General features: G+C 49.2%; 1 protein-coding gene across 1 annotated transcript; it reads left to right on the forward strand.

The window, feature by feature from the left end:
* Positions 1-9,213: 9,213 nt before the first annotated feature.
* Positions 9,214-59,851, forward strand: ZNF185 (zinc finger protein 185 with LIM domain; the record flags this gene model as incomplete). The annotated part of the gene is made up of 24 exons (XM_081081736.1): positions 9,214-9,247; positions 9,438-9,561; positions 9,993-10,058; positions 12,537-12,575; positions 12,680-12,757; positions 13,371-13,460; positions 14,410-14,496; positions 15,508-15,591; positions 15,903-15,944; positions 17,335-17,418; positions 17,848-17,937; positions 23,873-23,959; positions 27,437-27,538; positions 28,512-28,610; positions 30,820-30,915; positions 31,752-31,841; positions 38,148-38,345; positions 46,858-47,055; positions 49,373-49,483; positions 50,217-50,297; positions 52,380-52,451; positions 54,403-54,505; positions 56,540-56,638; positions 57,623-59,851. 23 exons carry the CDS (start codon positions 9,214-9,216, stop codon positions 56,636-56,638), a joined length of 2,154 nt encoding a protein of 717 aa, XP_080937862.1. The 3' UTR covers positions 57,623-59,851.
* Positions 59,852-71,123: the final 11,272 nt, after the last annotated feature.

The following is a 71,123-nucleotide window of genomic DNA, read 5'->3' on the forward strand; positions in this document are numbered from 1 at the left end:
ATCCTGGGACAGCTCAGTTCTCTGAAAGAGCTTGAGAGGGGCCTCCCAGAGGTGCTTACCCACAAGGGAGGACCCTGACCTTGAAGTTCAAATGCATTTCTTTGAAACACACCCAAAGAGGACCCGAGTGTCTATTCTGGAAGCTAGCTCTAAGGCACGGGGACTTTTCTTTGAGTCCTTTCCCCAATGCTGGGGCCACTGGAGGCTCTTCGTTCAAAGGGAACATTTACAGTGCAAATGGGCAGGCACCTTCCTCATGTTGAGAATCCCCCATCACCAGGGAAGGTCCCAGCAAGTCAGACTGCCACACAGGTGAGGAGGGGCACAGCCTTGGAGGGTGGCTCTGGCAGCTTGGAGCCTTTGGATTGTAGAGACCAACTCAGACTCTCGGAAGAGACCCAGAGGGGAATAGGTGTGACAGCTGGGGTCCCCCTTGCAGGCTTTGTTTTTCCATGATTTAACCATTGACGCTTTTTTTTCCAATGGTAGGAAGCCAAGGTCCTGTGGGAGAAAGGAGTCTCTTTCCACCAGGCCACCTGTCTACTCTGAGACCCCTGGCAGTGACCAGCTGAACCATTAGAACTGGCTGGTCCACTCATCTTAAGAACAAGTTGCTTGGCAACAAGGGACTTGTCATCACTTCATCTCTCCCCTCATGACCCAGATGGAAGCACTTAGGTTTTTGCTGAGGTGGCGCAGGAGACCTTATTCTGGGGCTCTGCCTCTGTGAGAGCTCCGTGCCCCAGAGCCCCATGAAACTGCTCATTAAAACGTGGTCTGAGGTTGGTCCAGCAACCAGCCCCTGCACTGGGCGGGCCAAGGCCTTGATGGCTTCATCCTGATGTCATTTGCCACATTCATGTTTGGTCACCGGGCTTGGCTGCATGGGCTGTGTTCTGAGCTGCATGCTCTCGCCTTGTCCCACTGGGCTCCCACATGCTGTGCCCATACCTAAGAGGTCCACCCAGAGCTGAGCAGCTGGCTCTGGTTCAAAGAGACAGAATTGTGTGGATCCCTGCCAGTCAGGAGTGGGGCCCCTTGGAAAGCCCATACATGTGGGCATATGCAGTTGGGCTTCCTCTCAGTCCCCTGGGTGCAGAGTATCACAGCTCACCTCTGGGGAAGCCCTGCCCCTTGCTCTTCTGCCTAGGATGTGCCCACTCATGCTCCCTCATGGTAGCCAGCACACACACATTCAGACAAGCCCCAACACCCATGCCCCCTAGCTGTGTCTTCTTCGTGTGCAACGATATTCCGTGCTTTTGGGAGGCAAGCTAAAGGTGTTTTGCTCCTCTTCCCTCCCAGTTTAGCTAGGAGGTCTCTACCTGACATCCAATACCCCCTATTCCCCTGCCACCCAGGGTGAAAGAAGGGCAGTTGCTCAGCCTGCTATCTCCTTTCACACAAAGCCTTGCCACAAAGATCCCAGGCCAGGGCCCGGGGGTTCGCGGGGACCAGGCTGCCTGTTTTGGCAGTCCCAGCTACCTTGCCCCATCCTTGGTGTGCATCCAGTTGTCTGGAAGAAGCCAGACCTTTCCATCTGTGCAGGGGAAGCAGAGAGGACATTTTAATCCTGGAGTGGGCTGGCATGAGGGGGCCAGAGAGAGCCACCACGTTGATGGCCCTCCACATCCACATCCATTCTCAAATCTGCTGCAGTCTCTCCCCGAGGTGGGCTCTGCACCTCTACACCTCCCTCTCTCCTATGGACATGTTTTCCTTCCAGGATAGTGGGAAATGCAGACGTAGTGTGACCGAGAATGGGACTAGGCTGTGTCCCTGAGCCAGGGGGCTGTGGGACTTGAAGGCTTCTCTGGGGAATGCCTCCTGGGCTGAAGCTCAAAACCATTTGGCAAGGGCAAAGACACTGAAGCCTGCTTGGGAAAGGAGGTGTGCACAACTTGGGGAGTCAAGCAAGGCAGCTATTCTAGAAAACTTTCTCCAAGTTAGTCTTGCAGAGCACGTCCTTGTGGGCTGCGGGGTGCCCCCTCCTCCTGCTGCTTCTCTCTCCATCTCTGTCTCCTCACGCATCAGCCAAGCATTTGCGTCACTGTCTGCGACTCCCCCCTCTCTGTCTCCCCGGCTCCCACCCTCCTGCTAATCTGCCAGCATCAGCTGCTGCATCAGCTCTGGCTCCACTGACGACACCAGGCTCGCTGTGGCTCCTTGGACCCCCTCATTGGCTCCTCGCTTCTGTCTGTCCAATCAGGGCTGGAGGCCCCTTTCCTGGGAGGTTGCTGGGCAGCCTTGACAGACTGCTCAGCAGGGAGAAAGGTGCAGTGGGAGCATGCCTATTGGCCTTCTGAGGCCATCTGCATCAGAGAGGACCTGTCCCCAACTCCCCCTGCCTGCCTCAAGAGACATCTGCAGGCTAATCAGAGAGGGATAAAAAGGGGATGAAGGTCCAGGAAGGTGGGCTAGGGGCACCCACCTGGTGTCTGAGGTGACCTAGCCTGCTCAGGAGGATTTGGACTTGGTTCTGAACTGGGAGAGGCTAGTATAGTCTCAGTGTAAAGTCTTGCTCAGAGTTGGCACAGAAAGGGGTACTGCCTAGTGGGGCTATGTCTAGTGAGGCTCCAGATCAGGGGTCCTCAAACTACGGCCTGCAGGCCACATGCGGCCGGCTGAAAACATTTATCCGGCCCACCGGGTGTTTTTGCTGCCGCTGCCTGTCCTGCTTAGCAGCCGACTCGTCCCGGGCCCGCAGTGCGCATGTGTGGAATGTCTGAGGGACAGTGAACTGCCCCCTGTTTAAAAAGTTTGAGGACCTCTGCTCCAGATATTCACCATGTGGGACAGCTGGGGTAGAAGGTGGCAGATGAGTCATCCACCCCATTGGTGGCCCAGGCCAGGGTACAGGAAACTCCCAGGCCAGGCCTCTAAGCAAGGTGATATGGCAATTCCTAAGGAACCAGAAGACTTCTCATCAAGGTAGACATGGGGTACATGGAGTGGCTGTCCTGACCAGTGATATGCTCACATAGGCCATTTGGGAGATGAGGACATCCACCAGCATCAAAACATCCTAATTCTCAAAAGTAACACGTGCTCTGCCTTGGGGATGCCTTGGAGGAGACATAGACAACAGGTCCACAAGCTTGGTAGCTCATCACCACTTTACAGATGAGAAGACCAAGGCTTAGTGAGTGGTACGGCATCACAGCCAAGTGAGCCCACTTAGAGATGAGGAGCAGAGATGTCTTTGCTCTCAGGTCAGGTGACCCTTCTGAATGACAGGGTTCATGGGCCAAGGAAAGTTTAAGACTGGAAGGCCCCAGGCAGGCAGGAGGTCTCCGGTTCTGCTTTCAAAGGCAGCTGGGGATGTAACAATCCAGCGATCCAGTGTTCATTCATCTTGCTTCACTCTCCACCTTCGCAGTGGGGTGAGTGGGGAGATTCAGGGGCCCCAGTCAGAGCAGTTTATCTCTTCCATGTCTTGAACTTGGTTGGCATCTTGCATGTCAGGTGCACAGGGGAAGTAGAGCCCACAGGGATGTGGGCTGCCCTCCATGGAGGGGATTCTGGGGCCCAGTGAGTGGAATTAGTAGTGGCTGGACCGGGATGAGCAGCTAGATGAATACTGTGTGTGTGGCTGGCCCAAGTCCAAGAGTCCCCTCCCTCCAGCAGGTGCAAATTGGCTGCCGAGGCCATGTGCTCGGCTCTGGGGGAAGTGTACAGATGTCAGTTGAGGGGGTGCCTGAGTCACCTGCACCCTGACATTTTGCTCCAAGGAGCACTCGCAGCCATGAAGCATGGGAGCAGGGCTACTGCGTGGCTGCGGCTCAGATTCCGGCTGCACCCTCCACCTTCTGGAAGTGTTGAAAGTGTGGCCTGAGACCAGTTGCCCAACCTCTCCAGCTCCTTTGCTTATAGTGAAGCATGGATGACAGTAAACTTACTGCTCTCTAGTTGCAGACCTGCTGCTGGGCATGTCTGTCCTGACCCCTGGACTGGGTGCCTGTCTTGTTAGCATGCTTGCAAACCACGTCCCAGGACCCCAGGGAAGGGCAGGGCCAAGGCTCCCATCCTGGTACTCGGGTCTTCTTGTACTATCACTGCCAACAGCCAGGCTTTGAGCACTCCTTCTTCCATGGTCTCCTTCTCCCTGGGAACAGTGCCAGACAGCCTGGGTGTGGGGGTGAGTGGAAGGGGGTGGTTTGAGAAGGGTGGGAGGGGAGAGGCCTGAGGATGGGGATTTGTGTTCAGCACCTGAAAATGCAGTCCATCTGTCCTCCTGTGCCCCTTGCCTTTGTGAGGGAAGCTGGCCTCTTGTTCCCTGGGGTGCTTCTGCATTGTACTGCTGGAGCAGCTGCTGCTGTGACCTCATGACTGAGAACTGAGATCAGACTCTAAGCACACCATCTGCTCTCCTCCAACCCTGATCTGGTGAGCAAAGAGGATGGAGACTCCTGGAAGAGGTCGTATGTGCCAGCGGCAAGACGCTGCACAGTGCAGCCCAGCACAGGGGGTCCCCCTCCCCACACCTACCCCTGGGATGTCCACCTGGAAGGCGGGAGAGAATTCCCAGGGCCACTGGAGCTGTATCCGTATACTCTCCTCACCATCTAGACCCCCTTAGTACTGCTCACCTAGTATCAGTTTTGAGACCCATCATTTGCTTAAACCATTCTTTGTTTAGTCTTTATCACACAGGCAATACACATCCATGATAAGAAAATTAGCAATACAGAGGAGCAAAAAAATAGAAATTAAAAAAATCTTTAATTCCGTCGTCTAAAAAATATTCTTAGAAGATTTTGGTACATTAACTGATTGTTGTACATTTTAGTGTATAGCTTTTAAGAATGTTCCCTTTGCATTTTTTTTACATAAATGGGATCATACTATTGATACTGTTTTAGAAGTTATTTTTCATTTAATTGTACATTATAAACATATTTTCTTATTGATAAATATATGAGATCCTAATCAAATGTATACATAAGTTAGTAATATTTTAATTGAGCTATGACATAATGTTATAGTAGTCTGCTGCATTCATACACTCTCCTCACATCTTTTTAGCAGCTTTTGAGACCCATTCTTTGCTATCCAAGCAGCCCCAACTCCCATTTCATTTCCTTGAACCACTGTTTCTTTACTTTTTATCATGGAAGCAATGCACGTTTATGATAGAAAAATTAGAACTGCAGAGGAGCCAAATATTTTGGTATATATCCTTTCAGGTGTTTTTTCCCATGTGCATTTTTTATGTAAATACTAGAGGCCCGATGCACGAAATTTGTGTAGGAGGGTGGTCCCTCAGCCAAGCCTGCACCCTCTTGCAGTTTGGAACCCCTCGTGGGATGTCCAACTGCCAGTTTAGGCCTGATCGGACATCCCTCTCACAATCTGGGACCCCTCGCTCCTAACTGCCCACCTGCTTGCTCTTTACCGCTTGGCTCGCCACTCCTTACTGCTTCCCTGGAGGTAAGAGAGGCTCCAGCCACCACTGGTGTGCTCGCCAGCCATGAGCCCAGCTTCTGGCTGAGCAGCGCTCCAGCTGTAGGAGTGAACTCACCACCAGGGGGCAGGTCCTGTGTTGAGCGTCTGCCCCCTGGTGGTCAGTGTGCATCATAGCAACTGGTCATAATGGTCACTGGGCTTTTATTATATAGACTAGGGGCCCAGTGCACAAATTCGTGCACCTTGAAAGGAACTGTGGGTCACAAGGCTACAGTGGGCACAGGAGTAAGTCTCGGCTTATCCTCTGCACCCCCACCCAACCCCTCCTGACATGGCCTCCAGTCCCCTCTCTACCGGCAGCCCTGCTCCCACTGCCACCACTCCCACGCACTGATGGTACCTGCCCTGCTCATACCAGCCCTGCTCATACCTGCTGACAGCGCGGTGCAAGTGGGGCCAGCGCCATCAGTGGGTGCAAGCAATGGCTCTGGCACCACAGCGGTTGTGAGTGGGCCCTCGCTGGCAGCGGGTGTGAGAGGCAGCTACTGGCCCTGATCACCCCTCAGGAGCAGGGGAAGGTGGAGAAGTCCTGAGGGGAAATTGGGGCCAGCAGCCGCCATTCACACGTGCTGATGGTGCTGAGCGATCGGGACCGGCACCAGGCACCAGCACCGGGTGCAAGTGGCAGCTCTGGTGCTGACTGTGGGCGTCAGCAAAGCTGGCGCCAGCAGGAGGTGCGAGTGCCAGGCGGGACAGCAATGCACAGGGGCAAAGAATTTTCAGTAACCACCAGAGACTCACCCTGATGACAGCAACGGGCGCCCCCCCTTGGTCTGGCGCCCCCACTCACCTGCTTCACCATCCCTCTGCAGCCAACACCCACCATGTTCTGTACACGCCCTCTGGTGGTCAGCGCATGTCATAGCGACTAGTTGTTCAGTTGTTCAGTTGTTCCACTGTTAGGTCTATTTGCATATTAGCCTTTATTACATAGGACATTTTTAAGTCAATGGCACCATCCTACACATATTGTTTTAAAAGCTGCCTTTCATATAATGATATATGAAAATCATACACACAAAGTCTTGTTAAATATCATATATACCAATATCATTTGTAATGGCTGCATAGTGTATGCTTGAATGATGGATCATTATATATTTTTAAATGACTTGGGAATTTAGATTATTGCCAAATATTCACCATCACACTAAATGCCGGGATGACGCCCTCTTGTATATTTGGTTCACTTATGTACTTGTTTCCTTAGGAGATACAGTGGTGAGGGGAACTGCTGGATCAACAGGCTTGCCCTTTCTAAGGTTTTCAAAACATGGAAATTTGTACTCCAAAAAGATGCCCCTATTGATCTGCCCACACACAGTGTGTGAGAGCTTCCCAGGAAACACCCTCCTGAGTGGTCAGCTCCCCATTCTCCAAAGCTGCTCCTGTCTGCAGAGCATTTTCCCAGCTGCTTCTTAATGGGGTTGCTGCTCTGCTTTGCTCTCTAAGAGGGGAGGGGATGGTGAGTTTGAATGGAGACCTTTGGCCTGGGAGTCCCCAATGGCACCTCTGCTTCTGTCATTCTGTATGTGTGTGAGTTCCTCCTAATTTGGGAAGTGTTTTATTTGGTTCTAATTAGGCAGAAAACTTCTAGACAATGTGGCCAACAGGTTTGCCAGGAGAAGATTGATGAGTTTCTGAAGGAACCTAAAGACTGAGTAGTAGGAGTTCCCAAGCTGAGGCCCATAGGGAGTGAGGGACTCGCTCAAGGTCTCAGTCAGTCAGCAGCACCAGGAGACCAAGGAACCAAGATTTCAGGAGGCGATTCTGTGCGCCCTGCCCAGTGGGGTCACTTCATGGGTTGCTGGGATGGGACAGTTTGGCATGTGAGAATCACCTATGGTATGTGCTCTGCTCAGTAGAACTGTGACGTGGCTGCCTTGGTGCAGGGGCTGAGTATGCAGGGTGCCCATGCATGATGATGAGGTGCTGTTCCTGGCACACAGCAGGCTCAGGCCTCCTGGGCTGCTCATTTGGTGCAGTTTATGGGAAAGCCAGCTCTTGCTGACATGGCAAATTTGGTTTGCTCTTGGCCCCCTGCCCTACCCATTTTAGTGTACCCCTGACCTCCATGGAAACATGTCCAGGCCTTGCCAGCTGGCAGCAGGGCCCAGCTGCTCAGGCCTGGCCCTGGAGGGGCCCAGAGGGTGGCAGACCCCTAAGAGGAAGACTGCTCTGCCTCAGGACTGTGTTGGCAACGCTAAGGCCCCTGCTTCTCATCATGCCCGCTTGCCTGAGCCTTCAACTCCTCACTTGAGATCCAAGAAGCCAGCTATGACAGGTCAGGGCTGTGACTAGATCCATGATGTGGACCTTCCATCTCCCTGCAACACCAGGCCAGTCCCAGCCTGGAGAACTGGTTTCCTCACCCCAGGCCCTCAGGCGACAAACAGCCTTCATGGGCCGGTGAAGGCCTCAGAGGCCACCACAGCCCTTTACTGGCCACAGGAGGGCAACAACTGGCTGAAGTATAAAGAGGAGACAAGAAGTGAGAACAGGGTTAGAAGACAGAGAGAGGAATAGAAAGCAGAGTATAGGACATTTTCTGCTTCCCAGACACAGCAGCAAGCCCTTACTAGATCTCCACCCTTCCTGGGTCACCAAGGGCCACTAGGAGTTGGCAGTGGGGCCCAGGACTTTCCTCACTGGAGATGGAGCCAACTCCTGAACCACACAGGGCTGCACTCCCCCAGGCCATGCTTGTGCTGATTGAGGACCACCCACAGTCCCCTCTCCCAGGGAGGGCAGGTTGAGAGTTACTGCTCCTGTTCAACACCCTTTGATCTTGGCTGTGCCAGGTGGTGCCCGCCACTTGCAAGACATTAATGCATTCTGTCCTCACAGCAATAAGGAAGGGTATACTTTTTAAAAATTTATAATCTTTTTAAAACTATATATTTTATTGACTTCAGAGAGGAAGGGAGAGGGAGAGAGAGATAGAAACATCAATGGTGATAGAGAATCATTGATTGGCTGCCTTCAGCATGACCCCAACCAGGGTTGGAGCCTGCAACCTGGGCATGTGCCCTGACCAGGAACCAAACTGTGACCTCCTGGTTCATAGGTTCACAACCACTGATCCACACTGGCTGGGCAAGGGTAGACTTTTTAAACTCCCATTTCACAAAGAAGAACACTGAGGCAGACCCGAGAGATTAGCTGACCTACCCAAGGTCTGTCAGGCAGCTAGTAAGTACTGAGACATGGTCCAACTTCAAAACTGCTGCTGTCCACAGCCCCCACCCTTTCCCTAGTCCCTCCTTCTGAGTCCACCAGTGTTGGCCTCCAGAGAGCCTGCCCTCTGTGTGGCACTGTGAAGGTTCCCTCGCTGCCACTCTCTCCCCACACATTCTGGGGCCTGGATACTGGCCATTAGAGCTTTCTAGGAGGGCTTGTAGTGTTCCCTCATTAGCCATCTCTCAAACAGACAGCTCCTGGTTGTCTGTGCCTTGTTCCCCAGGTGAGTGACCCTGGGCAGACATGTGGGTGTTCCACCTGGTGGTGGCAGATCCAGGAAGTGTTCACACTTGGGGACTGTGGATGCTCCTCAATGTACCTGCCACCCAGGACTCCATGAGTGTTTGCTTCCCAATGCCCAAAAGACATTCTGAGTGGTCTTGGTGTGCCAGGAGCCACACGGTGACCCGCAAGCCATTATAAATGTATGAAGTGACAGCCATGTGCTTGCCTTTGCCCCAGGAGCCCTATTGGATCAACTGAGAAGTGACTGTCAGAGCAGACACCATGAGCATCTCAGCTCTCGGAAGCAGCACCAAAGGTGAGGTCCAGGCTCCCTCTTGTTCCAGTCCTGGGCATGGTATGTTGCTGCTTTTTCCCAGGCTGGCCCTGCCAGGGCCAGGAGCGCTGCCTGGGTAGCAGAGAGACACATGTTGGGAGGACTGGAAAAGAAGCCCAGGGTCCTGGGGCTGGGCTCCCCTTCTGAAGCTGTGTAACCTTGCCCATGTCAGGGAAGCCTCTCTCAGCAGGCGAGGAGGAACGCAGTAACGTCCTCAGGCAGATGAAGGTGCGGACCACTCTGAAGGGGGACAAGAGCTGGATCACCAAGCAGGATGAATCAGAGGGCCACACCCTGTAAGTCCAGGAGGTCGGGAGGGCCAACAGCAACGGGTGGGGCTGGGGTTGTGATCCACAAGTCTTGTCCTGACCTGGAGATGTTGAGGGGCTTCCCCCATTCAGAGCTCAGCCAGGCAATGTGACCATAGGTCAGCTGGGAAGGTTGGAGCAGGGGGAAGCAATGCAGCTGAGGGAAAGACTCAACCAAAGTCACAGGGAAGGAAAACCCTGGGTGCTGAGGTGTACATGTGTGAGTGCCTGTGGAATATGGAGGCAAGCTGCGGGAGGAGAAGGTGAAATGGGAATGGTGGGCCAAGTTCCTGGGGTGCATGTACCGCACTTCCCACAGCTGCCTTGGGGCCCAGCAGTCAGTCTCTAGTAGGGAGGCCATAGGGTGGATGACTGTTCAGGGCCTGGGAGCCACTCTTTTGGGAACTCTCTTTCCCCAGAGAGCTGCCCTCTGGTCGGAGTCGTGCCACATCCTTTTCATCACCTGGGGAGGTCCCGAAGGCCAGGTAAGAAGTGGGACCCAGATGGCTGGTGGGTGGGCCCCATGCTGCAGTACTCAGGAGACAGGGATGGAGCCAGAGCTGAGAAGGGACATTAGGGTCTGCAGCATGACATTTAAAATCCACAAGAAGGATGGGTTTTCCCCGCTCTGCTCTCTCTTGGGAAAGGGAAAGGAGGAGTCAACTGGGTCCAGTTTCCTGGCCTTGCTGTGTGGCCTATGGGCCAGCTGCCTCCCCTTCTGGGCCTCCATGGTTCCACCTGTCAACTGTAATCAAAACTTTGTCATTAAGAACCCCCTGCTGGGAGTACGACAATGTCTGTGAGGTGCTTTAAGTCACACATGACTCCCTCTATAGGTAGTCCTGATTGCTGAGTGCACCTGGTAATTGGCACGCCAGGGGAGACTCACACATTTGCAACAACTGTCTCCCACGTTCAGTCTGACACATTTTGACAGTTGTCCAAGGGGAATAATCCCCTCTCTATTTCAAAGACTTTTGCAAAGAGGTGTCCAGGGAGGCTCTGAAGCGTGAGAACATCTGCTCAGATCTACAGGAACTGCTCCTGACAAGTAAGGGGGTGCGGAGCCAAAAATTCAGGCTTGATCCTTGCTCTAAACAGCCGTCAATTGGCAGTGAGTACATTGCCCAGGCCTTTCTCAAGTGGTCATAGAGGCAGAGGCAGCAGCTGGAAGGAAGGGGTCCAAATTCACTGCTAGCTCCAGAGGCTGCCTTTGGTAACAGTGGCCTTGCCTGTCATCCCTCAATGACTTAGTGCCCGCTACTCACCAGGTCCTATGCTGAGCACAAAGGAGACAGCCCTCTCCTCAGGGAACTGACATCCTAGCAGGGACCACAGGTACAACTCAAGTAAAGAGATGAACATACAACGGCGAGATTGGCAAGGTCCTGTGGACCGTTCAAACATAGTCTATTCTTTGGTGGAGCTTGTTTACTTTGGGGGTACAGTTCTCACCATGGGCTTTAGTTTGGGGGTGCATTTGGAAAGCACATCCTGGGGTACTGTGACTCAGGGCCCAGAGCAAGGGAGCCCAGAAGTCTACATAAACATGGGCTCTCATTCTTTCCCAGAGGGGTCCAAGGCCAGCAAGGGCCCATGGCCTAGCCCGCCCAGCACACAGGTATTTCAGCCATAAATGCTCATTGTGGCTGGAAGGGGTACAAGTGACCTTTCTTTCTCCAGTCCCACCCTAAGTGATCCTGGAACTTGGTCACCTCCAGGAGGTTGTCCTCAGTCAAGTACAGTGTCTGTTGAGATGGAGAACAGTTGGGCTTTGTGCTGCCCTGCCTGCCTGCTTGCACAAAGTCCCCTTAGACCCAACCCTGATGCTCAGCCCCAAGCTCCTCTGTTCATGGACAGAGTCCTTATCTCCTGTCCTCACTGTCAGCCTTTGGCTCCCACCTCCAACGCCCTGAGATCTCTGAGTGCCCTCATCTGCTCCCAATCAGAAAGTGCCCAGCACATGGAGCCTAATGCTTTCCAGCCACTGACTTAGCCTTCACTATGCCCTCAGGTCCCCAAATTCCATAAATATGTGTGTTGTGGGTGTCCCAGGGGCTGGAGGAGGGGAAGCCCCAGAGGAGGGCAAGGGACGGTCAGCTGGCCTTGGCTGACTCATGCCTGGGCTCTGCCCCTTAGGACCTCATGAACTTTCCTAGAAAAGGCAGGGGGGTGGGGGATATGTGGAGTGGGGAATAGGTCAGGAGCCATGGTTTCTGCCTGCCATGTCCTCAGCCCCAGGATCTGGCAATGGAGTGTCCAGCCTGAGCTGGGTCAGCTTCAAAAACAGAGGGTGATTGCCCGGCCAGCATAGCTCAGTGGTTGAGCATCGAGCTATGAACCAGGAGGTCACAGTTCAATTCCCAGTCAGGGCACATGCTCGGGTTGCAGGCTCAATCCCCAGTGTGTGTGTGTGTGGGGGCGGGGGGGGGGCGTGCAGGAGGCAGCCAATCAATGATTCTCTCTCATCATTGATGTTTCTATTTCTCTCTCCCTCTCCCTTCCTCTCTGAAATCAATAAAAATATTTTTTAAAAAGAAAGAAAGAAAACAGAGGGTGAAGGGCTGTTAGCAATCCCAGAAAAGCTCTCACTCAGGAGAGAGCTAGGATCTGGTAAGCCAGGGAGAAGCCAGAATTTGAAGGGAACACCTCTGCAGCAAATGCCCAGCCGGGGACACCTTCCTAGGCACTTACTGTGAGTCAGGACCATGCTGGGCTTGGAACAATCAGACACAGGCACTTTTCCTGGGCAGCATGAGAGATACAGACAGAACAAAGCAGGAACCAGGTTAGGGGTGCATAGTGGCTGGCTTTCTTGGGAAGCTCCTGGCCACTCCTGCTCCTCTTGTTCTGACTGCACTGGACACCCACCGCCAAGCCAACTTGCTGTCCTTGGGGACAGGAAAAATTAGGGCCCTCCAGCAAGGCATCACTTCACTTCATGCCTTCTTTTTCCTTGGCAGGTCTGCGAGCACAAGGGCTTCCACTGGCTATATCATTCGGTAGGTGATGGCAGGACCCTGCCTGCCTCCCCACACCCACCTGCACTGCTCCCTGGCTTCTCCCTGGTTGCTTAATGGGCTGCTTCTTCTGGGCTCTCTTTTAGGGGCGTGTTCACCAAGCCCATCGACAGCTCGTCCCAGCCCCAGCAGCACTTTCCTAAGGCCAACGGAGCTCCAAAAAGGTGTGTCCATGGGGTGTTGGCCAGCCAGCCAGTGGGGAGTTGTGAGGGCCTGGGCCAGGCTTGTGGCAGAGAGAGTACTCTGCCTGTCACTGAGGGGTGGGAGGTGGAAGCTTTGTCCTTGAGTAGGGTAAGGCCTTGGAGAACAACACAAGTAACCAGAGGAGATGGGTTGGGGGGTGATGCAGTTGCACCTGAGATACTGGAAGTCCCCAGGAGGATGCATGGCCCATTTGGGCTCTCTGATCTCTGGGAATCCCTGGGCCACTAATGGTGACCTTGACCTTGAGCCAGTCCTGATTTTCAGGGAGCTTTGACCGAAGTGAGCTGCGTGTTTTCAGCTACCTTCCCAGCAGGCTGAGATGGCACCTTGCTGTCAGGTTGAACTCAGACTCCATCGGAAAGGCAGGGTCAAGGGAACTGGGTTGCTCTTGGCAGGAGGGCTTCCCTGCTCGGGATGTTGCAGAGATTCTAGGTAAATGGCAAGACTGGGAGCACAGAAGAAAGGCCACCAGCATTCTCTCATTCACCTCCCATGTGTCTGCTGGGTTGTGTGGGCAAATCTGAAGGCAAGAGGGGCCTGGGGTAGGCACATGAAAACTCCTTGCTTCTGCAGCATGGCCAGTCTGGTGAGAGCAGCTCCTGCTGGGCCTCTCCGCCCCTCTTCCTCTGGCTACAAGATGACCACTGAGGACTACAAGAAGCTGTGAGTATACAATCGCAGACCCAGCTCAGTTCCCTCCTCCAAGGGATAAGCCCAAAGGATGAGCCCAAACACCAGCCCTCTGAGGGCAGCGGGCTGCTTGCCTCTGAGCACAGTCTCAGGGTGCTAGTCCTGCTGGCCTGACGTCCCTGCCAGGTGATACGTGACCTGGAGCCCACCAGAGGGTGACAAGTCCCAGAAAGTTGGATGCCTGTGCACACTGCACTTCTTATTTGAGGCAAAGCAGGATACGTAGGAAGTTTGTAGAAGGGGGTGGTGGGTCTGGGGAAAGGGTAACATGGCCCTAGGACTGCTTCTGGCTGACTTTGTTTCCTGGACATGCCTCTGTACTCTGGGCTGGGCTTTCAGCCTGGGCTGGGCCAGGCAGTGCCAGGCTGGGCTAGGGCCTGATTATCCTAAGCATGCTGCTGGCCATGGCAGTCTATCAGTTATGGGCATTTTGTGCTTAAATCTGAGCTGCTTTTGGATATAAATCTTTGGGGTTCCCTCTATGGTTGCACTTGTGGACTGTACCAAAGGCTCCCTTCCTATGTGCCCAGGCATGGGGGCTCTGGACTGAATTGTAGGTTGTGCCCATGGTTCCCAATCCCGCCCCCCCCCCCAGTCTTTATATTGTTTGTTCATTGTCATCATAGTCCAGTGACATGGAGCAGCTAGGGTATCTTTCTGGAGAAGGGGTGAGGCTTGAACTGGGTCTTAGAAGACAGTTAGGGTTGGAACAGGGAGAGAGAGGAGAGCTGGCTCTCGAGGAGGAAGAGTGGCATGAGAAAAAGCCGAGAGGCAATAATGTCAACATGTGTTGGTGTTGTTGGAAGCCAGGAAGCAAAGCTGCTGAGAGTGGCAGCCTATGACAGGGCTCAGGGGTGGAGGAAAGATGAGGAGGTGCCATAACTTCTAGCATCCTCAACCCGTCCCACTCTCCATCCCTCAGGGCACCCTACAACATCAGGCGCAGCTCAACCTCAGGGGCTGATGAAGAGGAGGATGTGCCCTTCTCTTCTGATGAACAGAAACGGAGGTAACAGTACCCGCTGGGCATCCCATGGGCAGGGCTGGGCCCAAGTCTGCACAGACTGGTGAAGTAGGAATTGTGCCAGTTAGGGTGATGAAATGCACAACACAGGACACCATTGCTGGCCTGTGGGCTGAAGGAGTGGCTGCTAGCAACAGGTGTCATCCCTTGAGTCCCAGAATCACCCAAGTAGCTGGGCCGGTTCAGGGGAACCTCTTATGAACATTCTATGAGGCAGAACCTAGGTAACAAGTGATGGGGGAAAGCCTCATCTGTGGACAGAGGGTGGAAAGGGATGTGCTTCAGGACTTTATATCGGTTTGTTTAAAAAGGGTTCTGAGCAAATTGGACCAAAGTAGGCAGCAAAGGGGACCTTCAGAAGAACCCTCTATGTATGTGCTGTGTGTGCAGAGTCAGGATAGGTCCTGAATGCCTGGGGCACAGGGCCAGCCTCCAGAGGTTCCAATGTCCCTCACCCCAAAGTAAGACTGGGTGTTTGGGCAGTTGCTAGCACCCAAGGAAATAAAGCTCCCCAGGTTCAGTCTGCCTCCCTCCCAATCCCAATGTGTGTCGGCCCCTCTGTGGCTCAGGAAACAGAGCAAAGCCCCTTCTGAGGGCCTGGCAGCTGGGCAATTGTAAGGGCAGAGTTCACAGTGGCAGGGGTCCCTGGCCTGGAAGGTACTGGGGAAGAGCCAGGCCACCTTGCATCGACTGCCCACTCTGCCGCCAGCTAAATGTGTGATCTTGGACAAGCCACTGCAACTACCTATACCTCAGTTTCCTCATCTGTAAATCGTGGGTGATACTAGCACCCACCTTCCTGGTGTGTAAGGAATGATCCAATGTGGATTGGTAGCATTCATTGCTTGATAAACAAGGGCTTCCCTTCCCTTGGTCTCTACTTTCCACTGAATGGTCCTCAGAGCAGGTGCCAAGCTGGCTTTGACCCCTTGCCTTGATGTGGTGGCCCAAGCCATACTGAGTACCTATGTACCAGATGCCCCCTTGCTACTGCAGGTCAGAAGCTGCAAGTAGTGTGGTGAGGAAGACAGCTCCCCGGGAGCGCTCCTACGTCCTGTCAGCGGCCAAGAAGAGCACGGGGTGAGTTGCACAGCAAGAGACACAGCTCAACCAGCAACCAGCTCCATGCTCTGGAACAGTTTCTGTCCCTTCAGGTCTTTGCTATTCCTCTGCCTAGTGAAGCGTGGGATGAGTGGGCCCTCTTAGCTGGACCTTCTGAGATTCTCAGATGTACTTTCTGGAAAACTGAGGGGTCTGGCTGCTGCCATCAGGACAGACAAGGTGCTAGAAATGGGAGAGAAGCCCAGGACACTGTGGGTCAGAGTGGTCATGATGTCACCTATCTACTCCAGGATTCTGCCCAACACATAACCTTTCTATCTCCTTTCCAGAAGCCCTGTTCAAGAGTTGCAGGCCCCATTCATTGCAAAGAGGTAAGTGTCAGCAAGGGAAGCCTTAGAGGTCTGTTTTTGACCATGAAAAAGGCCTCCTTTTGGCAGCAGTGTAGTGTGGGCACTGGGGAGAGGGTCATGGGTTACAGCGAGGCTGCTGGCCTTCAGCAGGGGTTGTTGTAACAGGCTGCTTGCTTCTGTCTGGAGGCCAGGCGAGCACCTGGATGGCTGTGGTGGCACATATGGCCCTGGCATCCAGTTCTGTGTGGCTGGACACTCCCCTTTTCCAGTAGCTAATAGGGCTGGGCCTCTGACCCATAGTATTTCAAGGGCCTCTGGGGTTTTGAAGCATAAGTAGTTATGGGGGTACATAGGATTTGTTCCCTGGTTCTCCCATCCTATCAGGGATAGGCTGGACAATGCCCACACAGGAGTCATCATAGGGATGGAGTCCAGAGGCTTGTTATTTGGAATCCCTACCTGGTTGGCCAGGCCTTTGGAAGTGACCATGACATTGGAGATAGACCCTAAAGGGTGAAGAAGGTTTAATAAGGAATGATCAGGACATGCCAGCTGAGTAAGGGAGGGGTGTCACCATTAGGTGGAAAGGACATCTTCTGGGAGAGGAGAATATTTGGGGAGGCCAAGGAAGAAACTTCTGGAAAGCTGAATTTTAGGGATATTCCACTGAGTAGACACAGAAGACCTTCATAATGAGATGGGGACTAAAAAAGCAAGGAGAAGACAGCACATCAAGTGTCCCAGGTAGAGGCCCAGAGGTGGGAACAGTTTGCTGTGTTGGAAGACCAGAAAGGCTGATGGGAATGCAGCCAGCCGAGGGTGGTGTGCTCTTGATGGCTGTATTAGGTTCCTGGGACTGCTGTAACAAAGTACCACAAGCTGTGTGGCATAAACACCAGAAATGTATTGTCTCCCAGTTCTGGAGGCTAGAAGCTCAAGATGAAGTTGTTAGCAGGGTTGGTTCCTTCTGGAGGCTCTGAGGGAGAAACTGTCCCAGGCCTCTTTGCTTCTGGAGCTATAGGCAACCCTTGGTGCATCCTTGGCTTGTGGATGCATCACTCCAGTCTCTGTCTCCAGCTTCACTTGACTTTTGTGTGTCTGTATACAAATTCACCTCTTCTAATAAGGACACCAACCATTGGATTTAGGGACCACTCTACTCCAGCATGACCTAATCTAACCATGATTACATCTGCAAAGACCCTATTTCCAAATGATGTCACATTCACAGATTCCAAGCAGACGAATTTTGGAGGGACACTATTCCACATAGTATGCTGTTCTTATCCCAAGGTGGAGTCACTGAGACCCCAGCCTGAGCCACCTTATGACCATTGACTCTACTGAAAGAAAGCATGTCCTTCAGGTGCAGCTGAGCAAGTGGTGCATCTGTTTCTCTTCTTGCCCAAAGGGTGGAGGTGGTGGAGGAGGACGGGCCTTCTGAGAAGAGGCAGGACCCATCTGCTCTGACAAGATCTCCTCCTGGCTCCAGCAGGTAATCAATCAGTCACCCATCTCTGCCTGGGGCTGGTCGCTGCCAGGCCTGCCTGCCACTCAGTCACTGTGGAACCTCTGCCAGGTCACCTCCTTGCAGAGCCTCAGAGTCAGTGTCCCCACGTGCTCAGTGACAGGATGGGGCACGGAAATCAGTGAGGGCCTATCTGGCTGGATATCCTAGGGCTATCCAGCAAAACAGCCTGGCCTCCAGGAAGAGAGCACTGAACTCTTGTCTGTTTAGTGGTTATCTGTGTCACGGGGTTGGAGCGGGTCCGCCACCGGGGCGCCAACCCTGCCATTCTCAGGTTTGTTCACGGCTCTCCTAAAAGTTAGCCAAGTCCAACCTGCCAACCCTGTCCTCCTGCTCCTGCTGGGGAAGGAGGCTCCACAGTCCCCAGCACCGCTCACAGATGCCTTTTTTTGCCAGTGCGGATGGAGGCCGAGCCAAAGTGTCTCGGGCAATTTGGATTGAGCGCATGCCAAGTCTGCCAAGCCCTGCCGGGAGCCTGGAGCCCAGGTGGGTGTTGTGAGCTGGCTCTGGCCTGTAAGCTGGTCAGATGGGAGGATCTGGCAGTGGGGTGACAAGGCAGGAGCAGTCCGAGCATTGGTGATCTCACTCTAGGCAGGGCCCTGATTTGCCCTGATTTCTGAGCCCTGAGTGTCCAAGCAGATAATGGTTCTCTCTTGTCTGCGGACGAAGAACATTCAATACCTCCTTGTACTTTGTGCTAAATCCTGCAAAGTCCTGTCGAGAGCACCCTATTGTTGCTGCTGTTTAAAGCATCTGCCTGGATTGGCAGCTCTGCCCAAATCCAGGTCTTCTAAAAGCTGTGCCTCTGTGGCACCCCTGGAAGACCCTGAGGCCAAAGGGGCAAAGCACCTATCCTTACAGGTCACTTTTGGGGACTCCAGGAACTGTTCCAGCTCTCATAATGCCACTGCAAGCCCCACTCCCATCCCCAACTCAAGCCCCTCAACCATTTGGATGTGTCTACAGTCCTCAGGGTCATCTCCTCAGTGCCAGGAGAAAGACAGATCCCCTGCCACAGCACTGGTGGTGGAGAGCAATGCTGCAGACCTTTTCTGCTGGGCTGGGTCTGGGAGGGGAGGGGAGGAGGTGGCTGCAGGGGCCTCTCTGCCAGAAAACCTCTTCTCTTCATTCAGTCCCTCTTTTGATCTTCCCTGTTTGTCTGAACTTTTGTCCATAAGAACTTTTGAACAAGTGGAAATATTTGAGAACTCTTCAGAAAGTAGCAATCAATAATAGAACTTAGTGACTGATAGGATATGGGAGCTGTCTTAGGTTGCTAGAGCTGCTGTAACCCAGTCCCACAAACTGGGTGAATCAAACAACTATATTGTCACCCAATTCCGGAGGTGGGGAGTCTGAGATCCAGGTGTTGGCAGGGTTGGCTCCTTCTGAGAGCTTTATCCTTGGCATTTATTTATTTATTTATTTAATTTATTTACTTATTTATATTTTTGTTATTTCTCACCCAAGGATATTTTTCCATTGATTTTGAGAGAGAGAGAGAGAGAGAGAGAGAGAGAGAGAGAGAGAGAGGAGAGAGAGAATTGTTGACGTGAGAGAAACACATCCATTGGTTGCCTCCCGCATGCACCCTGACCAGGGCCTGGGATCAAGCCTGCAACTGAAGTATGTGCCTTTGACCAGAATTGAACCTGGGACCCTTCAGTCTGTGGACTGGCCGACACTCTATCCACTGAGCCAAAACGGCTAGGGCTATCCTTGGCTTTTAGATGGCTGTCTTCTCACTGTGTCCTTACATAGTCATCCCTCTGTGCATGTCTGTGTCCTGATCTCCTCTTATTATAAGGACACCAGTCAGGTTGGATTACAGCCCACCTCAATGACCTTATTTTACCTTAATCACCTCTTAAAAAATCCTATCTCCAAATACAGGCACATTCTGAGGTCCTGGGGGTTAGGACTTCAACATACAAATTTAAAAGGGGACACAATTCAGCCCAAAACAGTGCATAGCTCTGATTTTCCTTATTTCTCTCTCTCTCTCTCTCTCTCTCTTTTTTTTTTAAAAGCAATGAATGGTTTTATATGCTTTTAAAAACAGAATATAGGAGGAGAATTTGGTTGTACTATATTATACATTTGAAAGATAGTTTGACATTTTCCTTTAGATGTCTAATATCCATTACTTGGCTGTCATAGCAAGGTAGTTGTCTCAGTCTGCTGGGGCTGCCATAACAAAGTACCCCAGCTGGTGGCTCAAACAACAGAAGTGTATTGTCTCCCAGTTCTGGAAGTGGGCCATCTCAGATAAAACCTGCCTGTAAAGCCCCAGGAGACAGATTATGGAATGTTCCAGACACCAGAGGTATCTCAAGACAAGTCAGCCTCCTCCTGGAAGGATGGCTGGTCAGGCAGGCGTGATGGTTCTCACAGTGCTGCTTTCCTCAGATTCTGCAATCACCAAATATCTAGTCCCCACCAGGCAGCGTCCAGGTGAGCTGCTGGCCAGTCCTGGGCAGCTTTCCTCTCTGACCTGACCCAGTCAGGCCCTGAATGGCCCAGGCAGCCATCATCAGTCCCCCAAGCCTAGTTCCTATCTGCCTGGCTATTCCCTTCAAGAATCCCAGCCCTGTTTGGCCGGTGTTGCTCAGTGGTTGAGCATCGACCCATGAACCAAGAGGTCACTGATTCAATTCCCAGTCAGGGCTTGTGCCCGAGTTGCAGGCTCAGTCCCCAGTAGGGGATGTGCAAAAGGCAGCCGATCAATGATTCTCTTTCATCATTTCCCTCAATCTCTCTCTCTCTCTCTCTCTCTCTCTCTCTCTCTCTCTCTCTCTCTCTCTGAAATCAATAAAAAACATTTTAAAAAAGAATTGAAAAGAATCCAAGTCCCATGGGGAACAGTGACTCACCATACCCTGGGTCTTGCAGCACCTCAGAAGAAGCTGGTGTATGGCAGAGTGGGACAGAAGAATATCACAGCCTTGTTCCCAGACATGGTCCTATTGAGGCCACTCCCTTCACGAAGTCCCATCGCCCTAACTGGCACAATTCCTATTTCACCTATGGCACAGAAGCCTGTTCTGTCCCCTTTAGCTCAAGTCTGAAGGTCAGCTCCTCATCTCATGCATCAGGCTAACCAGGAGGAACACCCCTGTCTTAGGTGTCAAACCCTTTACTGACTTCAAGGAAGGCTGAAAGTTTGGGAGGGGAATTGCCACACAAGGATGCCCACAGACTGTGTCCTCAGGGCTCTCCAGCTGTCTCTTTCCTTCCATTGGAATTCCAATCTTGCTCCAGACCCCAGACCTGCCTGGATGTCCCAAAGGCCCCTCAGCTCCAGTGTCCACATCCACCTCCCCAACATACACACTGCTCACACATTGAAGGTTCCCTCCCTCCATGCACCCTGGGCCTACTTTCTTGGGTTAATCTAGTTTTTCTTGCTGTAGGATAATTGCTGCCCACTTTATGAACTGAGCTCATTTGGATACCTTCTCCCAGAGACACTGACTGGCCTGAGGGCTGCCAGGCCTGGCTGCTTCCCTGTCACAGCACACTGTTCAAGCCTCCTTGGCGCTTTGCCTCACCCAACCAGGGCAGGACCTGCAGTCTGTGCCCCAGCATGCTGCCTGGTAGAGTACCTGGGAAGCAGTGAGTAAGAGCACAGCCTCTAGCACAAGGCAAAACCCTGGCATTGCCCCTTACTAGCTGTGTGACCTTGAGGAAGTGACTTTACCTCTCTGTGCCTCAGTTTCTTCATGTGTAAAATATGGAGCTGTGAAAGCTACCCCCCAAGGCTGTCCCAAATACTAAATAGGATAAAGCTTGTAAAGTCCTTTGTGTAGTTCCTGGGTGCTGGTATTCTCAGACGCTGCCCACTAGAGACTTGCTAATCTGCAAGTCCCTTCTTCAAATAACGAAAGGTGCTAATATCTCCACCTACTGGCTGCTGAGGAAAATGCACTGTGGGCTCTGGAGAAGGAGGTACAGGTATCCTTGGGGTTTTCCAAAGTTCGCCTTCTGCGACTTTACCTTGCAAAAGAGCCAAAAGACCTACCTTAGTATCTGTTTTGCTAACCAAAAGAAATCTGAAGAGAATTTTGCTTTTAGAAGGAAAAAAGGCAAAAAGCAAAATTAACATTCAGCTCATTGCCTCTTCTTTTTATACCATTTCAGCTTCTGAAAGGTTTTACAGGAACACTCTACTTTCAGATAGCTGGTGAAACCTGTACTCCCTTCCCTGCCTCTCTCTCTTTTTTAGCTGATGAGTTTCACACTCTTTGGCACAGGCCACTGTCAGTCGTGTTCCCACGGGCAGCTGGGGCTGCACTGGATAAGTGTTCCTGGCCTTCAGCAGCTCTTAGCTAGGCTGGGAACTTCAGCTTGGACTAGAGCCATCTGTGGTTGAGGGTCTGGGGAGGTGGTGGGGCTTGTCTGGGGCTGCAGGCGAGGAGAGGTTGGAAAGCTCTTGTATGAATTTGCTCTGGCTGCCCTGACAAGGTGTTAGAAAGTGAGTGGATTGAACAACAGATTTATCCTCAGAGTTCGGGAGACTAGAAATCCTAATACAAGGTGTGGATAGGCCTGTATGCTCCCTCCAGAGGCTCTGGGGGAGATTTGTTCTAGAATATTCTCTTAGGGTGTTGTCAGTAATCCTTGGCGCTTCCTAGCATGCAGGTGCATCACTCCAATATCTGCCTCTGCCTTTACATGGCTATCTTTCCTTTGTGTTCCTGTGTCTAAATGTCCCCTTTTTATAAAGACACCAGTCATATTGAGTTAGGACCCACCCTAGTGGAGCATCACTTCATCTTAACTACTTACATCTGCAATGACCCATTTCCAAATTGGGTCACAGATAACAAGGGTTAGGACTTCAACACATCTCTTGGGGGCACACAATGCAACCCATAACAGCCTCTCTAGAAGGGCTCCCATTTGACCTAGGTCTTTAAGAAGCAATTGCTCAGGGGGATGACGAAGGAGAAAGAAGGTGTTGAAGGAGAGATGCCAGCTTGGGCAGGATGAGGCAACACTTTCTTCCTATTCTCTCTCTGGCATAACAAGAAACACCAGTGAGAAAATATTTTTGACTTGCCTGTGACATCCCTAAGTGGAGCGTGTCCCTGCTCTCTGGTACCACGTGCCTTAGATGGGGCAAAGTAGGGCAGCGGTCAGGGGCTTTATGCTGTCATCATCATTGCCATGGGAGGAGACAGAGATCAGAGCTGTCTTCTCCTGGGCCCCTCCTGGTTTTCATGAGGGTAGAGGCCCTGTCCTTGGTGGCCCTGCCATTTCACTCTGGTTATCGCCATTGTCCCCAGGAAGGACACAGATGAACAACCCACTGACCCTGAGCTGGCCCTCCATGGACTCTCAGTCTAGGTTGGAACCAGATGCCAGGATCAATACCCAGGGTCCCCCACTTCCCTGTCTTCACCTGACTCCTCCAATCCCTCCTCTTCCTGGGGACCCTGGAGTGGCCTTTCTAAAGTGGCAGTCTGATTATGTCAAGCCCCTCACTCCCCTCATTTCCTTTGTTGCACCATATATGACCTCAGAATTTAAGATATTTGCCAGCTTCCACCTCCCTCTTTCCCATCTCCCTCCTGCTGGGCTAGGGGCTTCACCAGGGCAGGCATGAGGCTCACCCCCATCTGTACCCCAGTGCCCAGGGGCAACCTAAGGAAGGAGTGGACCTGAACAGGTGTGATTTGGGGTGAAGGGTACCTCACAAATCCAGAGAATTCTAGGTTATCTCCAGCCCTGGCCATCACTATGGCCCGAGGCTGCTGGGTGTCAGGCCCCCCCAAAAATACATTGGACTTGAAGGGATGTGTGCCGTCACCTGGGGACCTGGCTCTGAGCACAGGAACCCTCAAAGGGGACCAGTGAGCACTGAAAATGTCTGACCCTCTACGGATTCACAGGCCTGGTCACTTCCTTTCATTTCTCAGTCTCCACTATCCCTCTCCCACTAGCTCTCACTTTAAATTTGGTTTGTAGGTTTCCTAGGCATCTTATTAATCTCAGTTCACATTAGCTCATGAACTCAGAATTCCTACTGGCCTCACACAGTCTCTTTGGACACTCTGGTCAGGCCACAGGCAGGGTTCATTGTAGCAGCTACAGATGGGGTGTTGGGGCTGGGTGCTTCTATTTCCACCCAAATGGCCCCTCTCTGTGCCTGAAGGGGGCTGGACTTGAAGGTGGAAGACTGGTAAAGGGGTCCTTCACTTCCCTTCCTCTGGGGCCTGGATATCAGTGGACCAAGCTCAGCTGCAGCACCAAGAAGATTTGAGGCAAAACAGGAACCAGGGGGTGGGGGGAGGCAATGGGTCTAGGTGTCCAACTGCACTAGCCAGGAGGCTGCTGAGGGAGAACGCCCTTGGATGCCCAGAACAGATGGGGAGACTTTTCTTACCAGCAACTCTATGGCTCTCTCCTTTGGCTACAGTGCAAGAGGTGAGGAAATTGTCCGCCTGCAGATCATGACACCGGGGGCAGGACTCCGCCTGGTGGCCCCAGACCTGGAAGGAATGAGGTACGGGGACCCTGCTGTTGTCTGGGCTCCTTCCACACCATTTTAGAGATGGGGCCAGAAGAACCAGCAGGCAAATGATGAGGCCTGGAGTCTGGTTGGTGGGAGACATGGTCGACCTGGGTTCTCTGCCCCCATCTCATTCTTTTACTCCACAACTATTGGGGAGCAAGCACTTGGTCTGTGGGAGGCCAGGCTCCACTCTGGGGACCCAGCAGAGTCCCAGAAGACCCCCTGGATGAAGGTGCTGACTGTTTGCCTGGTGGGGGAAGCAGATGTAGACATGAACCAGCTGTGGTGTCTCAGCCCTGCTGAGCCCTGAACACCAGACAGGCCAGGTGTGCTTGGTGGGGACACAGAGTCTGCGAAGCGCCATGAGGTCACTGGAGCAGTTGCACTGCCTGTGTGAGGGGAGCCACGGGAATGGGGTGGAGTTCCTGGGTCAACCTTGACAGCCCATGATGCCACCATGCCCAGTGCTGGGGAGGACGAGGGACAGGGGCCACAACTAGCAGAAAGCACAATAGGCCCAGCCCCTGCCCTGGGGGAGTGGGCAAATGGACAGTTAACAGGCAGGGAAAATTTTGGGGTTTGGGGTCTGGGCAAGAGGAGATCTGATGAGGAAGGGGCTACTTCTCCCTGGAGGGGCAGGCCAAGGGAGAGATGACTCCCTGCCTCTCTGCAACTCTCTCTCTCTCTCTCTCTCTCTCTCTCTCTCTCTCTCTCCCTCTCTCTCATTTAGCTATTTACCCAACTAGTGATTATTGAGCCCCTGCTGAACATCTGGCCCAATGCCAGGGCCTGGGAGGCAGCCGTGATGTATATGGAAGGGACCCTGCCTTATAAAGCCTGGAGTCTGGGGAGGGAGGCCAGAGTGTTTGCCCAAGATAATCCCTGAGGCACTGGGAACTCTGAGCAGGGGTTTCTCACAAGCATGGGTATGGGGGTGGTTAGAGAAGGCTTCCAGGAGGAAGTGACATCAAAGATGAGTCCTCATAAATCTCTAGGTCCCTTTACTCTCCTCCTTAACTCCTCCTCTACAGCTCTGCCCCAGTCAGAAACTAAGTCCTGTCCATTCTATTTTTAAAAAATATGTATTGATTTCAGAGAAGAAGGGTTAGGGAGACAGGGATAAAAACATCACTGATGAGAGAGAGTCATCCATCGGCTGCCTGCATGCCCCCCACCAGGGATCAAGCCCACAACCCAGGCATATACCATGACTAGGAATGAAACCGTGACCTCCTCTTTCATAAGTGGCCACTCAACCACTGAGCCATGCTGGCCGAGCCTGTACATTCTATTTTTGAGATATTCCTGTCCTTACTGTCCTCCCCTGGACGCAGGCCTCCACCATCACTCACCCAGCTATCTGCAACCGTCTTTTAGGGCCTTGTCTTCAGCCCCTCCTCCACATCTCTAACTGAGCAACATTCCTAAAGGCAATAATAGTCATGCTAGCCCACTGGAGAAAACCCTACAATGGGGTTCCCCATTTAGGTTCTGCAGCCTGAATTTGATACCTTGCCTGGCCTTCCCTTCACCCTCTTCACAAGCTCCCCTCATGGTCTCCCTCCCTGGGCCATCCACTTCAGTCTCTCAGGCTCTTCCCCTTGTGCCTCCAGCATTATTCCTCTGTGCAGGCTGTAGACTCTGTCTGGGATGCCCTTTCTCCTCTGCATTTTTCAGTCCCATCTCAGATGTCCCCCCCTCTGGGGCACCTGCCTCCTTGCATTTCATTCTGAGGCAGCATCTGTGAGGGGCTTTCCCCACTGAGCTCTCACAGTGCTGTGTTCATATCTCCACCAGAGAATTTTCCACACAGTTGTCCTCTCATGGATCAGTTTTCCCCAAGAACCCTGAGCACCTGGAGGGCAGCAACTTCATTTTCTTTGGGCTCCAACACAGGGCATGGCCCAGGACAGGAATGCAGACCTGTTTGTTACTGGAATGATGGAGAATCAACCACTGTGACAATGTCTTTAATAAGGCAACTCTGGAAGCTACTTCATTGGTTTTTCGAAGGTGACCAGTCTCTGAGAAACAGGAGCAAAGTGACCCCTAGAAATGCAGGAGGTAGCCAGGCTGCCTCCAAAGAATCCATAAGGCCTCTGACACCTGGTCTGGGAGTGGGCAAGCTACAACAGCCCATTAAGAGTTCCTGTCCCACTTTGCAGCAGGAGAATCAAGTTAGAAAAAGGAAAGCTAGAATTCTGCAAGCCCTGCCTTGCCCCTTCCCCAAGTAGGTGCAGTCAGTATGTCCATTTTACAGGTGAGGAAAGAGATCCTGAAGGGTCACACAGTGAAGGACACCCACCCAGGCTACCTGGCTCCCATCCTGCACCTTTTGCTCCACAACTCACTATATTAGTGAGAACCAAGGGAAAGGGTGATATAAATACTTAGTATTTTTTAGTGAGATTATTTGTAGGCATCCACATGCATATTACTAGGAGGAATTTGAGAGTTTGTTGCTGAGGTTCGGAAGAGAAGTCAAGGCTCAAGATATTTCCATATTACTCCGTATATGCAGACATATGAGAGCTGATTATAATGGGGCTCAATGTTGATGTCTACATGGGTTACAATATCAAAGGAATCAAGGAGAGAGGGGCCGGTAAGCTGAGCACAGACCATAGTGTGGAGGAGGTAGCTGGCTGGTCATCCCTCCTGAAGGCAGCTGGGGGACAGTAGTCAGGTCTGGCCAGGTTCAGTGTTAGCTGCCAGAGGTCCAGTGGGGGTATGGGTCAGGAACACAGAGGAGAGGTGGAAACAAGCAAAGGGAGGCAGTTGATGCCATGGGAGCAGAGGAGGTGGCCAAGGTGTCGGAGCATGCCAATGGAGATGAACACTGGGAACACCAATGTTTAAAGGTCCAAAGAGAAAAAGGCAAAGGAGACTTGGAAGGTATGGCAAAGGAGGTAGAGTGTCACAGAATCATGATGGATGGACAGGGGAGAGAAAGTGAAAATGTCCCACTGGGTCAGTTGTCCTGAATGACAGTAATAACAGGAGTATCTCTATTGGTTTTGGCACAATGGAGCTCCCTGATGACTTCAGAGAGAAAAGAAAGAGGTTGAATTAGGAGGTTAGGATCAGTCTTACACCACAGATGATTATAGTCTAGGACTCTGAAGTCACACTGCTTGGGTTCAATTCCTGGCTCTTCCCCTTATTACCTGCGGAACTTAGGATAATTCACTCAGGCTCTCTGTGCCTCATTCTGCTCATCTGGAAAATGGACATGGATAATAACAGTGCCTCTCTCCTGGGGTCAATGTGGAGAGTTAATGCATACAGAGTCATGGTCTAGCCCTCAATCAAAAGTAGTTATTAGTAATGAGATTTTGAGAATGGCCAATCCTCCAATATCAGGTTTTAAGTTCCTTGGAAACAGCTGGCATTTAGAGATGAAGTAACTGCCTCCACTTGAGTGTGGGTGGCTTCTGGGTGGTTAATTTATGTTTCTTTCCTCTATAGGTCTTCCCCAGACTCCAAAGACAGGGAAGCCCTCAGCCCCAGAGAGCCCAAGAGAGATTTGGTTGGTGAGGCCTTTAAGGGACCCAATCCAGATTCTGAAAGGTAACTTAGTGGAGGGACATAGAGACCATGTGGCCGCCAGTCCAAGGTCCATGGTTGGAGCTGGGACTAGGACTGTCCTACTCACTGTGTTCACTGTTAATATCTGTGGGAAGAATGAATGAAGGACTACATGAGGCTTGGAGAGGGGAAGGCCTATCAGGAAACAAGTTGCACAGGAAGACAAACTTCAGGCCAGGCCACCCCCACTCCACACTTGGCCCAACCTCACTGTGCTTTTACTCCACTGAAAGCATCCCTGCCAATGGCCAGGACAAGCAAGGCCGCCAGGATGTCATTATGGGATAGTCAGTGACCAAAGGATGTATGGGCCCCAGCAAAGCATCTAGCAGGGACTTCCAGAATGACCTGTGCACAAAGGAGGCAATGATGGGAGGTGGAGGCATGGTGAGGAATGATCAGTCCAGAAGGGATGAGTACAGAGGGGATAGTCCTACTACCATCCCACTGACCAGGGGAAGCCAGTTGTGGTGATCAGTAGCTGAGAGTTGGGCATATACTCAGCAGGTAGCTGGTGGCCAGTAGTGGATAAGAGCCCACCATCTTCTCAGTATGGAGGCCCATACCCTCAGCTGGGACTCAGCAATGGGAATGAGGGAAGGGGGCCCAGGATGGGTGGGGGAGATTTGTCTCTGCCTTGGAATCTATGGTTGAATTATAAGTGGCTCCAAATTTCTATGCCTTGTTCTGTTAACCACTGCCCACCCCCTCCCTACATGCATTGTGCCACCCTACTCCTGAGTTTGGCTCCACTCCTCCTCCCAGCCCAAAAGGTTTGGAAGAAAGGCAGGAATACTTGCTGATATTGATTTGTTTCAAGTTGGAGCTGTGCAGGATGGCATCCCAGGACCCAAGCTTCTGGTCCTTGAGACCCAGAATATTACTCTCAGGACATCTGAGTTAGATTAGATCAAAACCCAATCAGAGTCATCAAATGCTTCTCTTTCCACAACAGGTCAAGTGCACACTCAAGGGATGGCAACATGGGATCCAGAGCCACAGGCTCCCCACCTGAAGGCTTGGCTGGAGCAGACATCAGCTCTGGGAGAGGAGGGTGAGCTACCCAGGGGAGGCAGGTGGCCCAGAGTTGTTGATTCTCTCCTGTCCCTTATGACAGGCCAGGGTCAAGCAGCTAAAACTTCTTGAGCTGCTGGGGGTGGAGCACTGGTCATTTTCCTACTGCGTCTCCCATCTCCAACACTTCAGCCCCCACCACATCCTTTGTCCCTGGGATTTCCACTTCTGGGAATACCTATGCTTGAATATTACTCCTCCTCATCCCCTCTGCCACTGGCTCTCAAGCTCCTCCAAAGCAGGCACAAGGGCCCACTTACAACTGGAGGTCCAGCCATGCCTGGGTGGGCACTGGCTGGGTAGAATGAATGTGAAGAGAATTAGTGAAGGGACAAACTGATGAACGACCAAATGATGGATAAATCGATACCTTCTTGCTTATTGGCTAAGCTCTAAGAACAAACTAGAAGCTGCTTTCTCCCTTCCCTACCAAAAGACCCAAAGCCTCCTTTTCCTGCCCTACTCTCATCCCCTGGCCAGCTCTGCACTGAGCTTCAATGAGAGGAAAAGCAGCTTCCTCAGTGAGACTAGCTAGGAGACAAGCATGTCCAACTGGGCCCTAAGTTGTTGGACCTGGGGAGGGTCAGGGACCACTTTCTCGGGTGATTTGGGGAGTAACAAGGTCCCATCTGTTCCCAGGTAGCTCCAAATCAAGCATAAGTCACCCAAGTTGACAAAGGTTAGGTATGCAGATGTTGGAACCAATCGTTCAGCTCCAAGCTGTGCTAGAACCTTTATGGTTCAGGACAGATGTTCAGAGAGGATTGGCAAAGCCAGTATCTACAGAGAGCCTGACTGCATGCTGCTCACCAGCACCCTGCCCTAGGGCAGTCAGGCCTTGGAAGGCATCCCAAGGGGGAGCTTCTGCCTACTGTTTTCCCCACTTCTTTCTCAGCTGCCCCTGCTTCCCTAAGCCCATTGGGGGGCCCCTGCCTTCACTAACTTGAATAGTTTACAACTAATGTTTGGACCCAGAGTCCTGGCTTCCAAATCCAGGAGCCCAAGCCAACATGGGAAGGGGACAGCAGCTCCAACCTCTGACCACTGTGCCTCAGCAGGTACCAGGAAAGACCGCTAGGCTGTGACCTCAGTTCTCTGAGCTGGGACTGTGCAAGAGCACCTGCAGCCTGCATCATTGTGTGCTGGCTAGCAAGTCATGCAGATTGACTCAATTGGCTGGTGGCTATCATGGAAGATTCCCAGGCCAGCATGATTGGGTCTGGTTCTTGGCTGCTTCATTTTTGAATGTTCATCCATATCATCCTTCTTGTTTCCACACCCTCACAAACTCAACATTTTGCTTTCTGCTTTCAGTTTCTTTAAAATGAAGCCAAACCTCTACCTTTCAAAATAAGCTGGAGAATCTTCTAGATTTCTATTATTTTTAACCCAGTCTTTTACATTGTCTTACCTATATTGATTTTTAAGAAACTTGCTTTTACTGTCTTTCTAAAGAAAAGATTGTTTCTCATTAGTTTACTTACTAATTTAGTGATTATGGTTGCAAATACAACTGGCATGAACAGGTTTAGGAACAAATACCAGGAACTCTAAGTAAGTAAGTGTGCTACATAAATGAAGGGTGCAAGATTGTACAGGTGATAAGATGCCCTGTGAGCCGTGACTGCTTGGTGTACCGTGAGAGTCAGTTTGCCTAAAAGACAGAGAATGTGACCAACCTGTGGGAAGGCCGGGTTAAAGAGCACACACTCAATCTGTATCAAGTTTATGGATACAGATGGAATATAAGTGGCCACAGAGCCCCATATTAATAACAGGATCACTTTAGCACACCCTAGGGCCCAGGCATTATTCTAAGTACCTGGTATCTATTAACTCATTTTCTCTTCTCAGAAAATTTGTGAGGCAGACACAATTATTATCCCCATTTCATTGATGGTAAAACTAAGGCCCAAAGAGGTCAGATGATATATCCAAGGTCATACAGCTGGGAGGTAACAAAGCTGTGATTTGAATTTGGGCAAGATGCCTCCAGGGATACTTAACCATTAGGCTTCACTGTCCTGGTGGCAGGCAGCTGTGAGATATGAGTATTGTTCCCTGAACATCCATTTGAGCAACTCCTCAGTTCTCATCATCTGTCAGGGTCAGAAGCCACCCTCTCAGGAGAGAGTAGACAGACAGACACAAAATCCTGAACCCAAACTGAGCTTGACCTCCTTCCACAGGGTGTGCTCAGCTGCTGGCTTCATGCCTCTCCTGAATGATGATGATGTGCATGGAGCCAACTCTCATGGTCGCAAACCTGGACTAGTGGTCACCAGGTAAGGGGGGTGACTCTCTGGTGACCATTCCCATTGCCAGACACAGCCTTCAGGGTTCAGCCTCAACTCCAGTGCCCCAGAATACCCTTCACACTTCTTAACTCCATGCTACCTTCCTATCAGGTGATCACCACAGGAGATGGAAGGTAGGGAGGGTCCCTGACATGCAGGGACAGTGGGGGCGGGAGAACAAATGATAAGTCAGGATACCCAAACAGCCCAGCACCTACTCATAAGGACTCAAGGTGAGGTAGCAGAAGGGGTGCATCAGGAGGCGAAACTTGGAAGAGACCCTGATAGGAGGTCTCAGTGAACCTCTCCTGTAGGTACTGCAGCCTGGACCAGCAAGGAGGACCAGAGGGAGGAATCCCAGGGAGCATGTGGAGTGAGGCAGCTGGGGAGGGTGCATAGCCCCAGGGGCATGAAAGTACGATGGGAAGAGGCTGTGTCTTGCCAGGCTGTAGGCTTCTACACTGTTTCATCTACCAATCTTCCTTTTGCTGTGGGTGTGTGGTGCACTTAGCAAGGGACAATCTTTCTGGACTCCCAAGAGGTGTAGGTAAGACAAGGACACGGGAATCCAAAATCAGGAGACTTCCTCAGGGACCCCCACACTGGTCAGGGGTAGTGCTTTGTCTTGAACTCAGGTGCTAAGGCCACAGCCAGGGCTCACAGTGGCATCTGTGCCACACTAATGGCAGGACTGAGAGGCCACCCTTGACTGATAAATATAGGCATCACCTTTCCTGTGAGAAGGCAGCTGGGAAGGGAAAGGCCTAAGCCCCCAGTCTCCTTTGGTCTGAGGCCTCAGTGGGCCTGTGTGCTTCCTCCCTCAGCTCCGATGCTACTTTGGCTTCTTCTGTACCAGCTAACAGGAAGAGCGACAGCCCAGCAGACCTGGAGGACATGAAGGCAAATTTTAAGGGGTAAGGCACCAGCTAACAGAGCTGAGCTTTTGTGGTGGAGAAAGATAGCTTAGGTTTGCATTAGCCTTTGGATGGAAAATGAGGCTAGTGAGGTCTATGAGCTGGCCCAAGGCACATAGCAAAGGCTGAAGCCCTAGCTGAAATCCTCTGGCCTCTCCCTCTGGGTCTGTGGAGCCTTCTGCTACACTGAGTTGCCTTTAGCCAGGAAGTCCTCCATAATCAGAAAGTCACCCACTCTTTCAGTCAGCAACCACTTGGACAACAACTGCCCTGCACTGGAGGCTGAAGCACACAGACAAATCAGACATGGCTTATGGAGGGCAAAGCCTAGTCCAGACAGGAATATCTCATGCTGGAGCAGGGGAAGGGGAGCAGGCATGGTGGTTTCATGGGGAAAGTGGCCTCTGAGCTGAATCTTGAAAGATGAACAGGAGTCCTCTGAGCCAAGGGAACAGTGTATACAAAGGACTCCAATCAACCTGGTGTTTCCTGGACACTGTATGTAGCTGAGTGTGACTGGTGCTGAGAGATCTTGAAGGGGTAATGGTGAAACACGAGATTTCTTGAGGTAGGCCTGGGATGATTTGCCTTCAACACCAGATATTGTTAAAGATTGCATCAGTTACTTAACTTTTGGGCACCCACTTGGTACACAGCCCACTGTTCACAGTGTCACGTACAGCCCTCCCCACAATCCTGTGAGATTTCCCCCTAATTATAATGAAGAACAAAGGCTTAGAACCCAGGTCTCTGTGCCTCCTTGGAAGAACAGTGCTCTCAAAGAATTAGCCAGGGTGCTGAGATAGAGTGATGGCAATGAGGAGGGCTACTGCTTAGATGGGTAGAGAGATGGAGGTAACTCAGGGGAGCTCCTCTCAGGAGGAGAAGGAACTAACTCTAGGAAGAGAAAGGAGAAAAAAACTGCACATAGAAAACTACAAACCTAAAAACCCTGTAGTGGGAACGTGCACAGCATGTTCCGAAGCATAGAGTGGCTGGAGCCTGGCCAGTGAGGGGGTCCATAGATGGCGCAGGGCCTTGGTAAGCCATGATAAAGAGGTTGGATCTTATTTCAAGATTAAGCCAAAGAGGAACATGGTCCAATTTAGGTGTTTAAAAAGGTGGATGCATTTTTTGTACTTTCATGCCACATTGCAGTTACTTCTTTACTTTTGTGACCTCCAATGAAACTGGGATGCTGGGGGGTGGGGTAGGCAAGGGATCTCTAAGGTAGGAGGCCTTACTATGTAACTTTTTCTGTTGCAAACTTCACTGACAATTAATCGGGTGAAAACAATAACTGACACCTATAGTGAATGTGCTTTGTTAGTTGCTTTACAAACTTCCCAGCAACTCTGTGAAATGATAAGATGGGGAAACAGAAGCATAGAAAGTTTGTGATTTGTCCAAGGGCTTGCAAGTGGCAGAACTGAGTCCCAATGCAAGAGGCTCTAAGAAAATCCTCAGGGGGAAAAAAACTTTAAAAATCTAGTTTTTAAAATATTTCCTTTGGAGTCTATTCTCAAGGCCCAGAACCAGTAACTCTTAGCTGGTTAACGTGTTAACTATTCTGTATACATGATCTCACCTACTATTTCCAAAACATGGGTAAGAATCTGGCTTCTGATGTAGTTTAACAGTGGAAGAAACAGAGAACTCCTGTGAGGAGCAGAGCTAGGAACAGAGCTCAGATATGGCTAACTCTAAAGACCAGTCTGAGAACTACTTTCTTCTGATGTGTAAAACTTTGCAAAATCAATACAAACTTTCTTGAATACAGTGTTTCACAATTCTGACTGCACTTGAAAATCACTCAGGCAGTGTTTTATATTTATTTATTTATGTATTTATCCTCACCTGAGGATATTTTTCCATTGATTTTTAGAGAGAGAGGGAAAGATAGAGAGAAATATCAATGTGAGACAAACACATGGATCGGTTGCCTCCTGCACAAGCCCTGACCAGGGCCCAGGCCGGGAAGGAGCCTGCAACTGAGGTACATGCCCTTGACCAGAATCAAACCCGGAACCCTTTCGTCTGCAGGCTGACGCTCTATCCACTAGGGCTCACTCAGGAAGTGTTTTTAAAAATAAAAAGATAAAGCTTCCTGAGCTCTACACAGAGATTAGATTTTAATTGTTCTGGGGTGGGACTCCATCATCAATCTTTTTTAAAGCTTCCAGTTTTTTCTCATGTCCAGTCTAGGTGAGAACCATTGTTGTAGGGCAATGGTTGTGAACCAGGGGCATCTCCCCAAACCTCCCTACCCCCTAGGAGTCGCTTCGCAGCGTCTGCAGATTCTGTCGATTCTCACAGCTGGCAAGAGGGTGATACTGGCAAATAGTGGGTGGACACCAGGGATGCTGTCCAAAGTCCTACAATGCACAGGGCAGCCCACACACAGTTATCCAATACAAAAAGTCAATAGTGGTGAAGCTGACAACGGTTTTAGAGTTTTCACGATCTCTATGTGGGGCCAGGAGATTCTGTATTGGGAAGAAAAAAGGGTGGACACAGAGAGAAGCTAAGAGTCTTCCAAGGGTCTAGGCAGGGAGTGCAGAAGATGTGAGTATGGGTGTGCTTTTGCATTTTGCATTAGGCATGCATGAGACCTTCCTATGTGAGCCTGCACCTGTGCCTGCGCCACACAACCCCCCGCCCCCCCCCCCCCCGCGTGCAAGCCTGCGCCTGCGGGCCCCGCCCCTCCACCCACCTATGAGCCTGTTTGCGCCTGCGTTTGCACCTGCCCCCAGTTTGCGTGCACACGCCTGCTCTTTAACCCCAGCAACTATGCGTGCGCCTGCTCCTGGAGTGCATACCTACCCCTGCCATGCATTCCCTTGCGCCTGCGCCTACGCCTGCGCCTGCTTGTCTTCCCCCCCCCCACCCCCCTCCACCCGCCCCTACATGCCTGAGTTTGCGCCTGCGCCCAGCGAGCAGGCATGCGCCTTCACCCCCAGTGACCATGCGTGCGCCTGCGACTGCGCCCAACGAGCTTGCGTGTTTGCGCCCAAGTCTGGCGTGGGTGCATGCGTGCGTGCCTGCAGTGCGTGCGCCTGCACCTAGAGAGCATGCGCCTGTGTCCAGCGTGAGACCATCCTATGTGCGCATGTGTGTGCGTGCCCTGCGCTCCAGCGTGTACAGAGCGCCTGCGTGCGTGCGTGCGTGCGTGCGTGCCTGCCTGCCGTGCGTGCGCCTGCGCCTAGAGAGCATGCGCCTGTGTCCAGCGTGAGACCATCCTATGTGCGCATGTGTGTGCGTGCCCTAAGCTCCTGCGTGCACAGAGCGCGTGCGTGCGTGCGTGCGCATGTGCTTGGAGTGTCCACCACTTCCCAGCGTTTGTAAGCCTGCGCGGGCCGCCATTTCCTGCAGTGGCAAGTTCTGGTCTCAGTGCATATTGGGAAAGGCAATTGTCCACAAAGCGAAATGGCTGCCCAGGGCCAGAGTGGCCTCCCGGGTGCTTCTCTCTTGCGGCCATGCCCGCGCTGGCCGCCAGATGGCGTGCGAGGATCATAGATGGGTCTGGTCTTCTTGGTTTCCCACTGCCCTCTCCCCGCTCTGGCCTGGTGAACCCAGCTTCCTGATGTCCTTGGTGTTGAAGCCCCTTCTACTGCCGCAGTCCGTATGGAGGTGGGAGAGAAGAAGGGAGGTGGGTGCCCGCGAGGAGCCAAAAGGGGCTCCTGTGGCCTGATCCCATTTCGCAGGGTGCCCTGGAGTCAGTCATCCGTGACACTGGACCCTAGTCTTCAGAGCTGTCCGGGGACAGGGACTGTGGGCATGCGGGGAGGGCAGCTGAACCATTCACCCTGCAAGGGACGCCCGGGTGGACCAACCTGCTCTGGGCCCTGGGATTCCTTAGGTAGGGCCTCAGTTTCTAAGAGTTTGGTGAGGAAGGCTGATGGGATGGGCGGGGAGATCCTGCAGGGCAGTGGAATTGTACAAAACTTGAGGAATTCTGCTCTAGTCTAACTTTGGCCCTGCTTCATCACACGTACAGAAAGAGGTGATATGGCACAGTGATTAAGAGCATGGACTCCTGTGCTTGGTATTTAATCTAAGCTCTGTCACTCTGTGGCCTTGGGTATCTTTCTCATCAACTCTGTGCTCCAGTTTCCTCACCTTCAGAATAGGCATAATGATAGTTCCTATCACACAGGGTTGTTGTGAGGGTTAAATGGGTTTGAATGTGTAAAGCATTTACTGCCACAAAGTTTATTAAAACTTAAAGCTAAATAAATCAGCCCCCAAAAGAATATTTCCTTCCATTGTAATTATTAAAGAACACTCAGAAAGTTGGCCTCTGCTGCCCTTTATTGGCATGATTTCACTTAATACAGAGTAGCTCATATTCCCCCGACTGAGCTTTTAAAAAATATTTTATTGGTTTTTTAGATAGAAAGGAGGGGAGAGATAGAGGGAAACATCAATGATGAGAGAATCATCAATCAGCTGCCTCCTGCATGCCTCATACTGGAAATCAAGCCTATAACTCGGGCATATGCCCTGACAGGGTATCAAACTGTCAACCTTTTGGTGCACTGGATATGTCCATCCAACTGAGGAACACTGGCCAGGGCCCCACTAAACTTTTATTTTGGGGATTTACATCTAAAAATAAGCTATTTTCCTCTTTGTTATGTTGCAATCTGGGCATTTCAGGTTTATGATATTTCTGCATGAAGAACAAACAGGTGAACTTTAAGCTAAGCACATTTATTCACTGTGGACAACTGTTGTTAACCTGTCGCAGAGTCTATTGGAGGTAGTACAATAGTGGAAAGGGGTCTTCTCTTCTATGCAGAGAGTGTTACTGTGTCAAAAATTGGCAGTATCTGTATTAGACTACTAGATCTTTGATCTAGTTACAGCCAGAAGTATTACCTTGCCTATCTCTAAACGCTTGACTTGCAGATAATTCATTATGGGCCTGGAAGACCTCTAGGCTATCACATTGCTCAGCAAGGCTTCCTGTGACATTTTTACTAAGATTTTCTTTTTATGGGCTATACCTCCTGTAACTGTAGTGACTCCTCTCTGAGGCTAAGGGTGAAGGAGCCTTATTCATCCACTTGTCCCTGTGTTACAGTAGACCCTCAAATTGCTCTTTGCAGAGAATCTTGGCTTTATTCACAAACTTGGTGAGGACAACCTCTATTACCATAATTCTACAGAGGATGTGCGATAGAACAGGACTTTGATTAAATCCATGGTAAAGCTAGCTCAGGGCTCCCAGAGTTAGGAGACAAATCTTTAGGTTTTCCAAGTTTATCTTTAGCTCAAGCATGTTTGTCACAGACAAAGGTGAAGTGGATGTATCACGAAATCCCGTTGGCTAAAAGATTAGCATTATGTAAGCAGACCATTTTTGATATCTGGCTGGGCTACAGCAGACCATCAGTAGAAGCAGCATAGAAAGGCACAGTATTCACTTGCCTGCAGATCTTCCAGGTACAGCTGGAGGTGGTGTTTGGTTTGTCCCTGCTGTAGTACTTTGGTTCCCTCCACCTGAGGCTGAAGAGTCCCTTTGCTTTCAGGGCATACTCTTTAAAAAGTATGGTCATTGCTCCCCTGTCATTCTAGCTTGAAGGCAGGGACCCTGCCTACTATGGGACTAACTTTCATAAATAAAGAGTCCTAGGGCTGTAGGTAGCTAGTGGCATTGCTTTTTGTCTTCAGGTAGCCCCACCATCAGTTGAAGGCAGACTGCTAATTTTGGGAGGTTTGAATTCAGAGCGAGCCAGAATCAAGGTGATGGTGAGCTACATTTTCATTTTATGGAATGCTGGGCTCATGCTCTTAATAACCTGACTTAGTCTTTGCCTTTGGCCTAGTGGGCATATGACATTTTTGGCACTGGAGGCCACCAGATAGCAGCACCATCACTCAGGATAGAGATTCTGGAGGAGGCATCAGCTGAGAAAACAAATCCCTTGGAAGCACCTTAGGATGGGGATGGTTATGGAAGGTGCAAGTGTTGGTGTGATGTGAGGCCAGGGAAGAAGGAAGACCTCCCAAAGAGCTCAATGTTTGGGACAGCTGAATTAAGGGTTGGCAAAAGCATAAAAGGCTCAGGCTTCACCTAGTAGACATGGGGATGGCCTTTGTAGGAAGGGAGTACTGGTGCTGGGGTCCTCCTGAGGAGGAGACAGTCTTCTCCCCAATATGGAGGCCATGCTGGGCTCCCCTCATCCCCACTCTCAAGGAGAGAAGCCTGCTATGTCCACAGAAGGTGACATCAGTGTGTAGGGTAAGCAAAGACTAGTCCCACAATATTTACTCCATAAGGGCACTCATTATTTTTTTCAGCTCCTTGGCTGGTTTTGAGGAGAAGAATGTGGTCATCGAGCTGGGAGAGTCCTGGCAGGAGAAGCCTGCAGTCCCCAGAGGTGGCCACAGAGACCCAGCTGCACCTACCCAGCAGCCTGAAGATCCCAGCACTCCAGAGCATCAGAGCAGTCCCAGAAGACCCCAGAAGTTTATGGACTTGAAGACCCAGGCAAGCAGGTAAGGGTAATGCTATGCTGGTCTACTTCCTGCCCAAGCTGGAATTTTGTCAGACTCCATGACCCAGGTGTAGCCTGCTTTTACCCCATGTTCATGCCAGTGCCTGGTATATCACACACTCAGATGCTCACCCTTGTGCCCATTGTGGAGTTAGAATGGTGACTCCCTGGGCATGGAGCTGTGTCAGGGGTCTTCCTGTGGTGCATGGAGCTGGGATGAGGCCTTTTGTGGGAGCAGGTATCTGTCCTCAGAGATAAGAAGCCCTGGCTAATACTTAACATGTGGACTATCGGTAGAAGCAGCATAGAGAGGCACAGTATACATGCACTTTAGGTTGGGAGTCCAAAGTAGGGTGAAGGCTATTTGTGTGTTGACAGGGGGACGGTAGTGAGTGAGAGAAAGCAACAGGGTGAAGCAGTGAGAGTGCGAGAAAGAGAGCATTAATAAGCAGGCATTAGAGAGGGTGACAGTGGCATTGAGGGTGGCAGTGGGATTGTGATTGGTGATGTGTTGGTGTGTGTCAGTGAGAGGACAAGTATGACTGTGACTGGAGGTGACCATGTGGTATGGGTTGAAGTGTTCAAATCAATGCTCTCCTGACAGCATCTGAAATGCTGGCTCCTACACCTCATAACCTATACAGCTTACGAAAATGTTGACAGATTGTTAAGATGCAGCGAGCTTGTATTGCTTGGAGATTTCAGAAAGAGCAATTGAAAGCTTGTACCATTTCCAAACCAAGCAAATGGTTTCTCACCAAGACAAATGCTAGAAGGGGAGAGCTGAGACTCTTTCAACCCCAGGAGACAGTAGATGGTACTTGTGGCTTCTCTTGCAGGGATAAAATAAAAATGTTCATCCATCCTCGTGGTACTGGGGTTCTTACTATAACATAGAGTCCATAGTTAGTGAGATAGGAAGCTATTTTTATGGCCATACTATTCTATTAAATAAAAGATTTTCTTATTTAAGAATATCCAACTTGTTTTTTACTCCTTTTCTTGTCCTTGACCCCAGTAGGAGCCCAGACCAAAGTTACTGATCAAACACCTTTGAACTTCCTGCCACATCATTTGGCTTCCTACACCACTTAGTGTTCCCATTAGTGAGAGGGGGTGCAAAAAGTGCAAGCTTTAGATGAAGGAGGAGACAATTGGGTTTCTCTTTTGGTTGGGTGGGGGATTGTCAGGAGGGGTTTTCTTTGCAGGTGGCATGAGGTTGGAGCTAGAAGATTTTACCTGATATACATGCTGTGAAGGAAAGACAGAGTCAGGGTGGTGGCAGTGGAAGAAGGGTTAATTGGTGGCTTGGTGGGAAGTGCTGAGGGGGGATGAGCAGGCACCTATTCCTAGGCTAAGTAGTGTGACTCACCTTCTGATGCCCCTGGGGCCACAGATAGCTTTCAGGAGAGCGAGATGACTGAGATGACAGACCAGAGCAGCCGTGATTTGTAGGAAGATTCCTTCCTCCTGCCATGTGTGGCATCACGCCGGGGGGTATAAAGCAAGATGATTCAGACCAGTTAGGAAACATCTGCTCAGCCAAGGGAGAGGTGATGAGGCCATAAGTCTTGTTGCTCTGTTAAGGGAAAAGGTGAGAGAAAATGGTAGCAAGAGGCTGTTCCAAAAATTTCATAGTTTGGCAACTTGGTGGATGGTGTGGGCCCCCAACCATGACAGGAACTAGCTAAGGGCCTACTACAAGGTTGTGGGGGTGTTGTGCAAATGGCACTTGAGCCATGTTGAATATGAACTGCCTGTAAGGAATCCAGGCAACAATGTCCGATAGGCTATGGGTAAACAGGCCTGAAATTGAGTGAAGATTAGACCTGGGGCTAGACAGTGAACGAGGATGCCTGGAAAATGAGATTACCTGGAGGGGGTAGAATGTCATTTCTCTGGAATTTTGTTTATTCTGCTGGTCTTTCTTCCTCCTGTTCTCTTGGGAAGGAGTGGCTTATTTGGTTGTCAATTTGGGGATTGCAGGGACCAAGCTTGGCCCCTAATTCTCTGTCTTTGGAAACAGATGACTTTAGATGTACAGCCCAGAAGGTTTCTTTAAATTCTCTGCTTCTCTCCACAAGCATCTGTGGCCAGTGGTCTTTCCAGGCCCTTGGCTGGATGAGTAAGTCCCTGTGGTTCAGGAATGCAAGGGGAGTCATCCTTTTGGCTCTACATGTAAAGCCATTTGCTTCACCAGCTGACATTTATCTCCATTTTCTGCTTTTCTTTTGTCTCAGAAAGAAAAAAAAATGGGGGATAATAATTATTGGCCTTCTAAAACTCTAATCAAATATATGTAAAAAGAAGAAAGGTTTAAAAAAAAAGAAAAAACAAGAGAGAAAGGCAGATGGATCAGAATTCTGGAAAATAATATTGAAGGGCCTTCTAGAGGAAGAGGAGCTGAGGAAAAAGACAATTTTGGATAAATGGAAGAAACTAGAAAGAGTACAGTCATGAAAACCAAGCAAGACTGAGCTAACTTTCCTGTGTGCTGTAGACCTTGAGATAGGCCCACCAGGTTTAGCAACATAGAATTTATAGCTGCCTTAAGGAGGACATGTTGGAAGAGTAAAAGGTTATGGTTGGATTATGGTCGATTGAGAAGGGAGTGGTCAGTGAGGAGATGGAGTGCAGTTGGTACAGGTGTACAACTCTTTCTAAAATGTTGGTTATGGTCTGGCCAGTGTGGTTCAGTGGTTAAGCACTGACCTATGAACCAAGAGGTCACCGGTTCAATTCCTGGTCAGGGCACATGCCCAGGTTGTGGGCTCAGTCCCTAGTGTGTGGTGGGCAGGAGACAGCCAATCAATGATTCTCTCTCATCATTGATGTTTCTATCTCTCCCTCTCCCTTCCTCTCTGAAATCAATAAAAATATATTTAAAAATATACTTAAAAAATAAAATAAAATATTGGCTGTGAAGTGAGGGATGAGGAAATAGTGAGTAGATAAACAGCTACAGAATGAAGCTTATGTGCCCAGGGGAGGAAATACCTGCCAGATGAGGTGAGTTTGCAGTTCAAAGAGAGAGTGAGCAAACTTGAAGGTGAAGGGTCACTGAAGTCAGGGTGTGGCAGGTTCTAGAGCCTTGAGCAGGAAAGAGAGGGCTGTATCTCCGAAACAGGAGGGAAGGTTGAGTGCAGATGTAGGTCAGAAGGCAGGGGAAGGAATGAGCAGAGTAATGTGAGCAACTTGATTTGTTCTGTGAATTAATGAACCACACATTCCACAATTAAACCAAATTTTACTTAGTTACTAGCTCCTGCCAATCCATATACTGCACTAGGGATACAGAAAAATAAGACTTGATCCCTGCCCTTTAGGAGGTCACAGCCCTTGACAGTGGTAAGTTCTTACCTGTGGGTATGGATACGGCACTATGGCAGCATACTAGAAGGACCATGTGACTTGGCTGTTCTCACAGAATCAGAGGCTTCACCGAGGTGATGGTAGATGTTCCTCTTGAAAACGTTTTCAAGAAGTTGAAGGGAAGGGTCCAGGAGTAAGAAGAATCTCCTATGCTAGATGGAAGACAGGTAACAGTGTGACATCTGTGGGGAGTGCCCTGTGGTTTGATATGGCTGCAGTTTATGATGAGGAAGCAGTGGGGGAGATGATGTTAGCTGGATAGTATTCAGATAAGAGTTAACCTAGCAAGCCTCAGACTGCTCTCCTTAGAAAGGCCTGCTTGCAAGGTGACCCATTGGCTGACCTCTGGGAACTTGAAAAGGTAGACAGTTCTTTACACGCATATGAACCTTTTCCTAAATGATAAGAGATCAGGCTAATGACGTAGATCGCCTGTACAAACAATGTGCTTTATGCTGAATCTCTGATTGCCTTCTGGGAGTTGGGAATTTGGGTAGGTGTCAGGCAGAAGGTGCCTATATGACCAGCCCTTAATAAAAACCTACAGCTGTGACTAAGAACACGGGCTTTTCATTTTGCTAATTATGTTTGGTATCCTTTTGCAGTAGTACATCTTGGTCTTGAGGACAACTATATGCTGAATCCCGGAGTCCTCCTAGAGAATCACTGACTCTGGGGGTGGACTTAGGGAAACTGACACAGCATATCAATCTAATAAATGACAAAGACCACATGATCACAGACATATGGGCAAGGTCATATCCTTATGCCATAACAAGGACTTAGACTTTCTCCAAAGGACAAAGAGGAGCCAGTAAGTTGTCTTTTTAAACTGTAAAATACACATAACAGAATTTACCATCTTAACCATTTTAAGTGTACAGTTCAGTGGCATTAAAATTTAATTTAGGAAAGACTAAGCATTATTTTTTTGGGGGGTGATTGGACAATGCATTCCATGCAATTTATAGAATATTAAATAAACCTATTATTTTTAACACCTCTCATTACAAAGCAAAAGAACAAATAAACCTTTGGGTACTCTGGGAAATCAGTTTTAGATGTAAAAGATAATCTCACATTTGGTATAGGGAATGCAAAATGTCAAATGTTATCAGGAGGTCTGGACATTTGATTAAATAAGATTATGGGATAGTGAGAAATAATACTTAATTCTCTATTGAATCAAAGTGACAAAAAAATTCAAGTAAACATAGGCAGTAACATGACTGTAAAGATTCTTAGTTCCTTTAAAATGAAAAGGCCTTTTAAAAATAATTGAAGACATGATGTAGTCAGCATAGAGGATAGGACATTTGTTTGGCAAGACATAAAAACTTTGCCTTTTAGACAGATTACTCAGAAAGAAATAAAGATCTTTTGTTAAGAGCAGACCAGCAAGCCAAGAAAGTTTTGGAGAGAAAGCCAGATTTTAGTTATGCATCAGTATAAGATTTGATACTAGAGCTCTTCTGAGAAAATCTTATAGTCTTATTAAATTTTAGTCCATTTTTTTAATATATTTTATTGATTTTTTACAGAGAGGAAGGGAGAGAGATAGAGAGTTAGAAACATCGATGAGAGAGAAACATCAATCAGCTGCCTCCTGCACATCCCCCACTGGGGAAGTGCCCGCAACCCAGGTACATGCCCTTGACTGGAATCGAACCTGGGACCTTTCAGTCCGCAGGCCGACGCTCTATCCACTGAGCCAAACCGGCTTTGGCAAAATTTTAGTCCATTTTGACAATGACAATTAAAATTTCTTTCCTGTGAACCTTTTGAAATTATAAAAATACCCATTTATATTTTGTCTTACATAGTTTTTGGAATCACTAGTTATTTTAATTTAGGACAAAACTATTCTCTTTTTCCTTAACAAAAACATATTTGCTCTTCTTGCATAGAGAGTTGTTCCTCTTTGCCATTATTACTTGTAGTAGTCTCATTTCTACATATTGATTATAATTTTTAACAATTAGTTACTTCTATTTTACCGAAAAAAAAACAAGGGGATAGATAATTTTGAACTGTCTGTTATATACAATATTTCTTAGCAGACTAGTAAAGCTTATGAATATATATCCCATAACATTTATAGTTATATACATTTTATAGTATATTTTCAGCATGGAAAAAATGAACACATTTATTAATAGATCTAAATACAACCTCTCTGTGCTGCAAAAAATATGTAAGCTTAAAAATAGGGTTAGTGTCAGTATTTTATGTTACTTAAAAATGATCTAGGTATTTAATGCATATTAATTTAATTTAGCATATGTCTAGGGTTTTAAATTACCAAAAAGATCTTGAAAACTGTCTTAAAAGTGATGTATTATAAAACATAATTACTGTTGAAATAAAGTTTTCAGAATAATGAGTTTGGTTAAAAGCAAATTTATATTTTTGTAATCTTAAACATCGAGTAGATATAATACTAGCTTATTCAAGCAGTAAACCTGTTTTTTGTTTAGGAAGAATATACTCAAGTAGAATAAAAAAATATTATTGTGTTAGCTATAACATTTATAACTCACAAGACATAGCTGGGGTTTTTTATTATTATTATTAAACTAACAAAATTAAACTCGTCTTGTTTGGCAGAGATTTACCTAACCTTTGAACTTTAATTTTTTAAACATTTGGGATAGTTCTTATAAAAATGCTTTATTTTTTTTCATTTCAAATATTTAGAAATTGTTTCTGTAATTTATGGGAGTTTTAGGAATATTTAATTTATATAAGTGCTCATTTATCTCTAAGTCATTTGGAATAAAGCATAAGGGATTTTCTTAAGCTAATTTGGTAATACTATCTAGAGTCAAGAAAATATTACACATATATAACATACATATATACAGAAACACATAAACAAAAAGGAATAGAGATCTTATGGCTTTAATTCTAAATTTCCAGCCATGAGTCAGGTATAAACACAGAAATACAAAATGCACTGATTTATATAAGGGTTCATTCTTGTCTTTGTCTCACTTTATATTTTTATCCTAATTGTGTTTCTGGGAGATGGTACAAGTTGAGGTTACCTGCTCAATATGAATAGTAAAGCTTCCTTGCCGAACCGGTTTGGCTCAGTGGATAGAGCATCGGCCTGTGGACAGAAGGGTCCCAGGTTCGATTCCGGTCAAGGGCATGTACCTTGGTTGCGGGCACATCCCCAATGGGGGGCATGCAGGAGGCAGCTGATCGATCTCTCTCATCGATGTTTCTAACTCTCTATCCCTCTCCCTTCTTCTCTGTGGAAAATCAATAAAATATATTTTTTAAAAAAATAGTAAAGCTTCCTACTAATATTTGTAGAGGAGGCTTTTAAGATTTCTTTTTGCCCTGAAATGTAATTTTATGGAGACTGTAGACTAAATTTGCGGTGAGAGACCAAGGATAAAGCAAACATCAGTCAGGGTGTCTCCAAAGCTCATCTACCTGGATAAAATATCCAGATCCTTTCCAATTAGGTTTTTCAGCCTCAGATGGTTGATTTTGGGGCCCCTGAAATCCTGGTCAACCTCCAATGGAGGCAGGGGCCTTAAAGGGTAGCATATTGGTGTAGACACAAGGGGTAAGGAGCGCTGATAGTTTGGGATATTGGGAAGCAATGGTAGTTTGGTGGAAGGTTGACAGGGAGAAGAGAATGAGGAAGTGACAAGACAGTGCAGAAAACCCTTTCGGGAAGTTTGGCTGTTGGAGGAGAAAAGAAGCAGCTGAGAGGGAAGGAGGGTTGATGAGCTTGAGAAAGGCAGTATTGTGCGTTTTGAACGGGATGCTTTAGTGATGAGCCCTCGCTCCTGCTTCCACCCCACCGTTGATCCTCAGATTAGAGATGAGAAGTGTACAGGCAGGTACGTAATCAGATTGAGCCACGGGGAGCAGGTTGAAGTTCTGTTGTGACTGCCATTTATGAGCGGCAATAGGATCCTCACCCCAGCTTTTTCCTCTGCCAAAAAAGGGAAGAATATGCTATTGCCCTGTAATAATAGCAGTGACTCTTTATCAATAAAGAAGACAAGGAAGTACTGGCTTCAAAAACAAAGCAGCCACAATACCTGTGCGCCTGCGTGCCCAAGCGCCTTCCTCCTAAGCCAGCGGTTCTCAACCTGTGGGTCGCGACCCCTTTGGTGGTTGAAAGACCCTTTCACAGGGGTCGCCTGAGACCATCCTGCATATCAGATATTTACATTACGATTCATAACAGTAGCAACATTACAGTTATGAAGTAGCAACAAAAATAATTTTATGGTTGGGTCACAACATGAGGAACTGTATTTAAAGGGCCAGAAGGTTGAGAACCACTGTAATAAGCGCTTAGCTTCCTAGCCAGTGATTGAGCACCTGTGCGCTCCGCCATTTCTTGCAGCCCTGAGCTGGGACCATGGTGCCCGCCAGGAAATGAGACCTTCAATAAAGAAAACGGCTGCCCTGAGCAACAAGGTCTTTGGCAAGGCTTATTCTGCGGCTTTGCTTGTGCAGGCCACCAGATGGCGATCGAGGATCACGAATAGGCTTGGCAGTCTATCTCAGGTGCCTGGGAGCCTTTTAGCTTATATGGCTCTTCCCCCTATTGCGGGGTCACCCTCTTGAGACTCTAGCGTGAGTGACAGCCCTGCTCCCTCTCCGTATCCCCATCCAGCCCGCCAGGGAAGCCTGGGGACAAGCTCCTTCCCAGAGAGCTGGGGGAAGAGGGAGCTTGGAGGGCCTGGCTGCGTACACCTATCTGAGCACATGAGCCTGGAATAAAATATGGCTTGGGACTTTTTAAGTAAGACAGATGGACTGGAACGGGGAAGGCTTAGAAAAAAAAGGGGGATCACAGTGGGAGGAGGGGTGAAGGAATACCACTGTTCCTAGCTAGGAGAAGACTTTGTCTTTTAAAACCTCATTAAAGTCAGTCTCTAGGTGTTCTTGAGGATGCTGCCTTTGTCAGTGGAAAGGGAGTAGCAGTGCTGGGGTCCTCGGAAGAGGAGACAGACTGCTTTCTGATATGGGGGGGGGCAGTTTTGGGCTCCTTTCTGCTCCATCCTCCAGGAGAGGAGCTGCTATGCTCACAGGAAGTGACATCAGTTTGCAGTGGGTGAGCAAGGACTAGTCCCACAACACTCGCTCCTCAGCTCATTCTTCCTCAGCTCCTTGGCTGGTTTTGAGGAGAAGAATGTGGTCACCGAGCTGGGAGAGACCTGGCAGGAGAAGCCCGGAGCCCCGAGAGGTGGCCAGGGAGACACGGCTGCACCAACCCAGCAACCTGAAGACCCTAGCACTCCAGAGCGTCAGAACAGCCCCAGAAGACTCCAGCAGCTCATGGAATTGGAGAGCCAGGCCAGCAGGTAAGAACTATGTTGTTCTGGGCTCCTCCTACTGCCAGGGTTTTTCCAAGTTCCACACCCCAGAACAAACCCTGATACACTGAGCAGGCCAGTTACCTTCTGCAGGTGTGACTGCTTAGGAGCCAGTGGGAAGCTGACCAGCAAAGAGCATCCATGGGGCCGGTCTACATGGGATTCATTTTGAAGCCATGGCATCAAATCTGTTAGACCAAGCCTGGCACACAGAACCATATTATCTAGCGGCCATTTGTGCCATGAATACCTGGGTTGGAAAAGGCATATGGGTTGCTTTTGCCATTCAAGGAGACAGACGTTCTCAGAGGAAGGTGTGTTCTGGTGTGGATGGGACTCCCTGCCACAGATAAAGGAAGTTCAATGAAGTCTTCCACTGCCACCACCACCAGTTTGGCCTTGAATGACAGTATTTGGATGCTCCCTTTGCTCCCTAGAGATCTTTTCCAATAGTGGCCATGAGTAGGGAATAGCCTCATGTGAGCCAGCAGTACTGGCCATAAACACATTGAACAAGATGTATGGGACCCTGCCTGCCTGCCCTCAGGGAGCACACAGCATACTGTTACTGGACAGAGGAACTGGCCCTCAGCAGGTCTGTCTATGGCCAGATAGTAGTGCATGGCCAGCTTGACTTTGTGCGGGAAAAATTTCACAACACGAGTCCAGGCATTGTTTATTAAAGCTGGGACCAGTGAAACAAGGAAGGGCTTACCATGGAAGAAGCAACAGGAGAGCCTTAGCTTTCTGGGAAGTCAGAGAAAAGGGGTCCTTAGGAGTAGATTCAGGGGATTACCTGGAACAAGCTGCTGCTGCCCATTGCCCCCCTGGTTGCAAGTCTCCTGGGAACCCTTAGAGTATAGGAGAGTCACACCTGTGGGGGTAAGAACAGGGGGGAGGAGATGGAAAAGTGAATGGCATGGGCTGTTCCCCAGAGGAAGAGCATATGCTGGGTCTTTTGTCTTGAGGCTTTTATCTCTCTCTGGTTCTGTATGTTATCTCTTACCTGTCCTTCCAGGTTTCTATGGGGCTTTCCCTCTCAGACAGTCTACCTCCTTCAGTTTCCATGGTGCATTCCTGTGTCATAGGGTGATGTAGGAATATGCACAGAGTGACTGGGCACCTTGAGGCCTGGGATGAGAGGGCAGGTACCCTGGAAGGGCCTCCTGAAAGAGAAGGTGGTGTTAAGTGCAAAGGTACAAGAGAGGTCATTCAGTATGGCTAGAGCTTCAGGTACACATGACATCATTTGGGACGATGTGGCTGGGGAGCCAGGCAGGTGCTAGATCATGATTGTTTTTTCCCCTCCCCACTCTTAGAATAGTTGAGGCCTTGGGTACTAGATTCTCTGGCCAGGGAGTGATGCTCCAGAGCCTAGGCCAGGCGAAGGCAGACCACATCCAGAGCATGATCTGGAGCCGCATGTTGGAGAGAAACCAAAATTAGTCCAGTCCAGGGCAGTGTGCACCCATAGAACTGGCCTGAGGCTACTGGAGAATGGGCAGATGTGATATGGATGTGATATGGGGCAGTGGTGTCAGTGGTGGTGCCAAACAGGATGCCTTGACTTGAAATAGGCAGCTATGGCAGCCTTAGTATCAGAATGGTGACCTGAGAGCAAGCAGAGTGAGAGTAAGTAAGAGCCCGGCCAGAGAAAGGCCTTGTGAGCTGGCTAGGGGGTGGGATTCCAGGCCAAGGGCTGTGTGTTGCCGCTGAAAGATGGAGACTCAGAAAAACCATTCTGTCAGTTTCCTGCCTCTGCTCGTGGGCAGTGCCTTCCAGAATTAACTACATCCAAGTCTCTTCCTTGGTGATGCTTAAACTCATGTTTGTCTCTCTCTCCCTCAGCCTTGTGTTCTCTGGAAAGTTCACTGGAGGGTGTGGGGAGGGGAAGCTGATCCTAGGAAGGGGCTGTCCAATCCAGTGAGTGGGTGAACTGGGTGTCAGGTCCCTAGTAGCCCCATGATGTGCCCTAACCAAGTAAGTCACAGGCCAAGGCACTTGACTACAGTAGAGTTTTGGGTGGGTGCTGGAAGATTGGGGTCTTGCCACTGATTCATGGTGTAATCTGGGTCACCTTGCCTGAGTTTTCTCATTTGTAAAGTTAGTGATACCACCGATTGACCTCAGGAGTCTGGAAGAGCAAAACTCAGTGATTTGCAAGGGTTATTTTAAAAACATCAATTTTTTTTTTTAAAAAAAACTCCTTGAAGTGGCAGTCTGGGGACTGGGGTTCAAAAAGCCTGTTTGAGCCTGTTTAATATCAGCTCTCAGTATGGACACACTCACCTTTCCTCTATTTCAGGGTGAGAAACCCCTCGAGCTGTATGGTCACTGTTACAGTCACTGCTGCTGCTGAACAGCCTCACGTTTACATCCCAGCCTCCCCAAGTGAATTGGACTCCAGCTCAGCCAGGTAAGTAGGGACAACCTGGGACATGTTCTCTGGGCTGTTTCCTCCCTGGAGCTAAAGGACTGGACTTTTATCCCATGTCACTTCTCTGACATTAGCTCTAGTGCCTCCCCCAACTCCTAGTGGCCATTGGTTAAGGGGTTACATAGCGCAGCCCCAGTTCCTATCCCAGTGAAAGGCTGAGGTGGTACTTCCTAGGGCTCTGCCATCCATAAAACCTTGCTAATGGCTCTTGGGGGACATTCATGGAAAGGCCAAAGAAAGTCCATTGAAGCCAGAGTGTATGTCTGTCTCCCTCACGTTATCCTTCATAAGGAGAGGCACACACTCACTGCCTCATGTGCATTTCTGGCCGCACCTACGAGCTTAGAGTATAGGAAGGGAACCATTATAGGGAGGCTGAGTGAGGTTTGTGTGTGTGGGTGGGATCAGAGGGGCCTCTGCTGACATTAGACACAGAAATGGGATTATATTTCAGTATACCTCTTTCTTTTATTTTTTTCTTAAATTTTAAATGAGAGAGAGAAAGAGAGAGAGAGAGAGAGAGAGAGAGAGAGAGAGAGAGAGAGAGAGTTGTTGTTCCACTTATTTATGCATTCATTGGTTGACTCTTGTATGTGCCCTGACTGGAGATCGAACCCATAACCTTGCTGTATTGGAACTATGCTCTAACCAACTGAGCTACCTAGCCAGAGCCCAGTATACCTCTTTCTGTTCAATTGTGCTCCTTCTACAGCAAAGGGATTCTCTTCGTGAAGGAGTACATGAATGCTAGTGAGGTATCTTCCGGGAAGCTGATGTCTCCACGTTACAGCAGGTAAGAGCAAGTCCCTGAATCTTTCATGTCATGGCCTTCTCCTGCGGAGCCCTGTGGCGTCCTCATTCCTGCATTCCCAGTACCTCAACCAGGACTTGGCCCAGAGTTACTTCTGTGTAACCATGTATTGAATGGATGAATGATGTGCCTATGGACATGATTTATGCATTTCCAGCTGTTCTTCCTGAGTGCCTTTGTGTTCCCCCTTTATCATTAATGCATCTTATACCCCACTTCCAGTGCCACCTGTTTCTGCCTGTCTTTGTTTCTTGATAGACTACAAGCTTTCTTTTGTGAAATACTGAGAGTATCACTCTTTACAGAAATGGCAGGGCCCTTACAAGACAATGTAGTTAATTTCATCTTGCTCCAGAACATAGGGATCCTCTCTTCAGTTCCCAGCATGCCAGGTTGCCTCATTTGAACACACAGTTGACTGTAGGTCCCGATATGTGTATAACATTTTACTCATCATCTCTTTATCTTCTTGTTTCCTGAAGCCATGTGAGGGTTTCCCCTGTGCCACATCAATGAAAACAACCTACACTGAGACAGCATCCCCCCCGGGAATATTTTTTATGACACACCATCTCACTGCTAGGGTGAGGATTTTAGAAACAGAGAAGCATCCTGGTCTTATTTCAGGGTTGGGCCTCTGGGGATGCTGAACCAGTTTTCACTGGTGCTATGAAATGATGACCATGGGTCATGTTCAAGCCCCACCTCAAACCCCCAGTGGCTGAATTATTTCAGTCAAGATACTCAACCTTTCTGAGCCTCCATTTCTTCTCCTGTAACTCCTTAGGGTGGTTTTTCTCACCAGCTTTATTGAGATATAACTTACATATCATAAATTTCACTTTTTAAAATGCACAGTCCAGTGGTTTTTTTAGTACATTTACAATGTTGTGCAACCATTAGCACTATCCAGTTCCCCATGAACGTTTCATTACCCCAGAAGGAAACCCTGTACCTGTTAGCAACTCTCCACACCACCAGCCACACAGCCCCTAGCCACCACTGATCTATTTTCTATCTCTGTATCTTTGTTCAGAGAGGCTTTGAATTTAGAAATAATGTATGTAAAACCTCCAGCACTCCCAAGGGAGCTGCCCTTGCCATCTAGCATCTGCCTCTATGAGTGTCATCTGACTGAACTTTGTCCCTTTTTTGTTTTTTCTTCTCCCAGTCCCACTACTCTGTTAAATTTATTTCCTACACTCTGGCAATTAAATTAATTTTAATATTGAATTTAACATCCAGTCAAAATGGTAGGTCTTATGACAAGCCAGTAGACTTCTTGATTGGATAGTGAGAATTGTCCAGTCCATTGTGTTTTCCCTTTTTGCCTCAGGAGGCTCTGAGATAAGCTTAATTCTCAGAAGAAATCAGAGCCTGGGCTGAAACTCTAGCTCACCACTTCCTTTGGGTGTGACCTTAGGCAGGTCACTTAGTCTCTGAGTCAGTTTTCCTGACTAACTCAGGGGATTATTGGCAGCTACACTAAGCATACCACAGGGACTGCAATTAGTAGTCCTTCACTGGCAGTGGTTTTACTAGTATCTTTTAACCAATAGTTTGTATTATAAAAAGTCTTGTTATTGAAAAACGATGATGAATAAGGAAAAAAATCTCACTTCCTATAACCCAAGCACAGGTATATATCAGAATGTTTTCTTTGTTCCCATCTATAGTGTCTAATTTCTGCTATGAGTGGGCTCCTGGTGACTGTCACATTACAGCTCACACAGGTATATGGGGAGAAAAGCTCTGCTCCTGTTCTACTGGTCAGTGAATTGGGGGCCTTCATGGTATACACAGCCTCAAGAATCAGAGCCATGCTTCACCATGGCAGATCCTCTTTGCCCCCCATGCAAGGGCTTTTCTCCAAGAGAACTTTGCCTCCTTGGCACCAAGTTTAAAGCTTCCCCTGCCATTTTGCATAACAGACGATAGCTGGCCGTGCAGAGTCATGTCTCAGCTTGTGGCCACTGTGTTAATAAGAAAAGCATCCCCACTTGTGACTGTGGTAGTTACCTGGCTCTCATTTTCTGCCATCCTCTTCCTTTACCACCACTGCAGCATCAGCAATACTGAGGACTCCTTCAACATGGAGAAGAAACCCACATATGACAGCACGCCATACTCTGAGAGGTGAGTCTTCTGTCTTACCAGGGAGCTTATAGGTCTACAGAGGAGAAACAGTTGAGGGAGATTTCCACACTAAGTCCGATCGCTCTTGTGTCCTGTTTTACTGTTTCTGATCCACTTTCAGATGTGTCACACCACTGTGCATCCCTTATAGGGATGTCACAGTAGTGTCAACTAAAGCCTTCAACCCATCTAAGACTGGAGGGTAGACACAAAGGGCTTCTGGGAAAGGACATGGTGGTGTCTGAAAGCACAAGGGGCTCATGTCAGCAAGAGTGGTCCTTGGGATTAGAACCCAATTGGTCACTGCATGAACTTGCAGGTCTGACTAGAAGGAAAAGAACTACGAAAGAGAGAGATGGGTGGGAAATGAAGAAAAGTGAGTTGCTCTCATCAAGAATCTAGAAAAGAGTCAGAAAGAACCATTCATTTGAAATGAATGAAGGTGCAGAGAGCATCTCATTCAGCAGTTTCAAAAGCTGTCACTAGATGACAGCCATCATGGGATGATCTTAATGAAAAAGAAGTCCTATTTTTCTTTTTTAAAAATACTTTTTATTGATTTTGGAGAGAGAGAAAAACATCAAGGAGAGAGAGAAATATTGATTGGTTGCTTTCCATACACACCCCGACTGGGGATTGAACCCACAACCTAGGAATGTGTCCTGGCCAGGAATCAAACCTGCAACCTTTTGGAGTGTGGAACAACACTCAACCAATTGAACCACCTGGCCAAGAAGTCCTGTTTTTCAATTCTTGGCATAGGGGAGCAAGGAATCTTAGAGATGAAGTTTACTCAGGTCACAGTGAAGAAAACAGGTCTGGAAAGAATAAATAACGTGTCTTAAGTCACACAGTAAGTATTACAGTAGTCCAAAAATGTATGGTCTGAGAGGCAGGGCTCAGTTGTCCCAGGCATGAACAGAAGTGCCATCAAGACAGGTGGCCAGGTAGGGCATGTCAAACTCAAAGGCTAACACAGGCCAAATAAACAAGGTTTAAGTTTATGTGGGCCGCAAAAAAACAAAAGCTTCAAATTTCATAGAAATGTAGGTTTATTTCAATAGAGACATGCTGAATACAAAAGGCTGAAATAAATAAGTCATCGTTAACATTAAATAATAGAACATTTTAATAAAAATTAATATTTTTTCTTGAACATTAACTTACCAGACACTGAATAACTGGATCAGAAACAGTAAAACAGGACACAATTTATTTCACAAATAAACCTATTTTTCTTGTTCTCCGAAAGCGAAATACTTCCTGTTGCGCACACCAAATAAGTCAGTGCAAGACTAATGATGTGGCCATCAGCTGCTAAAATATTCACTGCTAGTATTAGTGGAAACAAATGGTGTGCCTGTGTGTAAGGTGCATAAGGGAAATGAATGCAGCACGATTATAGTAATCAGTCATTAGCGAACATTGTAGTTTGTTATTAATAATTATGTATAACAGGATATTGTAAAAATTAAGTTATGGAATTTTTATTAAAACGTTTCTTACATACCGTTATATTGGCTGGGCCGCAAAAATATTTGTTGTGGGCCACATGTAGCCTGCGAGCCACGAGTTTAACATGCTTGGCATACAGGTACATGTTTCCTGTAGGAGAAGACATGGGTCTTCTTGTTCTAGGGGGGAGCAGTTATGCTAGGCAGGGGGCAGGGAGAGGAAAGTTGACTGGAATAAGAATCACATCAGGGTGTCTACACATTTGATAGTGAGTATGAAGATGCATGACCACTTTCTGGAAATAATGTGAGAGTCCACAGAGGCCTAGGCTGGCCCAGGGCTATGTGGCCAATTGCACGCCACAGAAAAAGTTGGCAGGCTGAGAACACTGACAGCAAACCTAAGCCTGGCTATATCAAACTAGAGGGTATAACTGTATCACATTAGTAGTCTGCATGCCAGACTAACCACCAGGTTCTTGTTTTTCATCTCACAGAACAACCGGAGGAATCTGTACTTACTGCAACCGAGAGATCCGAGACTGTCCAAAGATTACCCTCGAACATCTTGGCATCTGCTGCCATGACTATTGCTTTAAGGTAAGGAAGGGGGTGTAGCTGCTGAGAGCATTGTCCAGAGTTAGGGAGTGTTAATGGTTCAGAAGGCTTGATCTCAGTATGATTGCATTCCATCGGCCTTGCAGAACTGGGAGCTGAATGAGCTTCCAAGTCCAAGGGAGTGAATAAGTGTTGGGGACCGAAGCCTGACTAAAGTGAGCTAATGAGAGAACAGGGCATGTGGAAATGGAAAAAGTGAGTCTGGAAGACTCTCTTGTGTGGTTGGCTTTGTAGGGAATCAGTGCAAGAAGACAGCGGATCTTTGCAATAAGAAGGGGACAGGGGAGATAATTTGAGGGCCAATTGTGTTCTGTGGACTCCAAGTAGGATTACATCTTTCACCATATTGTTACATGTGGTTTGACAATGAACATTTCATTTCCTGATTCCTGAACTTATGTAAAAAGTCCTAGAAGATGCTGTCAACTTTTAGTTATATACTTAATTCCAGAGCACTCCCGTTAAATAGCAAAATTCCAGGAGCCTGAGAAATAAGTAGCTCTCAATGCATTTGGTCTCACAGCGCTAGCGTTAGGGGAAGGCTCAGCCAGAGTGGGTGGGAGTCCCCAGATAGGCTTTGTGAGGGATGTGGGTCTGGAGTCTGGAGTGAAGGGGCACACAAAGGTATTTTCCAGGTGGCTGAACATGAGCAAAGGCAGCTGCCTCCTGGCCCATGGCACAGAGGGAATAGGACGAGGAAAGGAGGAGGTCCACAGGTGAAGAAGGAGGTGTGGGGACATAGACGTGGAGGGGCAGTGATTTTAAACTTGCCTGATTGGTGTTCACATAAGAGCTGGGGAAGTTGGAGTTGTGGCAAAATGGTGAGGCCTGATATTCTTGGGGGATTCTGGGAAGATAGGTCGGGTACCATGAGCACAGGGTGGAAAGGGATTTTATTTTTCTAGGATCACAGAGCTGCTCAGAACCAAGGGTTAGCAATCCTGGTTCCGACATCAGAGCCAACATTATTCCACTACACTCTGCTGCCTCTCAGGAAAGGTCACCCCGTTGCTCAAGCTCATTTGTATAAACTAGTCTGTCAATAGCCTTAATTGTAGGTTTTTCTTACCTTTATCAGGTTGATATAACATTTTAAAATACCAGCTGGTATTGTTACATTTAGATAAAAAGGGAGGACACCATGGCTGAAGCATCATAACAACTCTTCAGTGTCCCTGTTCTTCACAGTGTGAAGCACGTGGCAAGCCAGATTGTTGATTTTTGCTGTGTTCCTGGAGGTGACCCCCAAAATGATCAGCACCATCAGTTGGCTAAGTTGAGGTTCAAGTGTTGGTCCACAGTAACTAAAACTACAGAAACATTGATAATACAATGAGTTTGTAATGTTGCCAATAGGTTCTGCGACTTTAAGCATATAACGTTATATTCTTAAACCAATTTTAATGTATAACCAAACCAAGCCTGGCTGTTGTGGCTCAGTGGCTGAGATTCATCCTGTGGGCCAGGAGGTCACAGTTCAATTCCCAGTTGGTCATGGCACCTGCCTGAATTGCGGGCTCGATCCCCAGTGCGGGACGTTGGAGGCAGACAATCAATGATTCTCATCATTGATGTTTTTGTCTCTCTCTCTCCCTCTCCCTTCCTCTCTGAAATCAATGAAAATATTGAAAAATTTAAAAAAACACACAACTTCTACCACTAGAAACAAGAGTTAACTTCCTACGGCATCTCATCAACATTATGACAAAACCATGTTATTTGAGGATCTCCTTAGTGGATTTAAAGCTCAAAGCCAGGCCTAGTTCTGAAACCAGGGCTACTACCCACTATGTGATCATCCTGCTTGCTAGTTTTTGTGGGGTTTTGTTTTGCTGTTTCATTGCTAGTTTGGTTTTGTATCTGTTTTCTGCCATTTTTCAATTGTCTGCTTCAAAGTCTAGGGTGTGCCTTCTGCTCAGTGTCTGCCTGCCTACCTTGGTCAGGTGCTTTCTCTCCACTGCATTCGTTTATGTTGCTTCACTTGAATGCTGACCTCTGGCTTTCTTTCTCTTTCAGTGTGGGATTTGCAATAAACCAATGGGTGAGCTCCTGGATCAGATCTTCATTCACCGTGACACCATCCACTGTGGGAAATGCTATGAGAAACTCTTCTAGGTAGGTGTTGGCAGCCCAGAGGCCAAGCAACCAGGGTTATCAGAGGGAAGAAATGTGCCCTGATATCTCTCTGAGTCTCAACCCAGGGCACTGCTATCTCTCTTAACCTGTATGTTCAGGAGGCCCCAAGTCCTCTGTCCCCATGCGCTATTATACTTTGAAGTCTTAGGTGGAAAGACCCTCCCCAGGAACACTTACAATTTGCAGGGGTTATAGTCTCTTCCTCTCAAGAAGCACCTTCAATGCAGCACCTCAGTTGAGCCCTGTAGCTGCCCTTGGAGGCCAGCCAGGCATATGTTGTTAGCCTTGTTGCAGGAACAAGGAAATGAAGACCTAGGAAGGAAACGGGCCTGGGGAAACACCTCGCTGCTGTATGGCAAGATCAGGACCTCAACCCGGGACTTCAGATTCAGGTTCAGGACTCTCTGCTATAGGCCCTCCGGCCACCTTCACCATTGCTTGTGTAGCATAAGATCAGAACTCAATAGCCAAAGGGGTTCAGTAAAGCAAGATACAGCTGGGGACAGCAGCAGGTAAAGGCCAGGATAAGTAGGCATCTGTGGGAGAGGATGGTGCCATCTTGGGGCTGGCCTGACCAGGAAGGGCTGCTTGGATGGTCTCTGGGCCACATTGTCAACACTGCCTGAAGATAGATTTGCACACTAAAAGCCAACAGAATCCATCCGTGTCTGAGCCACATGAGACCCAGTGTCATAGGACACTGCCTTTCCAGATCCTGGCAGCCCTTCATCTTTAGCACCTCCTCAGCTAGAAGCACAGACCAGAATATCTCCCTTGAAGGCACTGGAAATTGGTTGCACCCAAGTGTTCCACCAGCTACAAGCCCATTTTACCTTCTCTCCAGAAGGCACATTGACCTTCACTGTTACCCGTAATACCTGGAACCCAACCCCAGGAGCCTCTGACTGGTCATTAGATGGGATGTGTATTTCTAATCTCATGGCTGCTTCTGTTTTCTTTTAGCTCCCGAATCTGATGACTCCTGGACAAGTTTGGCCATCCTCAGTTGTCCCAAGTTGCTGGCTCTTCTTCCCTCACCATTTGATTCCTTCATGCTTTTGCCCTTCTCAAGTTGAATTTGCTTACATCTAGTAGCATATGTTAATGATGCTATGATAATTACTTGTGTGTGTAGCTTTTTATAGGTCAGAAAGTGCTTCACATCCATGATCTTATATCAGGCGCAAGCAAAGAGGATTGAACAAGAATTCCATCTTTGCTTCCCTAAGGCAGGTTGGCTTCCTGACGAGTTTAGGTGGCCTGGTATGATAGGCAGAGTCAGAAGCATTGGGTTCAGTGTGTACTGACTTGGGACAGAGAGCAAATCACATTTTGGTTCGCATCTCTGAGTGTACCTTTGGGACTTTAGAATACAAGGAGACCGCTGATGCTTCTGAGGGACCAAGTTTAAGACTGATGACGATCCCTGGTGGGTAAATCGCAGGCATTGAATGCTAGAGATTGGCATAGGCCAATATTTAGCTTGTCTATTTGCCATATATATGTGTTTAAACTTTCCATATACTTTTAAAAGTAGCTAGTTGCTTTTGATTGAAGTATATAGCAGTTTTTAATTACTTCTTTCTACCCACCTTTCACTATATAGTTGAGGTTATTTTTCCTGAAGTCATGTATTAGAAAGTTTACATAATTTGGTTTAAATTCTATAGGATGTGATTCTTAGGAGGCTACAGACCAAAGGAACACCTATGTCTGAACCTTTTTAGCTGATTAATACCTTTGCCCTCAATTCCCAGTCCCCAAACTTGACACAGAAATTTTCTAAAGTAGGTTTTAGAGTGTATACACTCCAGCAGGATTAAGAAGGGAGAAAAGCAACTAACATTTCTTCAGGCCTTACTACATTCCAGACATCACAAAGTAATGGCATCAATCCCCATACTAATTCTGTGCAGAGGGCATTCTTGTCCCCAGTTTACAGATGAGGGTACTGAGGCTCAGAAAAGTGGTCATTGAATTATGCAGAACCATTGCTGTTTCTCTCCAGTACAGTAACCACAACAACCAGCATTAATTTAGTGTTGAGTATGTGCCAAGCACTGAGCAGAGTTTACTTAATCCTGCCAGGTAACACAACACCCCCCACCCCCCACTGCAAACCTCCCCTGAGGCATGCTCTAACAAAGAGGGGAAGGTGAGAAATTGCACTGCTCCTCCAGGCATCCTGAGTCCCTCCCCCACCCCCCATGAAGTACCAAACTGCCCCTCTCCCTCTCCTCTTTCTATGAAAACAGCTCTGAACTGAGATGCTCTCATCTGGGAAGAGATTTGCTCAGAGACCTTCCCAAAGAGGAATTTGTCAACCCAGGGAAAACTCCAGTGGGCTAGCCAGTCTGAGCACAGGGCCTTCAGTGACCTATTTCCCGGTCTAGACTCTGTCCACGCTAGTGGAAACCCTTTGGCTGGCTGGACAGATGCAGGCCAGTGATGCTCTGCTCAGGTTCAATTGTTCTTCTCTGTCTTTGGGACCAGCATCACTGTACAAGCTTCTTGAGAGGAGGAACAACTTCACAGTGTTTCTAATGAAAAATGAGGACCTGTTCTCTTGATTTAATTAGAAAATGTCTCCCATCTCTCTCCAGTTTCTGAGCCCTATGCACTTTGGCTGGTGGACTTGTTCTTCCTGCCAAATGATTGAGTGGAACATTCCAGTTATTTGCATAGATGTGCATCAGATTTGCTCTGAGGGGAATAAATGGCACGGATCACCAACACTAAATGTAAGCTGGTCTTTCTGAAGTCTAGCCTACAGCATGGTACTTCGCACACAGTAGGCACTGACACATAGATGCTAAGTGAATGAGTGAAAGGGAAAGAAAGGTCACTCCTTCGTGTAGGAGATGCCATCTCTGAGTCTTGGTACAGGCCCAGCTGATGGAGTGCAGAATAAAGAGGCCTAAGATAGGCTGGCTCCCCCACCTTCAAGATACACTCTGCCTTTAAGGGAGTTTTAGAACCAACATGCAAGATACTGACAGAAAGCTTGCAAGACCAATATTGATTTCAATCCAAAACAACCTCTTTCCATTCTAAAAAGGCATGGAATTCTGCAGACTCCGGGAAGAGGGGTGGTTGCAGTACACTTTTGCTTCTTTTTAATTGCCTAATGTTTTTAATCATACTTGCTTAACCCACATTAATGTACACACTTATAATAAATGTTAAGATATTACATTGTCATATTCCTTTTTTAAAAATATATTTTATTGATTTTTTTACAGATAGGAAGGGAGAGGGATAGAGAGTTAGAAACATCGATGAGAGAGAAACACCGATCAGCTGCCTCCTGCACACCCCCCTACTGGGGATGTGCCTGCAACCAAGGCACATGCCCTTGACCAGAATCGAACCTGGGACCCTTGAGTCCGCAGGCTGACGCTCTATCCACTGAGCCAAACTGGCCAGGGCAACAGTTTATATTTTAAAAAAATGTTTTAAACCCGGGGCTGTGGGGCGGGACAGCGCCATCCCGCCTGCCCGGCCGCCATCCGGGCCTGCTATCTGCAACCCGGGGCGGCAGGCGTCCGTGTGCAACCCGACCCGGGGTGGCCGGGTGGGGCAGCAGCGATCGGCAGGCCAGCCCAGGCTTCCCATGTGCGACCTGACCTGGGGGGGGTGCCCCAACCCCAGATCGGCCCTGCTGTGTGTGTGACCCGCGGTGGTGCCCCAACCCCTGGATTGGCCCTGCTGTGTGCATGACCCAGGGAGGCGGGGCAGGCACCAAGGGATAGGGCCTGCCACCTGCCACCCAGGGAGCGGGCCTAATCCAGCAGGTGGTTATCTCCCGAGGGGTCCCAGACAGTGAGAGGGCACAAGTGGGGTTGAGGGACACTCCCTACCTCCCCTCCCCCACCAGTGCACAAATTTTTATGCACCAGGCATCTAGTATACACACACACACACACACACACACACACACACACACACACACACACTCTAGAGGCCTAGTGCACGAAATTTGAGCATGGGTAGGGTCCCTAGGCCTGGCCAGCGATCAGGGCCAATCGGGGCCCTCCAGCTGCCACCTGGAGCCTTCCTTCCCCCTGCTGCTGGCTGGAGCCTTCCTTCATTCCACACTGCCCCCTGGTGGTCAGCACATGTCATAGCGAGTGGTCAAACTCCTGGTCAGTCAAACTCCCATTTGGTTGAACTCCTGAGGGAACAATTTGCATATTAGCCTTTTATTATATAAGATATATGCATATACATATACAAATCCTATATCAGTGATGGCGAACCTATGACATGCATGTCGGAGGTGACATGCGAACTTATTTTTTTGGTTGATTTTTCTTTGTTAAATGGCATTTAAATATATAAAATAAATATCAAAAATATAAATCTTTTTTTTTTTACTATGGTTGCAAATATCAAAAAATTTCTATATGTGACACAGCATCAGAGTTAAGTTAGGGTTTTTCAAAATGCTGACATGCCGAGCTCAAAAGGTTCACCATCACTGTCCTATATAATAAAGAGGTAATATGCAAATTGTCACACCCTCACAAGATGGCGACTGCTCAGCCACCCAGGGCCGGCCCAAGGCACAGACAAGCCTCAGATAGCAGCTGCCCAGCTGCTCAGGGCTGGCCCGAGGTGCAGGCAAGCCTCAGATGGCGGCTGCCCAGCCGCCCAGGGTCAGCCCAAGGCACAGGTAACCAGGGCCAGTGAGGCTTGTGCTGCCAGCAGTGGCGGCAGCAGAGGAGTGATGGGGGCATCGCCTTCCCTGATAGCTGGTCGCCTCCCACCCCTGAGGGCTCCCAGACTGTGAGAGGGGGCAGGCCGGGCTGAGGGACCCCCTCCTCCAGTACATGAATTTTCATGCACTGGGCCTCTAGTATATATATACTAGTGACCTGGTGCATGTTAAAAGGGAATTAATTAGAGGAAATATTTTAGTATTGCTATTTGCCCTTTCTCTATAATAGAAGTGTCAGAGATGAAAGAAAATTAGTAAAATGTATGTGAAAATCTTCCTCCTGTCAGAGTCTGGGGTGCACCATGGGAACCAGAGTCGAGTCCCCTCCCACCCACATGTGCCTCAAAATCGTGCAAGACCCAGACCCGGCTGGCCCCACCCCCATTGGGATGGATCCAGACCTGGCCGGCTTCACCCCCGTCAGGCGTGAAGGGGGCATGACCTCAGGTCACCTGACCCGGCGCCATGGAGGGGGGGGCTCAGCTTGAGGTTCCCCTGGTCTAGGCTGGGGGGGTGCACCTTAAGGTCCCCTGACCTGGGGCAGCTGGTGTGGCCTGAGGTCCCCTGTCAAGCCCTGTGAGGCAGGGGGCACAGCCTCAGGTCCCCCGGCCCAGGGTGGGATGCATTGGCCTGAGGTCCCCCAGCTTGGGCCTGGGCAGGGGCATGCCTTGAGATTCCCCATCAAGCCCCACAGGCGGGGGGCATGTCCTGAGGTCCCCTGTCAAGCCCCGCCAGGTGTGGGGTGCAGCCTCAGGTCCCCTGGCCCACTGCCAGGGTGGGGGCATGGCTTGAGGTCCCCCGGCCTGGTGCTGGGGTTGGGGTGTGGCCTCAGGTCCCCCATCAAGCCCTGCCAGGCAGGGAGTGAGGCCTGACGTCCCCTGTCAAACCCCACCAGGCGGGGGGCACAGCCACGCAACCTCAGGTCCCTGTTGATTCCTCATTAAGGCTCGTTATGGGAACTCGTCCTCTGCTGTGGGCACAGCCATCTTGTGTTACGGAATCCCTGCCTCCACTGTGGGCGCAGGCACCTTGACCATTATGGCATGATAGTCAATTTGCATATACCCTCTTTATTAGATAATATAAAGAATCCTGTTGAATTATCATTCTGTTTATCAAGTGATCCAAGCTGCTGAGTTTTATATCTGAAAATACAATTTGCATGCCATCTATGTCTTGATCCAGCCCAGGGACCAAAAAGGGGTATTAGCCCAGCCATCGTGGCTCAGTGGTTTCACATCAACCTATGAACCAAGAGATCACTATTTCAATTCCTGGTTAAGGAACATGCCCAGGTTGCAGGCTCCATCCCACATGTAGGAGGAAGCCAACCAATGATTCTCTCTCATCACTGATGTTTCTATTTCTCTCTCCCTCTCCCTTTCTCTCTGAAATCATTAAAAAAAAAATTTAAAGGATGATTAAGAAAGTCCAAAGATAGAAACATGATAGAGAAAGTCTTTCACTAATGAGCAGGGAACTTGGAACCCAGTGTTTAATAGCTACTGAACTAGTGCCCTGGTAGCTACTTTCTCACCCCAACCTCAGCCACCTTCTAGGCTACGTGAGTGCAATTGGAAAAGGAAGAAGAGGTTTTTCTACTTCAAAAGACAAGGACTACAACTGTATCTCCTAACTAGATATTTTCAGGACTTGGTGGCAGTATGCCCTCCCCCCCCCCCCCAAAAAAAAAAAAAACCACACACACCTAAAACCTAAAAAAATAATAGGGTAGTGTTCGTTACTATAAATTATCAGGTCATATCTGATTCTATGAGCATCTTTCAAATATGACATTCCATTTAGAGCCTTGGTTATGTTTCCAATTACATCCTGTTAAGAAGGAGGGCAGGTTCTTATTGAACCTAGGTAAATAATTGTATAACCATGAAAATAAAAAGATAAAAGAGAAGGAACTTTTGCCATTTGCAACAGCATGGATGGACTTGGAGAGCATTATGCTAAGTGAAATAAGCCTGTCAGAGAAAGATAAATATCACATGATCTCACTCACATGTGGGATATAATGAACAACATAAACTGATGTACAAAAACAGATCCAGAGACAAAGAAACACTGAACAGGCCGTCCAACCTCAGAGAGAAGACAGGGGAGGGGGAGTAGGAGATCAACCAAAGGACTTGTATGCATGCATATTAGCATAACCAATGGACACGGGCACTGGGGTGGTAGGGGCTTGTCCTGGGGTCAGGGGAAGATGTCAATTGGGGAAAAAGGAGACATAGGTAATACTTTAAACAATAAAAAAAGAAAGTCAGTAAAAAAAGAAAATAAAAATAAATTACAAATTCTGGAAGGATTGGTCAGACAGAAAAAATAAAAGTGCTTTATTCCTGTTTATAAAAGTACTAGAGGCCCGATGCACAAAATTAGTGCGAGGGCCTTGGCCCTGGTCCCCACCCGCCACCCCCACAGCCAGGGGCCTTTGCTGCCTCTACCTCGGCTCCCGCCTGCAGCTTTGTCCAGAAGGAAGGACATCCAGGAGGATGTCCAGTCTAATTAGCATATTATGCTTTTATTATTATAGATAATCTATTAAATTGTTATGAGTTATAGATAGCTTAAGAGAAATGAGAAAGGAGTTCATTATATCCAGAAAATAGCACATTAAACATCAGCAATATTCCAAGCAAAACCCATAATCATCCTTCACGAGTTCATTCAGCCCCATGTGATTAATTCTGGTTCTGCTCAGTCTTGGACTAGCAGTCTCATGAAGCCATCAGCTTCTTCACTAGAGTTCCCGAAATTCTGAGTCCAGTGGAAGGATCTCAAAGCTGTGTAGCAATGTCATCAGAAGCCTGTGCCCCCATAGCACATTTTTCATGGGGGTCTGAGGCAGTGCCTTTTTCTTGAAGATGAAGCATTTTAGCCTGCAGCTGATTACAAGCACTTTCAGAAAAGCCTCAGTGTGAAATAAAAAACTATCCGTGCATACAAAAGACTTACAAAAGCCATGCAATTGACAAAAAAAAATTGGTTGTTTCTTTGGCATGCAGCATTTTCAAAGATAACTAGAATTATGGCTGATAACGCTATACTGTCGTTTAATATCAGGCAAAGCAGAACCAGGACATGTGTGGACAGCAAGGGCATTGACCAATCTCTAGGAAAGGAATTTCATACAATTTCTGAAATATTTGTATTAATAATATTTTGCCCACACAAATTTAACTTAGGGAAGGTTAAGCAGCTCTTCCGATTGATTGGCAAAGCCTCCCAACTCGATATATGAAATAAGCCTAATTTTTTTGAACACCTCTGTTTTTACAAGGTAAAAGGGCACTTGTGATTTTCCAAAGTCTGTCAAAAAAGATTGAGATCAAGAATATATCACTGAGGATTTGAGTTTAGGAAGGCAAAATATTAAAGTTGTTGGGAGGTTTGAATGCTTGGTTAAACAAGATCACGTGTTAATGAGACACACTACATGGACATTTAAAGTGACAAAATATTTTAAAATCAATATAGGAAGTAACGCAATTGTTTAGAACCTTAGTTCTCTCAGCCCAGCCGGCATGCCTCAGTGGTTGAGCATCGACCTATTTTCCAGGAGGTCATAGTTCGATTCCCTGTCAGGGCACATGCCCGGGTTTTGGGCTCAATCCACAATGTGCAGGAGGCAACGGATCAATGATTCTCTCTCATCATTGATGTTTCTATCTCTCTCCCTCTCCATTCCTCTCTGAAATCAATAAAAAATATATTTTTAAAAGTGAGAAGACTTCGTTCTCAAGTAAAGTTTTGTCAGAATATGTTCACTTAAAAATATTATGCTCACTTGCACTGGCCAGGTAGCTGTTGGTTAGAACCTTGTCCTGATACACCATCCCAGGTCAGAGCACACAGAAGAATCAAAGTGGACAAATAATTCTCTCTCTCTCTCTCTCTCTCTCTCTCTCTCTCTCTCTCTCTCTTTCTCCTCTTCCCTCTCCCTCAATATAATAAATTTTTAAAATATATTTTATTGATTTCAGAGAGGAAGGGAGAGGGAGAGAGAGATAGAAACATCAATGATGAGAGAGAATCATTGATCAGCTGCCTCCTGCATGCCTCCTACTGGGGATTGAGCCCCCAACCCAGGCATGTGACCTTGACCAGAATCAAACCCGAGACCCTTCAGTCCGCAGGCCAACACTCTATCCACTGAGCCAAGCCAGATAGGGCAAATATAATACATTTTTTAAAAATGTTAAATATTACACACACACACACACACACACGCACACATGCGCACATATGCACACACACACAAAATAACTAAATCCAGGAGATGTAATTTACAGCATGGTGACTATAGTTAACAATGCTGTACAGCAAACACCTGTAGTTAAAGGGGAATGAGGTGATGTCTGCAAGTATCTTGCTCAGCAACCTTTGATTTAAAAGTTCGTTTGCTTTTGTACTTCTTAATCTCTTCACAAGCCCCACAAGCCCCTCCCCACCTCCCACCTGGCAACCATCAGTTTATTCTCTGTATCAATGAGTCTGTTTCTGTTTTGTTCATTTATTTTGTTTTTTAAAATTCCACAGATAAGTTAAATCATATTGTAATTGTCTTTCTCTGAGTTATTTCACTTAGGTACAAATCGGTAGTTACACAATAGTCATGGGGATATAAAGTACAGCATAGGGAATATAGTCAATAATTTTGTAATAACTATATAATATGGTGCCAGGTGGGTACTAGACTTATATGGGGGAGGATCATTTCATAAATTATATAAATGTCTAACCATCATGCTAAACATCTGAAACTAATACACTAATATAATGTTGAATGTCAACTGTGATTGCAAAATAAAAATAAATAAAATTTTGTTTGTTTTAAATTTTTTTATTAAAACATTATAGAAAAGCCTGTTCTTCTGCATCCCTAATAAGGGAAGAGAAATCTATTCTGTCACCAAAGGCCCCAATTTCTGGTCCTGAAAAGCAGTTACAGGTTTCAGAGCCTTGGTACCCAAAGTCCCGTCAGGAATCGGCACCACTGGAGTCGCGCGGCTCTGGAGGAGCTTGCAGATTCTTAGATCTACCTCATCGTTCTGAGTGGGACCTTCATTTTTATCAAGATCTGCTGGAGATTTGTACACACTTTCCATTGCGCCACCTGCACCCCACTCACCCATTTCGGACCGGAGCATTTGGGTCCTGCGACTCCGGGGCAAACATTCCGGTCTGCCCGCAGTGGAAGAAACCTTTCAAAAAGAGCGGGAAACAGTTCGGATACTAGGCGGGTAATACTCGCTCTCGAAGTCAAGAGAATAATGGGTGAATGGAATCCGTGATCGTTTTCTGTCTCTTTGTGAACTCTAAAAATGTTCATGCCCTCGTAAAAGGCAGGTAGCAGCTGTATTTTTGCCACACTCCCTTAGAACGCGGCATAAGAACATATAAGCAGGGATCAGGACTTTTCTTTAGAAAGGGCTATCTGGGGCTTTACTTTTGCAACCGGCCCCCTGAGCCGACTGATTGCGTCAATCAACTAAGGGGAGCCAATGGGAGACTGCCACACTTCAGCTTCCCTTCCAATGGCTACAGTGCAGCAGGCCCCCCCAAGTGATTCCTGGCCCTGGTGGTCAGCTTGTAGCTAACCCGAGGCTGGACACAGTCCAGCTCTGCAGTACACTGCCCACAGCTTGATTTGAACTCTACTCCCAGGCACAGTAGGGACAGGAGCAGGGACAAGGAGCCCCCGGGCCCCCCTTTTCAAGGTGCCCCGTCTTTTGAGGTGCCCAAGTCGCTAGGGCGCAGGCGCGAGCGTGCTGTGCGTACTCTATAACTTCTTCCCGCCTTCTGCCCCCTACCCAGAGTGCATTGCGGCTGCGGCAGCGGCAGCAGCAGGCACGCATCGTCGTGGCTGTGGTGATCCGGCACTCCGGCCTGTACGGATTTCCAGCAGGTAAGGAGTGGGGCCCTGGACACCGAGAGCAACCCAAACTTCAGGGCTTCTCCTTCTCCCACCCAATGACCCTTGCAGTCGAATTTGGCTATAAGTTTCCCCTGAAGAGGGATACCATGAGATTAGGCCTGGCACCTAATCATAGTGACTAGCCTGAGAACTGCAGAACCTAAACCTTTCCAGTGCCACTGCAGTTTTCACATCCAGGACAAATGGCTCCAGGCCTTGCCCTGAAGGGAAAGTGGCTTTGGCCCTTCACCTGGCCTCGCCCAAAATCCACTGACCAGAATGGGGGGGTGTTTGAGGTACGGGGTGTGTAAGGGGTGAGGAGCATATGGGAATGGGAGGCTTGGGCATACAAATTGGGTTTACGGGGGGGGCGGGAGGGGCAGGGCTTGCGTGGGGGTGCAGTTTAGGTGGGGGCAGGGTTTAGGATGGTTGCAATATGAGTGGCAGGAGGAGGACTTGGGTGGGGGCAGGGGTTGAACATTTGGGTGGAGCTTAGCGTCAGGGCGTGCGCATGCGTGGGGTGGGGCTTAGTAGGGCGGTGGAGCTTGGCGCCAGGAAATGCGCATGTGTGGGGTGGGACTTGGTAGGGCATGGCTTGGGAAGGGGTGGGACTTGGCGTCAGGGCTTGCGCATGCGTGGTGTGGAGCTTAGCGGCAGGTCTTTTGCATGGGGTGGGGCTTGGTGGGGCGTGGCTTGGGAAGGGGTGGGGCTTGGCGTCAGAGCTTGTGCATGCGTGGGGTGGGGCTTGGTGGGGCGTGCTTGGGGGGGTGGGGCTTGGCATCAGGGCTTGCGCATGCGTGGGGTGGGGCTTGGCGTCAGGTCTTTTGCATGGGGTGGGGCTTGGTGGGGCGTGGCTTGGGAAGGGGTGGGGCTTGGCGTCAGGGCTTGCGCATGCGTGGGGTGGGGCTTGGTGGGGCGTGGCTTGGGAAGGGGTGGGGCTTGGTGTCAGAGCTTGCGCATGCGTAGAGTGGGGCTTGGTGGGGCGGGCTTGGGGAGGGGTGGGGATTGGCGTCAGGGCTTGCGCATGCGTGGGGTGGGGCTTGGTGTGGCGGGCTTGGGGAGGGGTGGGGCTTGGCGTCAGGGCTTGCGCATGCGTGTGGTGGAGCTTAGCGGCAGGTCTTTTGCATGGGGTGGGGCTTGGTGGGGCATGGCTTGGGAAGGGGTGGGGCTTGGCGTCAGGGCTTGCAAATGCGTGGGGTGGGGCTTGGGAAGGAGTGGGGCTTGGCATCAGGGCTTGCGCATGCGTGGTGTGGAGCTTAGCGGCATGTCTTTTGCATGGGGTGGGGCTTGGTGGGGCATGGCTTGGGAAGGGGTGGGGCTTGGCGTCAGGGCTTGCAAATGCATGGGGTGGGACTTGGGAAGGGGTAGAGCTTGGTGTAAGAGCTTGGGCATGGGTGGGGTGGGGTTTGGCGTCAGAGCTTGTGCATGCATGGTGTGGAGCTTAGTGGGAGGTCTTTTGCATGGGGTGGGGCTTTGGGCGTGGCTTGGGAAGGGGTGGGACTTGGCGTCAGAGCTTGCACATGTGTAGTGTGGGGCTTGGTGGGGCGGGCTTGGGAAGGGGTGGGGCTTGGCATCAGAGCTTGTGCATGCGTGGTGTGAAGCTTAGCGGCAGGTCTTTTGCATGGGGTGGGACTTGGTGGGGCATGGCTTGGGAAGGGGTGGGGCTTGGCGTCAGGGCTTGCGCATGCGTGGGGTGGGGCTTGGGAAGGAGTGGGGCTTGGCGTCAGGGCTTGCGCATGCGTGGTGTGGAGCTTAGCGGCAGGTCTTTTGCATGGGGTGGGACTTGGTGGGGCATGGCTTGGGAAGGGGTGGGGCTCGGCGTCAGGGCTTGCACATGCTTGGGGTGGGGCTTGGTGGGGCGTGGCTTGGGGAGGGGTGGAGCTTGGCTTCAGGAATTGCTCATGCATGGGATGGGGCTTGTTGGGGCATGGCTTGGGAAAAGGTGGGGCTTGGCGTTAGGGCCTGCACTTGCATGGGGTGGGGCTTAGCATCAGGGCTATTGCTTCGGGTTTGGCTTGGTGGGGTGTTAGCGCTTGCACATGCTAGTGTGGAGCTTAGCAGGTCTTTTGCATGGGGTGGGGCTTGGTGGGGTGTGGCTTGGTAAGGGGTGGGGCTTGGCATCAGGGCTTTTGTGTTGGGTGGGGTTTGGTGGGGTGTAGCTTGGGGAGCAGTGAAGCTTGGTGTCAGGGCTTGTGCATGCGTGGGGTGGGATTTTGTAGGGCGTGGCTTGGAAAGGGGTGGGGCTTAGTGTGGGCAGGGTTTCGGAGGGTGGAACATGAGTGACAGGAGCAGGGTGGAGCTTGGCATCAGGGCTTGGGCATGCATGGGGTGGGCAGGGTTTGGGAAGGTTAGAACGTGAGTGGCAGGAGGAGGACTTGGGTGGGGGCAGGGATTAAACTGTTGCCATGGAGCTTAGTGACAGGGCTTTTGTGTGGGTGGGGTTTCGTGGGTTGGGGCTTGGGAAGGAGTGGAACTTGGTGTGAGCAGGGTTGGGGGGTGGAACATGAGTGACAGGAGGAGGATGGGATGGGGCTTGGCATCAGGGCTTGTGCATGGGTGGGGTGGAGGTTGGTGGTGGTGGATTTAGGAAGGGGTGGAACATGAGTGGCAGGGGTAGGAGTTGTGTGGAGACAGGGAATTGAGCTTCCGTGGGGCTGGAACTGAGTATCGGGTTGGGTGGGTATGGGACTTGGTGGGGCAAGGTGTGAGAGGGGTGGAAAGTGAGTGCACGGGTAGGATTTGGGTGGGGACGGTACTTGTACTGTGGGGATGGAGCTTGGTGTTAGGGCTTGGGCTTGGTGGAGGCAGGGATTGCTGGGTGGGTCTTGGGTTAGAGGCGTTGGGGGTGGGCCATGACAGTGGGTGGGTATGTGGGCGGAGTAGGGGCGGACTTGAGGGTTTGGCAATTATCTTAAAGTAGGATTACTTATGCTGCAGCAGTGGACTCTAGGGAGCAGTTTCTTGTATCCCTGCAACAGGGTACTTATCGACAGCTCTGCAGACTCAGAATGGGTACAGCCTGGGCAGGGACACGTGGCTCAGAACCCTAGCAAAATACCTCTGCCTTCTCTTGGGACAGATCCAGTGGAGCAGTACCCTCTGCCCTAGGGCTGGGAACTGCCTGACTGGACAGAACTGGAGAGCTGAACGTTGAGTTCGGGTGGAATCCCCGCATCTGCACTGCCAGAGGACCCTACTCTGACTGGTGAGCAACTGTGAGGTGGGCCTACATTGGGAAAGGCTTCTGTAACTCTGGCAAGGAGCAAGAGGGGGTGGGACTGCCTGTCATTGTGTATAGACTCTTCGCTGTAGGGTTACAACTAGAGGGATAGTTGTCTGTCTCCTGCAGTGTGGCGCTGAAGACCTTTTCTGGGCCCCTTTTATGTCCCTGATTCCAGCGCCTATGCAATTTAAAGTCATAAGCTCTTGATTTTTGAGCACTCAATCTTTGCTGCCCACCCCCCACCTCACTTCCCCCAACCCCCTTTGTTGCTAGGACACTTCACTGGTTGGAGGCCAGTGACATCACCTGTTGCTCTTAGAGGGTCGTAACCTTACCATATGACACCTGTCTGTGATAGAAACCCACCCGTGGTCCCCATTGTTCTTGGTATCCATGACAACACTGCACCTCTCCAGGGCTCTCCACACCCAGCAGTTCAATTGCATTGTGTAGAACTCCAGCCATCTTTCTGATCTGTTGGGCATTTACTGAAAAGAGGAGAACTCTGCACCTCCCTCCTCCCACCGTTGCCCTGGCAAAGAGGATGCCAGGTGCCCTGGGCCTGCACGGCCTTGTGCCATGGAGTGGG

This window comes from Myotis nattereri (genome assembly GCF_964212035.1).
Source record: "Myotis nattereri genome assembly, chromosome: X".
Lineage (NCBI taxonomy): Eukaryota > Metazoa > Chordata > Mammalia > Chiroptera > Vespertilionidae > Myotis > Myotis nattereri.